At 37.7% G+C, this 72,089-nt stretch overlaps 1 protein-coding gene across 4 annotated transcripts; it reads right to left on the bottom strand.

Annotated features, from left to right (window-relative positions):
• Window positions 1-47,549: 47,549 nt before the first annotated feature.
• MGST1 (microsomal glutathione S-transferase 1) lies at window positions 47,550-69,359 on the bottom strand. 4 transcript variants are annotated; one of them, XM_044227583.1, is made up of 4 exons: window positions 69,162-69,359; window positions 62,548-62,695; window positions 59,840-59,934; window positions 47,550-48,150 (listed from the first exon to the last, which is right to left on the bottom strand). In XM_044227583.1, the coding sequence occupies exons 2-4, from the start codon at window positions 62,671-62,673 to the stop codon at window positions 47,904-47,906; spliced, it is 468 nt and encodes a 155-aa protein (XP_044083518.1). In that variant the 5' UTR covers window positions 62,674-62,695; window positions 69,162-69,359; the 3' UTR covers window positions 47,550-47,903. The 4 variants fall into 4 exon arrangements, with proteins under 4 accessions (XP_044083518.1, XP_044083519.1, XP_044083520.1 ...); XM_044227584.1 differs by lacking the exon at window positions 69,162-69,359 and adding an exon at window positions 68,955-69,112; XM_044227585.1 differs by lacking the exon at window positions 69,162-69,359 and adding an exon at window positions 69,006-69,112.
• Between the last annotated feature and the right edge of the window lie 2,730 nt (window positions 69,360-72,089).

Below are 72,089 nucleotides of genomic sequence, written 5' to 3'. Positions count from 1 at the left end.
TGGGGAAGAGTCCATATTATCTCTGTCCAATGAACACAGGACAGACAGACGGCATAATGTCACCTCTATTCATATGTTAACCTCTAAAACTACCCCGCTAAGCAACTTCTGAAAACTCTTTTCTAAATTTGAACCTGATTTATCTCCCAAGTTATGAGCTTCATCACCAGAGAGTCTAGTTCAAACATCAAACATTGTTCTTCGAAGGAAGAAAGGAACTCCCCCACTGTCAATGTAATTTTGTCCCCGTGGCTAAGGATCACATTTTCCATTGTGGAGCACATTTTGCTCTTCCTTTTGTCCTCCTCTCCTTTTATAGAAAAAAATCACATTAATGCCAGCCAGGATGGGGAATGCAGATGTCCAGCCACTTCGGTGAAATTCTGTGAGGGAAATGGCAGGTATGACTAAAGCAGGCAATGTACTTTTCTTGCCATATTCCTTTTGAGGACGTCTTCAGGTTTGTGCCTCATAGTTGATTTTACAAGCTGTGGAGCATTGCACTATATTTAGCAAAACATTGTCTTCTAAGAGCAGGCAAAAGTTTTATTTTATTTTATTTTATTTTATTTTGTTTTTTAATTCTATGGTACCACAGAGGTAAAGCCCAGGCGTGCCAAAATAGTCTTTTTTTTTTTTTTTTTTAAGATTTTATTTATTTGACAGAGAGAGAGAAATCACAAGCAGGCAGAGAAAGAGAGAGGGGAGGAAGCAGGCTCCCTGCGGAGCAGAGAGCCCGACATGGGGTTCAATCCCAGGATCCTGGGATCATGACCTGAGCCGAAGGCAGAGGCTTTAACCCACTGAGCCACCCAGGTGCCCCATGCCAAAATAGTCTTAAAACAATGTGAACTCTATGAGGACAACCCAGGTCCTAGAGGAAAGATGCCCAGGGATACTTTAAAACATTTGATCTGGGTATTTCACTTTCTATGTGACATGCTACCAACAAGTCGCCTTCTGTTAAAACTTGTGGATAAATCTGTGAGGGGTTTATTTCTGTTTATTTGATGTTTTACTGTCTCTTGTTTCTCCACTCACTCCCTTTTCCAAACAGAATTTTTGATCTCTTGCCTCAGAGCACATCTGCAGAAGGATGAAAAGGTATGTGCCTTCTCTTTTGAAAATGCCTAAACTTTTGGAAGTGGTCACACTAAGTGCCAAGGACAGGGAGAGAAAGGGGTGGCTTGCCTTTAAGTATGACCAAAAGAAAGAGGAACTATATCCCTCCATCTGAGAAGTCTGAGGTCTCCAGAGTATCAAGAACTTGAAAGTCAACTTGTGCCAACCTTCATGGGAATAAGACTGCAAAGTATTGGGATTTATTCTGCGAAGAATTTCTGGAAGTCCCTGAGCCCTGGCACAGGGTGACCTTGTTTTGCTGAAAATTCAAGTGTTGCCAGATTTGAACAAACGGGAGCCAAAGTTTCAGCCTGTCCTGCAGGCTTCTCTTCCATTTGCTTCAAACAGACTTTTCTGACCATTACCACTGACTCCCAAACAGAGAATCATCCTTCCAGACAGCCTATGCATTTTTCCCAGAGCATAGTTGCTTTCTGCTTAGAGTCTTTCTACTTTGATCCATAACATCTCTCTGGGATATGTCCCGCATCTTTCTTCCTAACTGTCTAATCTCATTCACCTTCGTGGAACTCTTTTCTGAGTTCCTCTTCCTCCAGGAAGTCTTCCCAGAGTACTCTGAATTTCAGTAATCTCCCCTTTCTCTACTGGAATCATGTAAGCCTTTGTTCACATTTCAAAGTCAGTTTCAGTAGCTCTAATTTTAATGTATTTGTTACTATTTAGATATTTAAATGGCCTGAACTTACATATGATTTTCCCCAGTTAAATATTAAGTCCTTCGAAGGCAGGGACCATGTCACATCATTCTAAATATTACCCACAGAGCTGTGAGAAACATTGTGTGGTAGTCAAGGGCATAGATGCTGAAACCAGATTAAGTTGCTCAACCACTAACTAGTTGCGTGATCTTGAACAAGTTACTTAATTTTGTGTCTCAGTTTCCTCTTTAGTACACCACAGACACAACAATAGTAACATTTCAATAGAGTTATAAAAATTAAATGTCAATACATTTAAACAGAGCAGTCCCTAACAAATGTTAGCTATAATAATAATTATTATACTTATTATTATTAAAGTTATTCACATTTTCCCTGGAATGCTTTCTTTTCTTGCTTTTAGTTATATGGGTTCAATTGGAAAATATTTCTTGAGTCTCCATTGAATGCAAAGAATTGCCCTATGCAATAGGGAGATATAAAAACACATGCAAAATATTTCCTTATTCCCTTCTCTCAATGAATTTAAAATGTGAAGAATACCTATCCTGTAAGAAAAACTTACTCCATCTTTTTGATCAGGTCTTCCTGGAATCTTCTTCTGAATACGACATATCACAATGCAGAGTTTGCCTAACTAGATTATAAAACATTTGATGTTTTCTATAATAATAATAATAATATATAATAATCACATTATTGGTGATTTTATCACTCACAGTATCTAACAGAATATTTTTCACATTGTAAGCACTGGGTAAATAGCAACTGATTTAGCCTTATTTGTCATCATTTCTCTAGTGCAAATCCAGGAAAAGCAAATAATGGTATATTAGAAATACCTTATTGTTGGAAGAGGTTGAGATTCCATAGTGTTGACCTTTTGCAGTAATTCTAATTAGAAGCTCCAATGAGGGACTCCTGGGGGGCTCACTTGGTTGAGCATTGGATTCTTGATCTCGGCTCGGGTCTTTGTTTCAGGGTTGTGGGTTCAAGTCCCGTATTGGATTCCACACCAGGTTTGCAGCCCACTTAAGAAAAAAAAGATGCACTAATGATTTTAGTGAAGCCAAGGAATTATGAATTCAGTTTTCAAGAGCAACTATATGTGTGAGATATATATATATATATATGATATTCTTAGAAGAAACTAGCTATTTCCACACTGATACAAGAATATATATATATATTCTTGTTCTATGTTTTGAATTTTTCGAGGTAGATCTCATGAGTTACGGGCTATTGAAAATTCAAGGCTTTCCTAGAATAGTATCTAGAATAGTATCTAAAGTAACAATGCCCCTCAGTACAACACATGTACAATTTTTAATTTTCTTATGAAAAGATAAAAATAGCATAATCATGTACAACTTTTAATTTTCCACACTTTAGTCTGAGTGGTCTGTTTCTTCTTTGAGAACTAGGGTTACAATTGTTTTCATAATTTTTAGAATTACAGCTCTGATTTGACTACATGCCTTTTTTATTATTCTACATCCACCATTCAGCATGTAAGAAAGGATTATTAAATATTTGTTGAATGTTGAATGGATAAAAATTTCTTTGGTTAATACTCAGAATGTTGAAGAAGAAAAAGATGATTTGACAAAAGTGTTTCTAACATAAAGAAATAAAAATTTCTAGTAATAACTTGATTGAAATTATATATGTTTTAGCTATAAATTGGAGAAAATAAAATTGAGAATATAAAATTCAAGGTGCAAGTTTATTTTAGGAACATTTCTGTGAAATTATGAAAAACAAAGCTCTTAATAATATTTTCAGAGTATTGCCTATAAGTCATAACTATAAATCAAAGGAATTATGAACAATAATTTATTAATTTACCTGTGCGATTTCTTTTTCTTTCTTTCTTTTTTTTTTTTAGATTTTATTTACTTATTTGACACACAGAGACAGAGCACAAACAGAGGGAGCAGGAGAGGGAGAAGCAGGCTCCAGAGGGAGCCCGATGTGGGGTTCAATCCCACAAACCTGGGATCATGACTAGAGCCAAAGGCAGACACTTAACTGACTGAACCACCCAGGCTCCCCTACCTGTGTTATTTCAATATTCATTCATTTGTATTTGAATATTTATATATTCTTGTCTCTCATTACTCTTTATTTGTATATTTGAGACAAAGAAATAAAATCAGTATAAAGTTAATTAAATATAAATAACTGGAGTATGCTGTGAAAAGTTACTATGTTTCTGTGTCCCCAGGTCTAGAACAGTGCCTAGAAAATTGGTAAATAATAAGTAAGTGCACAATAACTATGAGTTGAATTTCTTAAAAAATTAACTTCTTGGTAAAGAGGTAGACATTCTTTTTTGGATATATTTTAAAAAGAATCTAAAATATATTTAAAAATAAACAGACTTACCCAATAAAACTAACTAAAAATATAATTTCTTCTCTAATTTTAATTGTTTATAGTCTTTCAATTTTATAAGAAAATTATTTTCTAAACCAAGCTAATATCAAATGTGATCACTGTTTGTGGGAAAACCACACAGTGGAAGCTATCAAAGTAGGGTTAAATTTACATTTTGTAAAATCATTTTGCTTTAAGAGTTCTTAGAAGTCAAGCATGCTGGTTAATTCCCCAAAGAGAACTGAATGCTCCAAAAACAATTCAGAACTTCCACTCATCCCTGCTAAAAGAAAAAAATAGTGCAAGGAGAGTATAGGAAGTGGGATAAGAAATCAAGAGTTTCAAAAAAAATGGCTGTTTAATTAAGGTGAAAGTGAATCTCTGAAACATCTGGGGACTTAAGAAGTCATGGAATAATTCCCTAAGAGATTTTTTTAGTATCCAGCATATAGACACAAACCAAATCTAGTTGATGCATGTTAAAAATTGAACAGAAGCACACACATGTGCACACACATGCACATATACACACACACAAATTGAAATAAAATAAATGAGAATTACTTGGAACTATAATGAGATATAAAAAGTGATCACAAGAACCAGCAATTTCTGTTCTTTATTCTTGTGTTTCAAAACTAGAAAGTATTTCATAATGCTCTACAGCTCATAATGCTTTACTGGATGACTTTCTACCACCATTCATAAAATGCATTTCTTCCTTATTTGCATAGTGTTTCATGATTTCTGCACTAAATATTTGTTCTCGGTGATTATTTCATTCTTCCACTTACTATCCATTCATTTATCTGTTCACTCAATAAACATTGATGGTGTGCCTATATGAGGAATATTCTTATTGGTCCAGATAGAGTAGAAAGAAATGCATGGTTACAGATTTACATATAAAGTTCTTGGGTCAATGTAATAGACAATACAATGGGGACTGCGGAAAGAGATGGATACAGTAGAAGTTAGTTTTGGAAACAAGAAGCAATTCACTCTCACACAGAAAAAAAGTATCGATGCTGATACAAATAATCCAGGAATGGTGAATAGAAGGTTCCTGACAAGATAGAAAATTAGCCTGGGATAAATGCTTTAGTGCTTTCTATCAAAATCAACCCTGCAGACATCATAAAAGAAAGATAGAAACATAGATATAGGAAACTAACATTCAAAGGAACAAAAAGCCTTGGGAACATTGAAGGCCATCTCGGATTGCAGGTGTGTGCTTTACGGTTGACTTGAGTGGGCCACTGTGTGCACAGTTACTTGGTCAAATGTTTCTCTAGATGTTTCTGTAAATGTGTTTTTTAACGAGATTAACATTTAAATTTGTAGACTTCGTGAAGCAGATTGCTGTCCCTGAAAGGGGGTGGCTTTATTCAATTGGTTGAAGGCCTGAATTAAACAAAAAAACTGGTCTTTAACTGAGTAAGAGAAAATTAATCATACCCAACAGCCTTCAAACTCATACATTATCTTTTTCCTTCCTTTGGGCTCAAACTGAAACATCAGGTCTTCCTGAGTTTCCAGCCTGCTACTCTTTACATTAGAACTGGACCATCTGTGTCCTGGTTCTAGGGCATCAGACTAAGACCAGAACTATACCATCAATTCCTCTGGTCTCCAGCTTGTCAATTTACATGCAGATCTTAGGATGGGTTAGCATCCATAATCATGACAGCCAATTCCTTATAATAAATCTCTCTCTCATATATATCTCATACATATATAATATATATAATATATATGCATGTATATATATCATGTATATGTGTGTACGTGTAGTGTGTACATGTACACACACATATCCTATTGGTTCTGTTTCTCTGGAGAATCAGAACTAACTAACACATTGGGTGTGTGTGTGAGATTTGGGGATGAAGATGTATTATCAGGAATAACAATATATAGGTGAGGGGACAAGAAAAGCAAAAGTAGAAGTTTAGGATGTGGAATCATTTTTAAACTGTATTTTTGGCTCTCCCCCATCTGTCCTTAAGAGAACCATTGCTTGACCCATCACAACCAGGAAGCAGAGAACAACCACCCAAGTGTTGCCTAGGTAATATACAGGCTGCCCATAAGCATTAACTTATTCACTCCCAATACTCCATACCCTAATTAAGCTAAGAGAAATGAAAGGGGTAAGAGTGCCAGTTAATAATCTCAGAAGAAGAAAAAATATATCTACATATAGTAATGGATGTTAACTAGACTTATTGTGGTGATTATTTTACAATAAATACAAACATCAAATCATTATGTTGCATACTTGAGTTGTTATAATGTTATATATCAATTATATTTCAATAAAAAACAAAAGAGAGAAAGTTATAGGAATAAAACAGGAGGACCATCTGTACCCCAATGTCCATAGCAGCAATGGCCACAGTCGCCAAACTGTGGAAAGAGCCAAGATGCCCTTCAACAGATGAATGGATAAAGAAGATATGGTCCATATATACAGTGCCTCCATCAGAAAGGATGAACACCCAGCTTTTTTTTATAAACATGGATGGGCCTGAAAGAGATAATGCTGAGTGAAATAATTCAAGCAGAGAGAGTGAATTATAATATGGTTTCACTTACTTGTGGAGCATGAGGAATAACACAGAGGACATTGGGAGATGGAGAGGGGAAGTGAGTTGGGAGAAAGCAGAGAAGGAGACGAGCCATGAGAGACTGTGGACTCTGAAAAACAAACTGATGGTTGTGGAAGGGAGTGGGTGGGGGGTTGGGTGAGCCTGGTGGTGAGTGTTAAGGAGAGCATGTATTGCATGGAGCACTGGGTGTGGTGCATAAACAATGAATCTTGGAACACTGAAAAAATTTAAATTAAATTAAATTTAAAAAGAATAAAATATCTACTGAAAAACAATAAGAATTTCAGATGTCCAACCACAATATGAAGTGATTGTATAAGCCATAGCAAACAGCTAAAAAAAATCCAGTATATATATATGAGCTTCTGAAAAAGAACTAATATTAAAAACAATATGTTTTTAAAGTGTGAAACTAAAATAAGATGTGAAACTAGCTATACAAAAGGCATAATGCTCAAGTGCAAAAAAATTAATCCTAAAGAGCCAATACAAGTCATATTTTTATAAATGCTGGCCTTTAAAGAAACAAAAAGTTACATAATTAGGAAAAAAACACCAAGTCACTTAAAAGGGAAATAAAATCAGACTGTCATTAAACTTACAATAGTAAATGTGTTAGGCCCGAAAACAATGGATGAGCATATTTAAGATATTCAAGAAAATTTAAAAATGTTAGCCAAAGACTATATCCAGCCAAAGTGACCATCAAATAGAAAGGCACAGGCAAATTGTTACAAGATTTCAAGACTTCAAGAAATATTTTTCTATGAGCTCTTCTCAAGGACTGTATTAAGGAATAAGTTATATATAAACAAATATTTGTGTATATATATATACATGCATATTAATAGTGTATATATAATGTGTATATACACACATATATGCATATATAATGTGTATATAATAGACAATATATATACATATATATGTACACATATGATGTGTATATATATGTGTGTGTGTTTGAATGTTTAAATGTATGTTAATTTAAATAAAAATATATCTTAAATCTTTATATGGGAATTATTATTGTATGCAATAGCTGTAACTTATGACTACATAGGTGTAAGACAATTAGTATAAAAATGGCAGAGGATAGAGCAAAGTGTCAAATGATAGGAGACTGGAAATGAAAGGAAAAGGAAGCAATTCTTTATTTCAATTTTGCTTATAGCAGGTACTTGGGAGTAACCAAAGGAAAAAAAAAAAAAGAAAAAAGTGAAAATAGAAAAGAAGGAAATACAATTATTATCTAAGGCACTAATATAAAGGTAATCAATAAAATAAAAAGTAAAAACTTTCTCAAATATCAATGGATAAACAAACATGAAAAGGATACTAAATATAATAATCTATATAATGAAAGTAAATTTAAATAAAACATATGTGAATATATACTTACACATTAAATGACAGAACTATGGTCATTTATGCCAACTAACAATAAATAGAAAAATGCTTAACCTACATATTATCAGAAATACATTTTAAAGTTAATAGTGAAATAAATCCAAGATTATTCAAGTTATTCTAGGCAAATATGAATAAAAAGAAAGCAAAGAATGTAATATATGTATCTGACAAGGTAAGATACAGAACAAAAATAATCAATAAAATCAAGAAAGAGCACTCTATTTTGCTAAGAACCACAATTCACAAATGAAGATATTACAGTTATTAATATTTATGCATCTAATAACACAGCAATAATTTTCATAAGCTAGAAACTCTAGGAGATGCAGGGAGAAATAGAACACATGGATAATACAAAAATTTAACATTGCTGTCCCAATTCAAGACAGATAAAATGGGCAAAAAATTAGTATGGATATAGATGACCTAACATGATCAATAAAGCGAATGTCATAGATATTCATTAAACCCTACACCTCCATAATAAAGAATATATGTTTCTTTTTCCATGTGAACATTATTGCATTAGTTAGTTTTATTATTTAGTTTTTCCATGTGAACTAATTGCATTAGTTAACCATCTCCTAGGTTGTAAAGTAAAATCTGAATACTTATCAAAGAATATAAATAGCACAAAATGTGAACTCTGACAATAATTCAATTAAATGAGAAACTAACAAAATTAAATAAAAAATCAAAAATCCCTGGTATATCCAGGAAATTTAAAACACACTACCAAGCAACTTTCAGATAAAGTGGGAAACAAAATATAAAGTTGTAAGACATCATAAAAATAAAAATAATGATAATGAAACAAAACTTTTTTTTAAAGATTTTATTTATTTATTTGACAGAGAGATATCACAAGAAGGCAGAGAGGCAGGCAGAGAGAGAGAGGAGGAAGAAGGCTCCCTGCCGAGCAGAGAGCCAGATACAGGCCTGGATTCCAGGACCCTGAGATCATGACCTGAACTGAAGGCAGAGGCTTAACCCACTGAGCCACCCAGGCGCCCCTGAAACAAAACATTTTTTAAGGATTTATTTATTTATTTGAGAGAGAGAGTGCATGGGGGAGAGGGACAGAGGGAGAAAGAGTCTTAAGCAGATCATACACTGAGCACAGAGCATGATACAGGGCTCAGTCTCACAACCCTGAGATCTTGACCTGAGCCAAATCCAAGAATCTAATGCTTAACAAACTGTGCCACCCAGGTGCCCCCAAAACAATACATTTCTAATCTATGCGCTCACGTTAAAACCCTTATCAAAGGACAATGTGTAGCATTAACCATCTCTATCCATAAAGATAAGTGAGTTGATAACTCAAAAAATTAGAGAAAAAGAACAACATGAGAAAATTAAATAAAAGAACTAATAAAGATACAGGCAGAAAATGTCAAGATGGAAAACATAAAATGAAAAAAAAAGTAAGTCAAAGTTACTCCTTAAAAAATCAACCAATTAGAAAAACCATTGCCTAACCTAATCATGAAAAGATCATGAAGTGATTGTATAAGCCATAAGTGATTGTATAAGCCATAGCAAACAGCTAAAAAAAATCCAGTATATATATATGAGCTTCTGAAAAAGAACTAATATTAAAAACAATATGTTTTTAAAGTGTGAAACTAAAATAAGATGTGAAACTAGCTATACAAAAGGCATAATGCTTCCCAAAGGCATAATGTGCTTCCCAAAGCACAAATGCACAAGATTTTTAAAAATAATGTTAAAGGTTTAAATATCATAAGATATTGAGGACTAGATGAAATGAATACTTCTTAGAAAAATACAACTCATCACAATCATTTCTAGTAGGGACACCAAGGATGAACAAACCAATTACAATAGAAAAAATAAAGAAACAAATATTGAGGCCCTTCCACAATAAGTAGTCAACCCAGGTGGCTTTAAATGGAATTATTCCCAACTTTAAAATGTCTTAATATTGTACTATTTCAGAGTAGGAAGCAGGAAAATTTCCAATTCATTTTATAAAGGAAGTATAATAGTATTTCAAAGTCTGGATGCTTATAGCAAAGAACAACGAAAAAAAAAGACAAATTGCACTTACGAATAGTGAAAACAAAATCTTAAACAAAATACTAGCAAAGAGAATTCAAGAATATATATATATATGTATATTTTAAAGATTTTTATTTATTTATTTGACAGACAGAGATCACAAGTAGGCAGAGAGGCAGGCAGAGAGAGAGCAAGGGAAGCAGGCTCCCTGCCGAGTAGAGAGCCTGATGCGGGACTTGATCCCAGGATCCCATGACCTGAGCCAAAGGCAGAGGCTTAACCCACTGAGCCATCCAGGCACCCCTCAAGAATATATTCTTAAAAATAGTACCAGTTGGGTGACATCAGCAAGATGGGCAGAATAGGAGGTTTCTATTGTCATCCCCTGACAGAATATCTATTTGACAACCACCCAAAGACAGAATACTTTTTTGAGAGTCAGGAAGTCAGGCAGAGAAGTTCTGGAACATCAGTGGAACAAGAGAACCCAAAAATAGATGTATTGAAGAAGGTAAGAACAGTTTTATTTTATCCATGTCACTTGTCTTTCAAAGCAGCAGAGTTCAGTTCCAAGAGAGATTCCCCTCAGCCAATGATTTCTCCCACATAGGAAAGTGTGAGCACAGCGAGGGAGAGCCTAGTTTTTTCAGCCAGTCGGGATGCTGTCCATGAAGCCCCACCGCTTTCCCACCCTACTTGAAATGTTGAGGTGATTGGCATGGCTGAGTGATTGAGAGAGCCTGGGAGAAGGGAACATATATTCTGGGAGCAGAAGCCTTGGTTCTAAGAAACCAAGGCTCAGAGTTCACCAAAGGGCCATAGATCTTACTAACTACTTTGTGGATTCCATTAGGAAATCCACCCACAGCTGCATGAGACATCTGGCCCATGGACAACCTCAGTGCTCTACATGCCTCATTGTGACATATCCTAATGTGGCAGTTTCCCCACGTGCCCCTACAGAAGACAAGTGTGTTCCTTTGCAGCTGGCTCATGAGCATATGCAGAAAGCCAGCCCAACTTGTGGGACTGGGAGAAGGCAAACACACTTAAGCATTTTCAGATACCACTCTAGGAAAAACAAACGAAAGGTCTCAGCACTCAGCCTATCTTTGAAGGGTAAAGAAAAGGGACATCGTATAAGAATTCCCTCCTGTTTTGTTTCTTGTCCACTATATATATGCATATATATGTACACACACAAATATATATGCATATACACACAGACATATATATATGTCTCTGTGTGTGTGTGTGTGTGTGTGTGTATGAGGAGAGGTAAAGAAGAAGCTTTACTTTGGGAAAATATGACTCATGTAGGCTTGATCTGTATGAATAGGGTAATAAAATAGAGATTATATTTCCCTTTCCAAGTCTGAGTGCTGATGGTAGTTTTAATGATGGTGGGGAAAATGACAAGGTGACAGCTTAAAAGGTGAGAAGTTCAATTTGTGCCAGATCTAGCTTTGATGGGTGGCAGTATATGCATATGCCCATGTCACTCAGACAGGAGCAGGTATAAAACTGGAGCACAGCTGAGAAATTATTCTTTGGGATAAAGATTTGGAAACCATCTTCATACTTCATACATATGGTGGAAGCAAGTAAGTGAAGAAATAACAGAGCACAGATTTCAATCCTAGGCCTCAGAGGAATAAACAATTAGCTAGAAGAAAAGATAAAAACAGGACCTCAAATGCCTAGGCATGAAAAGGTGTCCATGAGAAAGGAGAGTTAGATGTTATCAATGGCAACTTACAGATTTAGGGGTTTTGAGATCACTTGGTTTTGCAGAGAAGTTTGGAGATTTTTGCCAAGTGGTATATGAAGGGCTTTACTTCACTCTTGTGTATGTTCAGGTAGGAAATCCTGCCTATTTCCTCCAAAAATTCTCACAGGTTGATTCTGACTGCTCTTTGGACTTAGGTTGTGACATGCTCATGTGAATAAACAATATATCCTTCACAAGGAAGTTGCTAAAAACATTTGATGATTGATTAAATTTGATACAACATTTATTTAACATCTTCATTTCTCCTTGGTCTTACAGAAGACAAGAAATGAATAAATCATGGTTCTTGCTCTCCACTAGCTCACAGTCTAGTTGCATCAAGAAATATACCTAACAATAAAGCAAAGCTGGATAGGTCATTTTACTGATTATAAATAGGAAAATTGTCCCCTGGATACATGATGGGGGAAAAAAAATATGTCAGATGGATTGAGAAGAATGTCAGAGTTAAAGGGAAGCTAAAGAACCAGACGAGAGCACCGAGAGCCACCAAGGCCAGAAAGAAGACTAAGAGGCAAGAACCACCACAGAGTAGTGATAGCAAGGTCTGGTGAAGCTGTACCTGTTTAGGTAAAATGACCATTTTCTCTGCAGGGAAGAAGGATAATATTGGCCTAGCATGGATCAAGTACCTTTAGAAAGAAGAGTGAAATGAAAAAGCCATCATTTTAATAATTGAATTCATCATTCCAAGAACAGAATAGACCATTAGGAAGGGTCAGTGGATGTTGGGCAGCAAAATAACAAGTCCTCAGGTAATTAGAATCATAACGGATATACAAAGAAAATGCCCAGAGAGGGCCTAGGAGAAAGCACCTGTCCCATAAAAGAAGGATTCAATAACCACTGGAACAGAATGATCCAGTCAGTTGATGTTCCAACCAGCTTTGGCCAATGACCATTGCACTGTTGACAAAATGGGTTTAAGAATCTAAGATGGTGGAATGAATGCTATGTATGCATGAATCCAGCATGGTCCCATGCACTAAATTTGATCTAGCCACTGCTCCTGAGGCCAAATATCCAAATAGCCAGCCACAGAGATCGAAAGTGATAACAAGAGGTGAATGTTAGGTCCAGATAGGCCACCATCCCCCAGTGAGATTAAAACAGCCACTTAGGATCAGGTTGATTACACTGTACTCTTCTATTTTAGAAGGTGCTGTTATTAATCATGACCAAAATGAACACACATTCCAGGTATGGGTTTGTTGTACGTTTAATGCTAGGCTTACAGTGTTTGACCCATCAGCACGAAATTCCACTGACCATCGCCCCAGATCTGTAAAGAAACCACTTTACAGAAAAGGAATCATGGCAGTGAGTATATCACCAGGGACATGACCATGGATCAAATATCATACCATCCAGAAACTATTGGTTTGATAGAGTGATGGAAGAACCATTTGAAGGCAGAAGTGAGAAAACAATTAGGAGGTGATTCCATACATGGATGGGACAATATCTTTCACATGCAGAATTCATACCAAATATGTGACACATATAATATGCTATGCCTTTAATAAGGCATACGTGGATCTAGAAGCCACAAACTAGAAGTCAAAGAGTCTCTGCTTGGGGAATTTGTGCTTCTCATTCTGGAAACTCTGGACTTTATAAGTTTAGTGGTCTAGTTCACAAAAGGGAAATGCTTTCATAAGGGAATAAAAGAAGAGTTTCATTAAGCTTTAAGTTAAAAATTTACCTGGTCAGACGGAGTCCCCCTGTCAAGAGACCTGCAGAGAAGGAGAAGAATATCCATACTGTTAGAAGCAATGGATTTTGATCAGTAACTGATACGGTTACTTTTAAACAATAGGGGCATATGTTTGGTACTTGGGTAACCCACTGGTATTCCTTTCCCCAACTTTATTGATAAATGGACATGAGCAGTAGCCATGGGTATAGTGATCAGAGATTCAGACTCCTCAAGACTGAAATCTGGATCATCTCCAGTCAAGTAATCTAGACCAAAATAGATGGTAGCCATGAGTCAGGGAAATGGGTAGCAGAGGTTAGTAGAGGAAGGAGACAAGGAGTATCAATTGTAGTCTTGAGAACAATTATAGAAATGGACCAGTAAGGCATCCCTAACGTTTCTCAGGCAAGTTTCCCCCAGAAAGACAGACCTATCAGAATCCCGGAGAAAGTGTTCCTAGAATTTTCCATGAAAAGCAAATGGGACCTGAGAAACTCAATGGGTGGCCTATAATAGATGTGGAGGCACTCATTCCCTCAACTGCTGGGAGCCTCAGCTAATGCTTAATGGTTCTCAGGTGTGTCCCCTGGTTATTGACAGAAAAGAACATTGTCACCCAAGGTCACCTCCCCTTCACATGGACAACCCAAATCCCATCACTGTTTGACGAATAGAAAATAAAGATCCAACTCTCAGGAATCATTCCAGTTCCAGTTTTCTTTAGGACCCAAAGAAGTTTGTTGTGATTGCATCGCAATTTAACTCCTCCCTCTGTCATTCCTTGTCTGTGACCCCATCCCACTCCTGAGAGCATGCCTCAATAAACATTCAATATGGAAACCTCAGACTCAAAATTTATTTCCCAGGAAACCCAAGCTAAGACAAGTTTCTATTTAGATTAAAAAGTATGTTAAAAAATAGATAAATTCTGGAAAAGTTCATTATGAGAGTCATCCTACTGACAAGTGATACAAATTTTTCTTAGATTATGAATATGCTCAAGGTCACAGAATCAAGATGCAATTTGCTCCCTCAATCAAAAGACCTGAAACAGCATTTAAGGTATTTTGCCCCATATGATAGTGGGCATCTTGATGAGATGGTCTAGGGTATTAAAATACTCCTGACTGTGAGTATTTAAAAAGATTAATATTTTAAGTCACTCATGAAAGAAATGAGAAAAATTATTATTTTGCCTGATTCTTAAAGCCAATGCATAAAGATAAATTTTAAGGAAAATAAAATTAGAGTAGAAATAAATTGTTAGCATAAACATTTCTTTCTAAATCACCCTTAATCCTTATACTGGATTCAAACTGCTTTCAGCATTAATATACTTTGGTTTTTCACCAAAATCCCTCTAGACAGCCTTCATCAGCTGCCAATATGTCTCCATCACAGAACCAAGTAGTCTGTTCACTCTGATTAGACTGTTGGAGCTAATTTAAAGTATGGCCTTTGCGATGTCTATAGCAGTCTAATCAGCTAGGAAGATTCTCTGACACCCTGGCATCCAATCCGTCTCCATGTCGTTGAAGCAGAAAGACAAAGATTATGGCCATCAAAGTATATCTTGAGGCAGAGATATAGCTCTCCAAACCAGTGCTTAGTTAAAACTGTCATGTTTTAAAATTACTGAAAAGATATTCAGATTTTTTGATAGAAATTCCAGGAAGCTTAGAAGTGTCTCAGTTGTTTTATCTTGCCTAGGTCTCATTTCCCAAACTAGAGGGTAAGCTCCTTGAAGGAATAGATCATATTCTTTTCAATGTTCTCAGCAGTATCTTATAGATAGAATGGTTTTACACACATTTGTGTAACAAAGTAATTTATTGGGAAAGTTCCCTGTTACATTGATGTTTTTCTGATGCTGTCTCACCAAAGCACTCACTCTGGACTAGACACAATGTTAGATTCTTTATATATGTCTCATCTTATTTATCCCCAACAAGCTTAGGAGTGAAACATTTTCAGTGTTATCCCCCACTGAGACAACCAAAGCACAGAAAGGTTAAGTAAATTCTCTATATATATCAGTTGGTGGCAAAAGTGGTATTTAAATAGAGGCTCTCCACCTCCAAAGCCCAGAATTTTATCTTCCTACTTCTCAATGGTAGCAGAACTCTCAGAAGATTCTCTGAATGTTAGGGTGTCCCCCTGGGTACAACACAAGTGAGGGAACTGAGATCCATTCCTGGCACCTCAGGTGGAAAATGATTTTTATCAGAAAATAACAAGGATTATAAACTTAGCCCTTCTGCTGATATATTTGTTAACTCACCAAAAATATAAATGTTAGCCCTCCCTGATTTCCAACTTCCCTACTTCACCTTCAGGTGTTTTTTCTCTCATGTAAAGCTTGCTCTAATCCTTAGAGGTAGAATGATATGCTGCAAAGAACATGAGCCTTGGAATTAATCTATCCTGGTTCACTTTTTGACTCTACCATTGACTATCTGTGCCCTTGGACATAGTATTTAAAATATTTGAATTTAGTTTTCAGTAAAATGAAGACAATAATCTGTACCACGTAAAGTTGTTTTGATGATTAAATGACATGGCAAACATAAAACTCAGGGCCCATGGAGTATACTCAATAATTGTAAATTCCCTTTGCCCTGCTTTGACTGCTTTATTTTCCTGATGAAGGGATACATGTGCAATCAGCCATCAAGTCTTAAAAGTCTTTCCCTACAGCAAGGAGCAAGGAAGAGCTGCTCAAGCTGGAAATTGAAAATTTCCTATCTTCCATATGTAGAATTGCTTTAATTGAGTAATTAAGAAAGGACCTCAATTACATTTAAATACTTGTCTTGATACTTTAAATACTTGCTTTAATGCTTTTGTATTTTAAAACCAATACCTTTGATGTTTTAGAACTTGTGTTTGGGGACTTTTTTAGGTTTAGAATCTGATCCCTATTTTACAGATGTTAGGGCCCATTACCTCAGATACTGTAGGTTTGCTTTTAATAGTTCTAAAATACCTAGGCCTTTATTAATCTACCATGAGTAGAGGTACTGATTCATTTATATCACTGGCAAGCATTCTTTATCATTTTGGCATTGGTCAGACTTTTAAACTTCAGAATTGCTACAGCCTTACAGAAAAAGCACTAAACCAGGAGCCGTGACAACTTGGATTAACACATTGTTTCTGCTACTCTCTATCAGAAATACCTTGGACAAAGAGCTCTCTGAGATCCTCCAGTATGGTACCATTTCTCATCCATTCTAATGTGCAGAGTCCAGCAGAGCACCTAGAATGGGGTAAAAAACACACAAAAAAAGTTTGTTAAATCAAGAAATATTTTAATCAATTGGACAATCAATCAGTATAGGAACTGTAAGCTAAAGAATCAGCTGGTTACCTTGTGGTCATGCTTTTGACTGGACATATTGTAGTCAATGAAATAAGGAATGGTAATTTTACAAATTTCTAACTTCAGTTTTCAACAATGAACTTTCAAGTTTTCAACCAAATTTCTATAAAATTCTTTCTACATTTGCACCCTCATCTATTTTGTTTACTTTCTTGTGAAAGAAATTTCTCCAAGTTTCCAATCTTAAACAATAGCACTTTGATCCAGTCCAATACTTATATATTTTTGTATTTATTTTCTAGGTTGCATTTGATCCTTACTCATTTACAACTTTTGAAAGTTATCTTCATTTACCTCATTAAAAGACAAGCTTAGAACATTCATAAATAATAGTTTTAAGCCAAAACTTATAACAGTTTTTAAAATAGAAGTGTAAATTGACTTCATAATCACTGAAATTTATAACTCTAACGTTATTTCTTTTTCATATGGTTTCATTTTATATCTTGTTCCCAAATTGAAAACTAAAATTCCCAAATTAAAATGAATAGGTCCAACTGATCCTATATTAAAGGCAACTATCCATGGTTGGGTTATGGACATTGGGGAGGTTATGTGCTATGCTGAATGCTGTGAAATGTGTAAGCCTGATGATTCACAAACCTGTACCCCTGGGGCAAATAATACATTATATTAATAAAAAGGCAACTATCCAGTTATTATATACATACAACGGGACTACTAATTATGTATTATTCTTTTTGTTAAAATATATATCATGCAAAAAATTTTTAAGTTATTTTTAGAATATAGCTAGCTACAACCATTAAAAGAAACTTTACTGAATTTTGTTTGTGAGTTTTCTACTACTGATACTTGAAGATAAGCAAGTCATTCCTACCATTGAGAATTCGGGCTTCCCTTCACTTCTGTAATTAGGTATATTTCACTCATGGCCAAGCAAATATGGTGAGTAGCTCAGAGGATGTCCTCAAATATGTATAATTCACAATATGCCCTTCCTCACTATGGAAATTAATTAATTAGCATTATGAAATAAACAATATAAACTCCAAAAAAGTTCTTACATTTGTATCCAAACTGGAAAATGGAAAAATATATGAAGAGTAGAATACCTAAAATCTTAATGTATGGGAAGGGTAGCAGAATATTCTATCCCAAAATATGCTAGTTTGGTATAGAGATTATTTTGAGCTGCAGGTCCTTGGAAAATAGTAAATGCACAGATAAGCTTTCTCTGAATCCCTTTATCTGCCTAAAGACAGATCCTCCAAAAAGAACTCAATTGTCATAATTTCCCTCCCTGAGTTTTATCAATGAGGGAAGACTGACTCTTATTACAGGAGAGAAGAAGTAGACATGGACACCCACACTTTCTCACAAACTATCATACTTCCCATATAGTCTTCTAAGAACCCAATAACCTTTCTCAAAAGCCATTCACACTCCCCTAAGATTAAGTCTACATCCTGCATCTCCTTTCTCTGTTAAGATGGTATTTCAGCCCGAATCCTAAGCAAGCATAGGGAGTTACTCATTTTCACCCAAGTACCTCCCACATATACGTATGTGTTAATAGACTTCAGTTTTCTTTTGTTAATCTGTCTTTTAGTACAAGGGTCATCCAAAAACTCAGAAGTGTATTAGGAAAATTATTTTTTATCCCCTACATGTAATTCCTGAAAATGTATGTATCAACTATGAAATGCAAATTTGGCTTATAATGTTCAGTTTATTATAAATGTTTTAACTGCTATAAATGCCAAAACATATAATAATTATTAGAAAATATATATTTTTAAATAACCATCTTGAGACCTAGAGAAATCAGGTAATATGGAGGAAGACAAGAATCTTTCACTTTTTATCAATAGTCTGAACCTAATAAATGACTTACTGATTGATTGTGAGTCTCTGATCTGTGGAGGCCACATTTTAGTCTAAAAAAAAATCATAAATCTGCATACATAAAACTAAAAGGTAGTAGCTAGAATAATTCTCATCCCAAAGGATAATGAGAGTACGAAAGCTTAGGAAACCTAATTGTCTTTTTGGACACCAATATTTTTCTCTTGGTGGAACTAGCAACCCACCTTCTCCCTCTTGCAGCATATTCCCAAGTTAACCAGAATGTTGTTTTGATTTTTTATTATTTGTACCAGAAAAGTGCCATACTCGTAATTTTCAGGGCTTTGAAATCTAGATAGGGAGGAGAGAAGAAAGAAATACAACAGCAAACAATATAGGACAGAATAAAAACCATAACATTTGAATCCTAGTTAGCAATTACAGAGTTTTCACCATTTCATTTAACAAAGGTATATCCTTAAATGTTAAATTGTATACTATAGACTTCATGTGTGCAGAGGTGTGGAGAGGAAAATGTCAGTATGAGTAGTACTAGTTTAGGAAACCTTCATTCAAAGTAGGTTTTTAAGTGGGTCTTGAAAAAAGATAAGAGGATAGTGTTGATCTGGAATATTTGCAGCCCCTGAAATAGCTTAACACTTGCAGAAACATCTTGTAAAAAAAATTATTTAGGGGGGCGCCTGGGTGGCTCAGTGGGTTAAAGCCTCTGCCTTCGGCTCAGGTCATGGTCCCAGGGTCCTGGGATCGAGCCCCACATCAGGCTCTCTGCTAAGCAGGAAGTCTGCTTCCCCCTCTCTCTGCCTGCCTCTCTGCCTACTTGTGATCTCTATCTGTCAAATAAATAAATAAAATCTTTAAAAAAATTATTTAGGCACCAAGTTCCAATGTCCACAGATGGGAGAACTTTTGATTCTACCCCCAGTGGTCCATTTGATTTTACAAAACACCTATAAAATGAGACACATGATACACAAATGTTACCCTGAGTATTAAGCTTGGATCTTGATAGAATCACATCTTGACAGATATCAGAATCACTTTGGGAACTTTGAAAAAAATACAGGCAACTCTTCAGACCAACTAAAACAAATTCTACATGGGATGAAGAATTTTTGTTTTTTTTATAAACCCTAGGTAGTTCTGGTGGTTGGTAAGATTTGCGAATTGTTAGACTTGAGGTTAAAGTATATTATTTCATAATTGGTCAAGAAGGTTTTCTAAGATTTGACAACACATGATGAAATAGTGGACAGCAGTTCTAATAGGATTTACTGAACATGAACACCCTTGCATTTAAACTCACCCTGGATCTCTCCTCTTTACAAGGCTCCATTCACTCTACAGAGGCCTTCAGGAGTGTCCAAGTTGAAGGCAAATTCAAGCTTTTACTTGATAAGAAGTTGTGAATCCAAAGTGTTTGGGACCGTGTTAGGGCCACTGGGAAAGTGGTATATGATTCTAAGAAGGAGGACACAGATGTATGACTAGTGGTGTAATGAATAAGAACTGACTTTACTTCAATATGATAATTCTCTTTTTTAAAAAACAGTACTTTTTAAATAAAATAATTACAAAATAGAATGTTTTGAAAGGAATAATACAAGCACATTTACTTCTACTCTAAACAAAATACTGTTTACAAACATCTAGATTGAACTTATGACTCATTCAAAATTTATGTTGAAATGTGTGGTTCTCTCTCTCTACCTCTCTACCATCTTTGTTACACCAAGGCTACCAACTGTAATGTTCATAGCTTTGTATATTGTCATTCAAATATGAAAATATTTGAAATTTTGGTATAGAAGAATTTCGAGTATCCTGGAAGTGAGAATGAAGAGTATTTGATTAGAAAAAGACTTCGAAGACACACACAAAAAAATTATGTCAAGTAGAAAATACTTTATATTGTTCATATAAGACCACATGGTCACCACTCTTACTAGGCATATATCATGACACTTAGCTATTGATCCCAGACTTCCAGAAAACTTAAGTTCACTCTGATTTTTAAAGAAATGCTACACAGTATAAGCCTTAATATTATGCTTACAAGAAGGAAATAATATATACATACATTCATTCATTCATTTGGCATTTGCTAAGAGTCTTCTATGTGCCAGGAATTATATGCTAGAGATGCCAAGATTAAATGACACTATTAATTGCATAGTCTAGAAGTGGAAATAAATGTAAACAAATATTGGCAACATACTATGACAGGTGCTAGAATAACAAGATATAGTGGTTTACCCAAGAATGAGGGGATAAATAACACTTCTTTGAGAATGTGTGGAAAGAATTAAAAGTACATGAGATATTTAAGATGTATCTATAAAAATAAGTAGATTCTGCTTATATTATCTGGAGAGAGGACAAAAGGAGATTCTAGCATACGGCATTTCATCATCAGTCTTTCTCATCCATTACTAAGGCTTAGAGATTTTTCTTTCATCAAATGCTTCACAACAACTTATTTGTTGTTTTCAATGTTCATAAAATGCCCAAGCCATTAAAAATTGGATGATCTATTCATAATGGGGTTGCTTTGGATGACAGTCAGCAAAATCTTGGGCAATGAACAGATGTCTTTTCTTTTGAAGAATCCATACGCAACATGCAGGCACCTGTGAATGCAAGACTCTCCCTTAACAGCTACATGAGCAGCAGCTAACAAGATTACTCAACACAACCGCTGGACACGTGGCAGTCAACAAAATGTTAACAGCGCATCACAGGAATCAACTTAACTCTTTCATGACAGATTGAGGTTGAAAAACCACAGTGAAAGTGATTTTCTTGATGCCAATCTGTTGGCTTCATCCACTCTCTTTCTTCCTTTCTTTCTAGATGATACTCATTGAATAACCACACCATTCACCCCCAGATTAATGACTACTATCACTAGCAAGGGTAGGAAGACTGAGGAGTTTGCTACTCTATTTCTAGCTTATTATGATGGCATATACTCTACGTTCTGCTTCCTTCAGGGTCCTATTCTTGAACTCTGAGAACCTTTTCTTCTCACCATAAAAAAACTGAGTCTTCTAACTATTGTTTAGAAGACTGGAAGATATGTCGGAGTTTTTTTATTTGTTTGTTTTCTCTAAATGCTTGTTGTTTACAATTCTAATTGTCTTCAAGTAGTGAATGACTCTGACCAATTCCAACCAGGAAGAGATTGGGACAAAATTAATATTTCTAAATATCTCACTATATTTGTCAGTGTACAAACTGACAAAAATGAAACCTGGGAGATCAGGGTAGAGTAGTTACTTTAGCAACTATATTTCATAAGCTTAAAACAATCCTCTAAGGTAGATGCTATCATGCATCATGTAATAGATCTAGTTGTTAATATTTAAGTAGTGCCCTCGTTATAATTAGTGGGTTGGATTCCAATCCAAGTCTTCTGACTTCAAATCTAGTGCCCTTCAAGTTTGATTTATAAAAAGAAATAACTAGAAATAGTCTAGCTTTAATTCTCACATTGCACATGCATGACTTCTTAATGCAAAAATTCAGACATTTCACAGGCCAAATAATATGGATAGCTAATATTTATTAATAGTTTACTATTTAGCAGGCACTGTTATGTACTTTATGTGAGTTTATAGTTATTTTTACAAAAACCTTATGAGATTGGTATTATCATTAATTCCATTTGACATATATGTCAAGCAGTGCTAATAGAACTTTCCAAAAGACCACAGAGCTAAACATGGTGGAGCCTGGGACACCTGGGTGGCTCACTTAGTTAAGCATCTGACTCTTGACTTCAGTTCAGGTCATGATCTCAGGGTTGTGAGGCTGAGCTCCATGCTGAGCTCCATGACTAGTATGGAGTCTACCTGAGACTCTCTCTTAATTCTTCTCCCTCTGCCCCTCTTCCTACTCATGCTCTATAAATAAATAAATAAACATTAAAAATTTTAAAAAATAAATACAATAATCAAAATTTTAAAGTGAGTATATGGAATTTTGAGTGTATGATATGGATTTTAGGGTAGATTAGACTCAACTAAAAAGAGATTTGCAAACTAGAGAGAAACCAAAAGTAATTATCCAGAATGAGGCACAAATTTACAAAAAAACTAGAAAATATGAAAAATAGTTGAAAAAATATGGGAGAGTGAGATGATCTAACATAGTAAATCAGTTTCAAAAGTAGTGAAAAAAGATGCAAAAAATAACTGATAATACGTTAGCTAAGAATTTTCCAGAACTAATAAAATATATCAAAATACAAGTACAAGAATCTCAATAAGTTCAAAGTAGAATAAAATATTTATAGTAAAAGTGCCAAATGCCAAAATAAAAGAGGACATTGTAAAAGTAGTCAGAGGCAAAGATTAACTTTAAAGGAGGAGCATTTAGACTGATGGCTTTCATCTCAACAGCACTAAAGGAAGTGGAAAAGAAATAGAAATGATAGTTGGAATGTGCTTATAGAAAAACATTTATCACACTGTAATTCTATACTCCTCAAAATATCTCTCAAGAATAAAAGTGGAATAAAGACATTTTTCAAAAAAATAAAACTGCCACCAACATATCTACACTGAAAACAGGTCTATAAGATGTACCTCAGAGCAGAGGAAAGTAATCCTAGTTGGAAGTTGGAAGATACACAAAGAAATAAATTGGCATATTAAATAAAGTGGCATATGAAGATGTAAAACTAGACCAGTGACTGAAGGGTAATAATATCTCTAGAGTTTAGGGGTACTCAGATGGCTCAGTTGGTTAACCATCTGACTCTTAATTTTGGCTCAGGTCATGATTTCAGGGTTGTGAGATCTAGCTCTTCATTTGGCTCTGAGTTTAGCGGGGAGTCTGCTTGAGATTCTCTCTCTCCCTCTGCTGTCTGCCCTTCTCTCTCTTTCTATCTGTAAAATAAATAAATATATCTTTTTAAAAAATCCGTAGAGATGCCTGGATGTTTCAGCTGGTTAAGCGTCTGACTTTGACTCAGGTCATGATCCCAGGGTCCTGGAATAAAGCCCTTCATCAGGCTTCCTGCTCAGGAAGGGGGAGTCTGTTTGTCTCTATTCCCCGCCCCTCCCCCTGCTCATGCTCTCTCTCTAAAATAAATAAAATCTCTTTAAAAATATATCTCGAGGGGCCCTGAGTGGCTCAGTTATTAAGTGTCTGCCTTCAGCTCAGGTCATGATCCCAGAGTCCTGGGATCAAGCTCCACATTGGGCTCCCTGCTCAGTGGAGAGCCTGCTTCTCCTTCTCCCTCTGCTGCTCCTCCTGCTTGTGCTCTCTCTCTCTGTCAAATAAATAAGAAAATAAATAAATAGGTAAATAAATAAAATCCTTTAAAAATAAAAAAAAATATATCTCTATAGTTAAAATAAGCAAGAACAATGGCATGAATGTAAAGAAAGAAAGAAATCAAACAAAAGTTTCTATGGTCCCTAAAATATCCCAAAGAAGATTAAAAGTATTGGCTAAATTTGGACTTTGATCAGTTAAGGATACCTGAGGTAGTTTAAGAATAATATTAAAAAATATAAACAGAATGCACAGCTTCTAAACTAGTAGTGGGAAAAGAATAAATTATCAATAATACAAAAAGTAAAATAGAAGATTAGGTAAAAACACAAATATATCAGCAGTTACATGGACTAAAAAGGAACTACAGGCTACTGTAAAAAGATGAAGATTGTCAGATTGAATTTTAAAAAGGAATCTAATATATGCTGTCAATTAGAAAAAGATCTAACATAATTCAGACAAGTTGAAAGTAAAAGATGGAAAAAATGTGCTACACAAACTACACAAGCTAGTTATTATTTAATTATTATGTTAATTATTATGCAAAATTGACTTTAAGGTTAGAAGAATTTCTTGGGACAAAGAGGGTCATATTAAAGACAAAAGTTACAATTCAAATATATATACATATATTTACATATATAATTTTGTGTCTGCTTAAAATATGACCTCAAGATGCATGACACAAAAACTGAATTATAAGGAGAAATGAATAACTCTACAATTATTGTAGATTTCAACTTTTCTCATAATTGATATTATAAAGTCAGAAAAAATTTCACAGAATAATTAAATTTTGATACATACAGAATATCATATCCATCAAATACAAAATAATTTCTTTAAACACAAAGGGAACATTTGCAAAGTTGACTATATAATGGGCCATAAAAAGTTTAAACAAATTTAAAAGGACTGAAATCATACATGGCATATCTTACTGCCTCAGTGTACTTAAGTTAGAAACTAGAAACAACAACAAAGCATATAAGCAACAAAGAGGGAATAAACTAACACATTTAGTATTTAATATAATCTGTGGGTAAAAGAAATTGGAAAGAAAACTTAGAACATTTTAACTGAATGAAAAAAATCCTAAATACCAAATACATAGGGTGCAGTTAAACGGTAATTTAGGAAACTTCTAGTCTTAAGTATTTATATTAAAAAGATGACAGGATATGGGGCACCTGGGTGGTGCAGTTAGTTAAGAATCTGACTCTTGGTTTTGGCTCAGGTTGTGATCTTGGGGGTTTGCGATGGAGCCCCAGGCAGGCCTCTGTGCTCAGCATGGAACCTGCTTGAGTTTCTCTCTCTCACTGTCGCTACGCTCCTTCTAAAATAAATTAATAATTTTTTTTTTTAGCTAAAAGGATAAAAATTATTGAGTCAAATATCCATCTAAAAATAGAATACTTTTGGGGCACCTGGGTGGCTCAGTGGGTTAAGCCTCTGCCTTGGGCTCAGGTCATGGTCTCAGGGTCCTGGGATCGAGCCCCGCATCGGGCTCTCTGCTCAGCAGGGAGACTGTTTCCCCCTCTCTCGCTCTGCCTGTCTCTCTGCCTACTTATGATCTCTCTCTCTGTCAAATAAATAAATAAAAATATATTTTTTTAAAAAATTGAATACTTTTTAAATGTACAAAAAAGGAGAAAATTAAATTCAAAGAAAGCAGAAGAAAGGAAATACTGTAATTAACAGCAGCAATTAATAAAAGAGAAAATACATCCACAAAAAATAAAATAAATAAAGCAGAAAACACACATGTAATAGAGAGGATCAACAATAGAGAAAGTTGGTTCCTTAAAAAAACAAATAAACCAACAGCAATAGCAAAAAACAGCATACAAACATCTGTATAGATTAACCAAGAAAGGCTTAGAAATCACAAGTAAACAGAGGATCCAAAAGAATCCATAATATTCAGAGACTTGAGTAAGTTTACTGTATACAAAATGATCTATAAAACTCCGTTACCGGGGCACCCAGGTGTCTCAGTGGGTTCAAGCCTCTGCCTTCTGCTCAGGTCATAATCCCAGGGTCCTGGGATCCAGCCCCACATTGGACTCTCTGCTCCATGGGGAGCCTGTTTCCCCCTCTCTCTCTGCCTGCCTCTCTGCCTACTTGTGATCTCTGTCAAATAAATAAAAATCTTTAAAAAATAAAACAAAACAAAACAAAACAAACCCTCCATAACACTTCCATATCCCACCAACAAACGGGGAAAAAAAAAGAAAGAAAAAAAGATACTATTTAGATAGCATCAACAATATTAAGAAACTAGTTAAAAATATAACCAAGGATGCCCAAAATTCTATAGAGAAATTAAAATACTTGTGAGAGATGTCATACTGCATATAAATAAGTGGAGAGATATTTATGATCATAAATTAGAAGAATTGATATGTTCTGACATCAAATCTTCCAACAGGTCTTCTATTAATTTATAGATTTAACATAATCCTATCCCAAATTTTAATGTAGAGTTGGGGGAGTACATTACCTAGCTGTTTTAGGTAAAACACTGTGCTATTGTTGCTAGAGTAGACACATGGACCAATGGAATTGAATATAGAGTCAGAAAAGAACATACACATTGGTGGAAACTTCATACATATTGATATTTAAAAATCCAGAAGAATTTATATATATAAATTTTTGTATTTCTATATATTTATATATAACATTTATATATAAATTATATATACTATTAGGCTTATGTATATATAAAAGCACCAACTACAAGAAAGAGAAAAAACAGTCTTTTTTTTTTTTTTTAAAGATTTTATTTATTTGTCAGAGAGAGAGAGGGAGAGAGAGCGAGCACAGGCAGACAGAATGGCAGGCAGAGGCAGAGGGAGGAGCAGGCTCCCCGCCAAGCAAGGAGCCCGATGTGGGACTCGATCCCAGGACGCTGGGATCATGACCTGAGCCGAAGGCAGCTGCTTAACCAACTGAGCCACCCAGACAGATAACTCTGAAGAGGGTGAGGTAGAAGAGGCTATTCAGAAAGTGGGAAGAGACACAGGGAAAGTGATGTGGTATCCTGGTGAGGAGAGGGAGATTTTTAAATGGAGAGGAGAATGAGAATTGCATTATTAATTTTTTCTAGTCAAAATACTTATTTTTTTAAGTTGGGTTAAATGGTAATGCAAATATTATGAACCTGCCTTATGTTTCTAATGTATTCTACTTTATCCAAAATTTTATAAAACTATACATGACCAAGTTTCTTTTTTGATGCATACTATAAAATATCAGATTTAATTGCATACTCTTTGAAAAAAATTCTCTCCTTGGCCATGACTATTAGAGACCTGAGAAGAGAACCACAGCAGTCACATCAACCAGGCCCTCAGTTCTAAACACAAATAAACAGGAGAAGGGAGAGAGGAGGGAAGGGACTAGGGAGAGAAAACAGGTTTATTTCATTTAAGAGGGAAATGATGGACTTTTCAATGACTGGTGATAAGAAAATTGTATTTCCTACCTCATACTATCTTTCCTTTTTTTCTTTCTCACAGTGTTGTACAGTCACCACCTTTATTAAATTCTAAAGCATTTTCACAAGCCCCAAAGAAAACCTCATACTCAATAAGTAGTCATTCTCCATTTCCCCCCATTTCCCCCATTACCTCCTGGAAACCACCTATCTGCTTTCTGTCTCTACGGCTTTACCTATCCTGGTTATTTCATATACATGGAGTGATGCAGTAGGTGACTTTTTGTGCCTGGCTGTTTTTACTTAGCATGTTTTCAAGGTTCATCCATGTTGTATGCTGAATTACTTTTTATGGCTAAACAACTCTTTTGTATGTATATAACATATTTGGTTTATCTACTCCTTCATTGGGGGACAGTTAGCATGTTTCGACCAGTGGCTCTCCTGAGAAAGAGAGGGGAAACCTTCTACCAAAATTTGGAACTGGGATTTCCAAGAATTTGTAACAGAGAAATCCATGTTCTCTACAGCTGGGCTTGACCTAACCTATGAAATCATAAAGAAAAAAACCTGCCTTATTATTTTAATTCAATGACTGTTGGCTTAAGTGATTTTCTGCAAACCCACAGGAAACTTAACCACCATACTCCACTTTGCTTTTAAGGCAAATTGTGCTTTTGCATTACAAATAACGGGCTTAATAAATGATTGCTGGGACACAAACTGTTGGTGCATTGAGTAAACAAACTATTTCTTTCCAGTTTGTGAAGCTACAATTCTTCCACTATTTCTGTAATTGGAGCTGGTTGCTGGGGAAGCCACCGTACTATCACCTAGGTGTCACTATGGCTAATTATTAAAATGAATCCAAGTTCATGGTATTTATCCCTATGCCACCTTTATTTCTTCTCCAAAGTGCAGAATGAACCTTTACGAGCTGCACTTAATTTTTGCAAGAAGTTTCAGAAGCTGTAAGAACTCTGATACCTCTGCACTGCTATTGCTCCAGGGATCCCCCACTGTGTCTGTTCAAAGCAGCCATCATTTGAGATTCAGTGCAGGAAGTCAGTGGAAGGTCCACATCTGACCCAGGGCAGGAGCCCAGAAAGGACAGAGCCCACAGCCCTTTGCACATTGCTTGAGACTTCCGTTCAAGTTTTCCAAAGCTGCCTCGAGCGCCCCACTTTCTCATGGCCCACCGGTTTTCATTCAAGGTTGGAGAACCAAGTCTTACAGGAATGCCTAGGCCAGTGCCACTCCACCTGGGGTCCTCAAACCAGTGCTGGTGTAGGAACGGTCGCTGGTCAATGACAACAGAAATACGAAGATTGAAGGTTGGCGTCGAAAACCTTTTATAATCCATTGACATTGCTGCCCAAGGTCGCATCCAAGCACATAATCAGTAAACTTGTTTCTTGAAGCAGAGAATATCCAGTCTGGATATTGTCAGACGCTCCTGGTGAAGATCCACGTGATGTGAGCGGCAAGCTAGTCAGGCACTGTGAGACCATGTATTGGTCTATAAGAGATCGGAAGTACAAAAACATATCTTTAAGTGCTGGTTCTTCACCATAGTTTTATAAGTTTTGGTTTAAGCTACTGAGAATGGGCTGGGACCTCTATGGAGACAGTCCTGATTTCTATACAACTTCAGACTACTTTTTACATCCTACTTGAAATCAGGTCCTAGGGTAAGATGTGTCGGGGGCCAGCCTGGAGAAGATTCCACTGCAATCTGCCTTTTCAAGGGACTGCAGAGCACTCTCATTCTATGCAGCCAAGCAGAAATAATTTGCGTGCTGACTGCACTGATGTCCAAAAGAAAAGCCACACAGGGACATCTAGTGGCAATGGGAAATCGCCGAAATGTTCCAGAAGAGGCCAAGAATTTCCAAACCACGAGCTGCTTGGGCACTTTTGGTTCGTTTATTGAGCTTTACTTCCTACACTAGCAAACGAATCACTGCTTTGAAGGCAAACAGAAGTCAGAAGGATTTGCAGCCCCCCGAAATGGAGCCCCTGGAATCTTCACCACTCTAGCAAATAAAGCCTAGCCTATGAAGCAAAGAGGGAAGACAACGGAAAGATTCTTCAGGCCAGTGCATGGAGGAGAGTATACAGACCGGAGACCCTCCTTCTGTGGGTGGTTCCTTCCATCCTCTCTTTCTAGTTGTAAAACAGACCTGACCCTCAAGAGGCAGAGAACACACGAAGCTTCAAAATAAAATGAATACATTAAAAATAGTCCTCCGAACTTGCTGATCTCTAAATGAGCATCAGCAGAACTAATGAGAGTTACCCATGAGCTTCACAGCAAGATGACAAAGCCAAATCAAAGCCCGCCACCCAGACTGAGAAAACAAAGCCTTCGGAAGAGTCAGGCTGCTCCTGGCCTTTGACAGTAGGACGGAAGCAGAAATGGAGATGTCACATCAGAAATTCATTGTCAAAAGCCGACCCTTTCACGGGTGGACAGATGTGCAAATAGATTAGGTCTAAATTAGCTGATAAAAATCATAGTGGATTTTATTATGAGAAAAATACTGAAAGTCTGCAACCACTGATTTTTTGCCTCTTCTCCATGTAGCAAGATCAAATTTTCTGTACTACAATTCCCCGCACTTCAGTACAGCTTTTACAAAAGTAGCTAATTGTCATAATCTCAAAGGCCTCCCTTCGACCCACCTTCCCTCAACCTCTAATGAGAAGAAAACTCTTTCATTTGCCCATGCATGCTCACCAACCCTCCTCTTGAGTACAATCATCCATTGCAGGCAAACTCTTACTGCAGTTCCAGTGGTCGTTCAAGCAATTTCTCTTTCCAAGGTTCTCTTCTTCCTCCAAATGAAATTTGGGCACATGAAGAAGTTCATACTGGGGAGGTGGTCCCCAGTCCCTGTGTTGTATTTCTCTCCTAGTTTCTGCTTCTCTGAGCTATAGTGGTTCCTTCTGCTCTCCGACCTCTGACTGTCCTGTCTAAATCCACTGTGACGGGTACACACTGGTGAAATCCCTGGTCTGTTCTCTCAACACGCTTAGTGTCTGGTAATATCCCTCATTCCCACCCAACTTCTATCCCTTCCCAGTCTTTAGCTCTACTATCCACCTGCCTCTGCGTCTCCACTGTGGCCATCTCCAGAGTCTAGCCTGACTACAGGACGTCTGTGATAAGGACCTCTGTGATAGGACCACCTGCTCTCAGATAGCCCACCCAGAACATGTCAGAACCTCAGGAAACAGTCTATGAAAGTGAACGAGGAGAGAAACTCGGGGTCTTATTTCTGGACCTCTCCCTTCCGAAGAACATGACACTGATAGTATCTACTCTCATACTGCCCCAGAGCCCCAGAGGATACACTCCTCTCAGAGTTCATGATGAGACGGAGGGCCTGGGCACCTGAGTGACTCGGCCATTTGAGTGTCTGACTCTTGATTTCAGCTCAGGTCATGATCTCAGGGTTGTGAGATGGAACTCTGTTTCATGTTCCGAGCTCAGCAAAGAGTCTGCTTGGAATTTCTCTCTCCCTCTGTCCTTCCCTACTCGTGTGCTTGCTCACTCTCTCTCTCTCTCAAATAAATAATAAATAAATAAATAAATAAAATCTTTAAAAAGAGAGAGAGAAGCAGAGCATATTAGTTTCTTAGGATTCCTGTGGCAAATTATCACAAAGTCAAACAATGGAAGTTTATTCTCTCCCAGCTCTGGAGACCAGAAGTCTGAAATCAAGTTGTAGGCAGGGTTGTTTCTCTCTGGAAGCTCTGAGGGAGCTTCTGTTCTATGGCTCTCCTCACTTCTGATGGCTCTCCGCAAACCCTGACATTCCCTGGTATGAAGCTATAGAATTCCAGTCTGCCTCCCTATTCCCATTACCTTCTTCTCTCTGTGTGTCTGCTTCTGTTCCCCTGCTCTTCCCTTATGAGGATTCCTTATGTTGGATTTAGGGCCCATCCTAATTAAGAATAATCTCAAGTCAAGATCCTTAATTTAATTATATCTGCAAAGAACTTTGGTCCTTGTAAGATCATGTTTAGAGGTTCCCAGGGTGAGGACTTGTACACATCTTGTTGGGGGGACACTATTAAACCAATTACATGGGACATAGTTCTCACTGGGGCCATATCTTCTCACAAAGGCCAAGGGTGTGTAGGTCCCCTCAGGGGACCCCAGTAGCATCCCATTCCTAGACCCATTCTGCATGAACCACCTTCTTTTTGTACTAGAAGCATTTCTGCTTCCCATCCCTCTTCAATGAAGAATTCTCCTGTGTTGTATCTTCTGTCTTTCCTACTTCTGGGCCTCTTAGTTCTAGAAGGTATCTACTCTCCTCTTTCCTGGGGTGATAAAGTCTCAGGGCATACACTAAGGGGAAAAAAACTGTGTGGTTTAAGAGAGATTAAATTGTTTGTAAACATATCCAAAAAATATTATCTCCATTATATATGTATAGTTGCACAGAGTCTGTTATATTAAGTCTGTCCCTGCAGGTAACATCTTAACAAAAACTTCGAAGGAGAAATCCAGTTGTGGAAAAGAATATAAAATTTTACTATGCAAAAAATGCTAATCATAAATACCCAGTAATACACCTCAGCTTGTATATGTAATCTTCTTCTTAGAACACAAGTAATTTTTTTCCTTCAGCTGTTCATTTATTTTTTCAATTTTAATTCCAGTATAGCTTCCATGCAGTGTTATATTAGTTTCAGGTATACAATATAGTGATTCAACAACTCTCTATATTATGCAAGGCCTATCAGAATACAGAGTACTTTTAAAGTATTCATTCAACAGATTGCATCTAATTTATTTACAATCTGATAAAGCTATAGTTCTAGGTCTTGGAAGAACTTGCTCATCTCTACCCTCTATGTTTTAATGTTTTATTCTAAAACGTTTCAAACATAAATCAAAGTAGAGAGAACAGTGTAGTAATTCTCCATGAACCTATCACTCAGCTTCAACAGTTCAAAACTCAAGACCAGGATACCTGGGTGGTGGCTCAGTCAGTTAAGCATCTACCTTCAGCTCAGGTCATGATCTCAGGGTCCTGGGATGGAGCCTCATGTTGGCATCCCTGTTCAGGAGGAAACCTGTTTCTCCCTCTTTCTCTGCCCCTCCCCTCTGCTTGCTCTCTCTCTTTCTCTCTCTCTCTCTCTCTCTCAAATAAAGTCTTTTTAAAAAATATTCTTTGATATCAAATCTATAATTATGTTCACAATGCCCCAATTACTTACTAATTTTCACTTTGTTTTTACTCTGTTTTTTGAATTAGAATCCAAACACCATCCATACACAGAGAGATGATGAATCTCTCAAATTCCTATTATCTATAGGTTCTCTCTTTGTCTCTCTTTCTCTTTCTTTTACTGTCTTTCTTCAGGTTTTTGTTGAAAAAAAAAATGGGTTGTTCATCCTCTAAAGTTTCCTCAGTCTGAATTTCCAATGTCATCCTCATGGTGATTTTTGTCCTTTGTATTTCCTATAAATTTGTATTCAAAATTAGAGACTGTAGAGACTCAACCTGGCTTTTCTAGTCCAGCTTCATAGGAGGTGTCGTACACTACCCTCAGGGATAAGTTATCCCTGGTTGTCTTCTTTTGTGATGTTAGTAACCATTAATAATCATTATTTAGATCTATTAATTGGTAAGGTATTGAAAAGAGGGGTGCCTGGGTGGTTCAGTTGATTAAGTGGCAGCCTTCAGCTCAGGTCATGATCTCAGGATCCTAGGATTGAACCCTGTATTGGGCTCCTTGCTAGGTGGGGAAGCCTGCCTCTCCCTTTCCATGTGCCTCTCCACCATGTCATGCGCTTTTTCACTCTCTCTCACACAAATAAATAAAAAAAATCTTTTTAAAAAAAGAGAGAAAAGATAAATTATTTCTTCAATTATTAGCTAGTATGCTTCTACAAAGAGACATATCCCCCTCAACAGGTTAAGTTGAGGTGCAGTTTGTCAAAGAGGCAAGATAAATATGTTCTTGTTCTTTATTTTTTACGCTTTCACAAAGAGTAAGACCCATAACATTCTTCAAACAAGATAATATATATGCATATATGGTCTCCTATGTGTATTATATATATAATAGGTTTATATGTATATATATTTACATGTATGTATTTGTAAGCATTTTCTTAACTCATGGATTTAAATACCTTGGATGTCTTACAATTTACTGCAATCATCTTTCTTACTGATACTGAGGTCAGCCTTTGTCTTTGACATTGGAGTCTATTCATTTAGGCCCCTGAGTCCTTTTGAGATGACACTAGTAGTTTTAATAGCATCCTTATTTTCTGATGTGACGAGTTATATATACCAGGTTCATCTTATGTTTCCTGCACCTGTTAGTTCTTTTCAGTGAACGTAGATAGAAAACAAGGTTATCTTTGTTTTGTCCTAGATGAATCACATCCTAATTCATACTAATACTTCCAACTCAAAATCAGGAGTACTAACTGATTTACTAACTGATTTCATATCTGTATCTACTTGCTTCCCTGCCCCCAAATCCTGATTTTCAGGGATGCCAACATGATTACTCATTTGCTTTATTTCATACCAGGTCTCATACACAAAGGTCTCAGAATAATATTAACACTACCACCAATTTTACCACGATGGAAAAGAAGATTTTGTTTGTTTTTTACATTCTTTGGTCTCCCCAAGGATGTAAGGTCAATCTATGTTGCTTTAAAGTCACCTGGAATAGTCCCTCTGTGGCTCAACAGGAAATGCCTTGAGGTTTCTTCTTCCTTTGGCTTTCAATGTTTAGGAATTGCTCTTTGTGTTTACTTTTATTTTATTATTATGTAAAATATTTACATTTCAAAAGTCACATCTACAAAACAAGGAAAAAAAGAGAATAGTTTCTATTCTTCTCCCTTCCACTCTGCTCTGTCCTTCCTCTATTTTTTTGAGCCTTATGTTTCATCTTTTTATTAATTTTTAAAATTATGCATGTGCATGTAAGTATGTGCATGTACACACATTCTTACATCCTGGAGATTATTGCATAGTTAACACGGAAATTTTCTCATTCTTTTCTATAGCTGCCTAATAATCCATATGCATCATAAATTATTCAGCTATTCCCTATTGGCTAATATTTGGATTACTTGCAGTATTTTGCCATTACAAATGGTGCTTCCATGAATAGCCTTGTTCACAAGTACTTTCATGTTTTTGCACAGTGCATCTTTGGGATGGGTTCCTAAAAATGGATATCTATGTAATGTTCTTAACCCATACTTTGAAATATATTTTAAAACTCTAACTTAGAATTCTAAATACAATGGTTACTGTTGTCATTTTTGGTAAAGGGTTGGGGGCAATTTTTGAATTTGTGAATTTAAAATTCATCTGTGTGGCAGAGCAATGAGAAGTCATGATTTTTCTAGTGAAACAATATACTATTTCTCCATAAAATAGTAATAAATTTAAAACCATCAAAGAAACTAGGAGCAATTTTAAAAGCAATAACCATGACTATATTATATGTATGCAATATAAAATCACCAGCATGAGCATAAATGTCCCAGGAAAAAACAAAGATGTTAAATTAGATTTCATCAACTGTGTCTGTGTCTCCCATTTGCTTTCATTTAGCCACAGCTTATTCTGCTCTAGTTAGTGTAAACTACCAGGAGTGATTACACATTAATGGTTTTAACCACTGTTTCTGGCAAGTGAGTGATTTAACAGTATTCCATTGGAAGGGTCATGATTTCTGTCCATCCAATCCAAGCAAAATGAAACTCTTCGAGCCAAAAAGCATTTAAAACTTCAATATCCCTCATGGTAACATCAGGAGTACCCATCTCAGAAAGAAAATTCAACTACCAAGGAGCACACATCCAGGTGCAGAATGTGCTGGTAAGAAACCATGTTTTCACATGAGTCAATTAATAGTATCTCAATCCTTTAACAATTCAGCAAGAGTTCAAAAGATCACCAAATATCCCAGTATAATCCATACCATGTAGGATATAAGAATTTGGAACAAAAACAGATAACTTGGTTCAAGTATAAGAGGATAAATGTTGAAATAAAGTTTTCTTAGTCACTTTGATTAAATTCAGGCACCAGCCATTAGTGGAAAAGAACTAGAGAAATTTCTGTATCCATTTAAATCTTTTTGATTCAGTTGTGTAGATCAGGGACTAACACACTATTTCAGTAAAAATATTTAGACTGTGTGAACTAAAAGACAAATTCAATTATGTAGGTACTTTTTTTTTTATAAAAAGAGAGAAAATAAATGTCCACATTTTTTATTGATGAAATTCAAATGATAACAATAATAATGGAGCACAATTTTGTTTTTTGTAATTCAGACCTACTAGGGAGAAGAATGGAATTTTCTTCAAAGGTTACCGTTTTGCTTAGTTGGGGTTCAAGGTTAGTGTGACCAATCATCAAATTCAGTGCAAATGTTCATTAGTTTAAAAAAAATTAGATAATGGGCCAAACAATATCAAGTCGCAGGTCAGACATGGCCCACAGGCCATAGTGGACTGAACTCGGGCACGGATAATTCCCATTGTAGCATAGGTTCAGTAAGTTCGACAAATCCTTTTGCTTTCCTTTTGCTTCTGTACAAGCCCTAAATCAAAGGATCCCCACTACAATGAAAACTCTGCAAGGCAAAGATCTTCATTTGTCTATCATTGACGTATACCAAGCACCTAGAACACCACCTGGCACACAGGAGGCCCTCAGTGAATGTTTCTTTCATAAAGCAATGAATAAAACATTTTCTGCTTTTTGACGTATAGATATTTGGACTAGAGGGAAATCGCTAACTCTTAGAGTCAGCATTCTGGGAGCCAAGAATTAAAAAGACCAAGGAATCCTATTTCACTTACTTCTGGGCATTCTACTTGTTTGTCCCACAAATACTCACTGCAACTAGTGATTAGTGTACTGAAATGATAGCATGTTTCATGTCTGAAGAAATTTAATAGAAGGAAATAGAAGGAAACCTTAAAAGGGCAGGGGTGTGTGTGTGTGTGTCATGATGCATTTTTTTTCTGAAAATTAAAAAATGATCATTTGGTTCATGCGACATCACACTGGTTATTCAGAGAAAATTAATTTAAAGATGAATTCTTCTAAGACATTGAGCCACAAAATGCTGTTTAACTCACAAGCTTATCTTTGACCTCATTAATAGAGGCTATAAGCTTTCTACTTTAATTGTTCCCACATCTTGTTACTCATATTTTATCACTGGAAAATAGAGGAGTCCAACACCTGCCTCCAGAACAAAGAGAACTTCTAGAGTGAGAGAATATTTCAAATGTTTTTCTAATTCAATCTCTTTCTTTTAAATGTGAAAAAAATGAAGAGAGCAAGAGTAGATCATGTGCAAGTGTGTTTCATGCAAGTTAGTAGCAAAACTGTTATTGGAACCAATCAATCCTTGGTTCTCAAGTCTAATTATATGGCCATGAGATGTGAGTTATAAGGAAAAAGTAAATTACATCCCAGTAGTTATCAAGTTTACAGATTTAGTAGCTCAGACAAGAATTTAGCACAGCTCTTATTTTCGTGTTGAATACAATGCATGGAAAGATGATATACAATCATTCCAGCAAATACTAAAACAAAGAGTTTATATTTGGGCCAATAATATTGTCTGTACTATATTCAATGCACCAATAGTCAGAAATTGATTAATTTTGGTGAAACACTTGGTTGGGAGCAGGGTGCAGATGATAATTCAAGAGAACAGACTGGGCACAGTTTGGGAACCAACTTGATTATGGAGACAATAAGGCTATCCAAATATTTGTTCCTTCTCCCATCTGTCTCCCTATGCAGCACATTGCAAATGAGAGGGAGAAGGCCAAGTTCACATACCCAGTACCGCATTTTTTTATTTAGTTATAACTATTGCTATCATACTGAGTATGTAACAGATTACCACCAATTTGGTAAAATTACGACACAGTAGAATGAATGCTGTTTTAACGTTGTAGAGTTTATAAGATGCTTTACATGTGTTCCAACTGAACCTCATAACAACATCACAAAGTGGGCAGATGTGGTAGATTGATTGATAAAGAGCCTAAATTCTTTCCCTCTCCATGCATCCATGCCCCTTCACCACGTGAGTCTGCAGTTCTCGCTAATGAGGTTGAGTCTGTTTCCTAGCACTTTAATTCTCTGCAATTCTCACTTTAATTCACATGACCTCTCTTTTGGCCAATACCATGTTAGCTGATAAGATGTATGCAGAATCTTAAAAAGGTGCTTACACATTTTCATTTCTTCCGTGGCTCTTTGCGGTGGCCACGATGAACACAACAGGTTAGCCAACTGGAGAAAGAGTCAGCAAACTTTTTCTGTAAAAGACCCAATCACAAATTTTTTTTTGGTTTTCTGGGTCAGGGGGTCTCTACTGCAAGTCTTCAACTACTCCACTCTGCCATGATGACACAAAAGATGCCTGAGTAAATAAGAAAATCAATGAGCACAACTGTGTCCCAATAAAATATTCTTTATAAAACCAGGCCATGGGCTAGATTTGGCTGAAGAGCTGTAGTTTGCGGACCCCTGTATTAAAGGATCAGCCACACGGAATAGAGATGAGTTGCCCTAGTAATCCTAGTTGAGATTATTCGGAATTAGCCAAGCTCCAGCTGATTCCCAGCTATATAAGACAACCAGACACTCATCCAGCAGCACAGCGTGGCCAACATGTTGCTTACAGCAGACACATGAGCAAACCCCGCCAACATCAGCTCAGCCCTGTGTAACCATCTGCAAAGCCACTGAGTCATGGGTGATTTGTTACATGGAATTACTGTGGCAGAAGATTATTCATACAGTAGGTAAAGTATTAATTTTGCCATTTTAGAATTAAAGATGGGGCTTAAGGAGGTTAAATACTGTGGTCATTATTTCAGGCAGCCAAAAAATGTCAGAGCCAAGCCTCAGATCTATGTGTTTTCAAATCCAACGTTTTATTCACTATACAAAACTGTTCTGATCCTTTACTTTTCTTCTTTTGTTTGTTTACATGGAGATAAAGATAGAGATATGTGCAATTTAAGCTAAAAAAAAAAATAAGAACTTCAGGCAGCTTCTAACACTTCGCTGCTTGTCCTTTGAGCTTTGAGCTATTAAAAATCATGTCACTCTGGCTTAAAGTTTGGATTATTTTCCTTGGATTGCTAATGCGCATCTCCTCCGTGTGGTGTATCATAGTCTATATTGTCCTGGTTCATATTTTCCAAAACTCCAGTAAAAGGAAATAACTTAAATGGCCTACTCTTACACACAGCTCCTATTTCTCCATTTTACTGCTCCCATTTTATGCAGGGCTGTCAGGCCTTTCTGAATTAAATGTGACTTAGGGCCTGCGCGTGCTGACTGAGGGGGCTCCTAGGTTCTATAGCTCATCCGCAGTCTTGTACTTGAGCTGTCAAGTGTGAGAGATTGGTGCCAAATTCAACCCAACATAGCCCCTTCCCAGAAGTCTGCCTTTGACAACTCCTCCTTGTCAAACCCAACAGTTTACATAGGATATATAGTGAATAAAATACTCTGGAAGAAACGAATGCAGAGGGGCTGTTTCCACGGATAGTAGGAACACCTATCAGCTTCCCGCAGGGCTGACATTTCAGGCTGGCAGGGGGGAGATGATCATGGGATTTTTGTGCTGCTGTTTCGAAATGGATTGTAGCTACTCCCAAGGCAAATTGCCTCCCGTCTCACCATTTGCCACCAAGAAGAGTCAGTGCAATGCAACTATGCAACCCAAAAACCTTTTTTTTTTTTTTTTTTTTGTATTTATAAAGTAGAACCTTCAGGTGAATGGCTTATGCAACCCTTGCAGGAATCCCAAAGCTTAAATCTCTCTGCCTTGAAGTTGAATGCTTTAGGCACCAGAAACTCCATGCCCTTCTCCACACTGCCTGGGAAAACATCTGGTTGTAGAATCATTGAATGTGAAAGCTGGAGGGTAGGTGTTAGCAGAGCTTGGGTATTTCTGGAGGTTCCCGTAATTATGAGTGAACCTGGTTCCTCGTAATTAGGGGTTGTACCATTCCCTTTGGAAAGTTAGTCTCCTAGCTGAACCTACCACAGATATAAGTCGTTAGCTTCGGGGACATCAAGACACAAGAGATGGACTCAGGGCCAGAAGAGAGATCAGACAGCTAAGGAAACAGGGGAAAAGAAGGACACAGAGATATATGTTGACTGGTTCTACGCACCCATGCTGATGAGGGATTTGCATCAGATCAGACGGGTCTTCCTAGTTCCACCACCAAGGCTGTTGCAAGTGTAGAGATGAATGTGAAATGCTGTAGCCAACGAACTATGAGTATATTTAATCCCATTTATGAGATAACCTCTATTTTGAAATGGACATATCCGATTATTTTAGTCTTATGCCATTGAACATCTGATTCATCAAACCATCTTTGGTCTAACCCATGCTCACCAAGTATGCTTTTTCACCTCACAAGCCTACCTGTAGTGTGGGGAGTCCAGGGCCCTGGAGTAACGTTAGAACCTCTGGCAGTGTTGCCTCAGAGAAAATCCACAGATGCTTTCTGATCATGATTTCAGCTTCCAAGTCAGCTTGACCACAGAGGCAGAATGGACTTATCTGTGGGATTCAGACCACCAAACCATTGGCCTGAGTTTTGATGAGTTCCCTACCATTCTAATTCAATTGCTGTCCATTTATATTTTGGTTCTTCTTTTTTTTAATTTTATTTATTTGACAGAGAGGGAGAGACAGCAAGAGAGGGAACACAAGCAAAGGGAGTGGGAGAGGGAGAAGCAGGCTTCTCGCCCAGCAGAGAGCCCCATGCGGGACTTGATCCCAGGACCCTGGGATCATGACCTGAGCCAAAGGCAGATGCTTAACTGACTCAGCCACACTACATTTTGATTCTTGAAACTCTACCTCTCAGGACCTAATGGCACCCATACCCTGAAAGAGTAAATCCCCAAGCCTTCAAAATAGAGGGACTCATTCATTTGTCATTGATTAGATATCCTTAACCTTTTTTTTTTTTTTAAAGCATCAAGGCCTTTAATATACATGAATCTCTTATGTCCCACCACCTTTCAACATGCCCAAGCCAAATAAGTATATCTTATAAATACATGTCCCCACCTGCTTAGAAGACTCTATGTAATATCATATGATAAAGCAATAGTACTTGTGTCCTAAATAATATAGATTCAATACATATACACACTTATGTGTATAGAGGTTAGTTACAGAGATTTCCATAAAACATGCCCCACCCCCAAGACCCATCTGAGAGTCACTGAACCCTCCCCAACAAAACTCTAAATAATGCATCGATAAGAATTACAGCTAATTATATTCTGATTTCTGCAGAAGGATCTCAACTTACTTATGGTAGAGTTGTTTTAGGGTTAAGTGAGGAGAGAGCAAGGCATGAGCGGAGGGAGATGGCAAAGCACGAAGCAGTACCATGTTACTGCATCACTAAGTATCCATACTTGTTAGTACTGGTGATAGTACTCACGTGGCTACGTGTGAGTGTGGTGTTTCTGTGTACAAGGTGCACGGGTATGAATAAGTTCACATGCACGTCTGTGTGCATGAATGAGAACACACATACAAAAATAAATAAAACAAAATCCTCACTTTTGGAGTTCTAGTTAAGTGACAGAAACATGAAAATAGCCACCATACCCCTCACAGGTAACAGTGTTTATGTAAACTGTGCACTCACTTCTCTGTGTCTATCCAATCACAGGTTAAACTTGCTCACTGCACAGACTTCCTGCACAGCCCAGGCTCTCACATGGCAGGTGGGGAGTCCTGGATGCAGGAGAGACTAGACCGGTGAATATTCTGCCCCTTCATCCACCTGCTTCCATTAAAACAATTCCACTAATAAATCCCCCAACATCTACAGCTCCTCTTCTGAGGAAAAATATGGTTAGAAACCATTTAAAATGGTCTTTACAACTATTAATCAAACTTGGGAATGGAAGTAGGTTATCTCTGGGTGTTTTTAGTTCTTCTTAAGTGTGTTCTACATATACACATGGTTCTTAGGCCTCCGAGAATATAAAATATAAATGGCCATTTTTATCCTGATAATTGTTTAGTAATGGCTATCAAATATTAGCAGGTGATCTATCCTAACTATTAGGATAGCCACCATCCCCTCTTTTCCTACCCTGAGAATTACTACCAGGGAAGTAGAAATTTTAAGAAAACAAGGAGAAAAGTGATCACACTTAAATAGAGATCTCCCATGAAGCTAGGAAAAACTCAACTAACTGAATATTTATGACTGGTAGAGTTCTGAAATAACTTTACACATGGAGGACAATTTATTGTTTAGGAAGTACTTTTTTGAAATACACACATGGATCATTGGACCTTCAAAAAAATCTCACAAGAATTTTGGGGAAACTACAGCTCAGACAGGGTAAATAGGTTATCCAAATCCAAAGAACAGTGTGTGTGTGTGTATGTGTGTGTGTGTGTGTGTGTGTGTTTACACAGGCAAATCCAATTCTTGAATTTTGGGCTACTCACTTCAAGTTCACGGTCTTTTCCATTAATTACGTAAGATTTTCTGAAGCCAAGACCCATGATATGCAAAGCTGCTTTTAACATTAGATAAATAAAATAAAATAAAATGAGGCGGAGCAAGATAGCAGAGGAGTAGGCAGCATAAATATCATTGGGCCCCAGGAGTTCACCTAGATAGTTATCAAAACATTCTGAACACCTACAATCTCAACAGCAGATTGAAGAGAAGAGTAACAGCAATTCTAGGAACAGAAAAACAACCACTTTCTGGCAGGTAGGACATGCGGGGGAGTGACTCTGAGGCAATATAAGGGAAGATAGACCACGGTGGGGGGGGCCCAGTCCGGCAAGTGGTAGAACAGCAGAGCACAAAATCAGAACTTTCAGAAGTCTGGTCTATTGAGGGATGTCGCTCCAGAGACTAAGCGGGGTTAGAGCCCTCACGAGGACAGTGTGGTCTCAGAACCCAGGGGGTCACAGAAATACCTGGGGTGTCTGAGTGCAGCAAAGCTCCCAGGTATCAGAGCAGGGAGGCCAGCAGCCGAGACAGAGCCGAGGAGTGAGCTCTCAGCTCAGGGTTACCTTAAAACATGATCGGAGGCACAGTCAGGCTACTGCTCTTTGAGCAGAGACACCACAAGTGGCAGATCCTGGGAGACTCTCCTTCCTCCTCTGGGAGGAGTGGCACAGAAGCGCGCTGCAGGAATTGGCTGTTTGGAGACTCCGAACAGGGCTGTGCACCAGAGACAGAAACGTTCAGTCACAGGCCAGGTGAGCTCGGAGCGCGGCCCGGAGACCAGGGAGACAGGAGGGATTGACTGCTTTTCTCTGAGAGTGCACTGAGAGGTGGGGCCCCAGGCTCTCAGCTCCTACAGGCTGGAGACTGGGAAGCCGCCATTTTCATTCCCATCCTCCAAACCTGTACGGAAAGTGTTCAGGGAATAAAAGCTTCTGGGAGCAAAGCGATGGCGGATTGCTCAGCCTGGCCCCTGGCAAGGACGATGCAATTCTGCCTCGGGCAAAGCCATTTGAAAATCACCACAACAAACCTCTCCCCCAGAAGATCAGCAAGAACATCCAGCCAAGACCATGTTTTCGGATCAATGAGAACTGTGGAACTGCAGAGCTACTGGGATACAGCATGTAGAATTCATGGCTTTTTTCCCCATGATTCTTTAGTCTTTCAAAGTTAAATTTCTTAAATTTTATTTTTTCTTATTCTATTTTTTAAACTTTTTCCTCTTTCCTATTTTAATGTTTTAAACTATTTTATCTTATCAATACCTTTTTAAATATCTTTTTAAATTTTCATTATTATAGTCATATTCTATCCCTTTATTGTAGTTAGCCTTATTTTTTGTATACATATAGGTTTTTCCTTTTTTTAAATTTTGGGAGACGGTTTCTTTTAACAGATCAAAATATACCCTAAATCTAGTGCATGGCTTTATTTTAGTCTCCAGCCTGATCACATTCTTTCCTCTTTTTTTTTTTTTAAACCAACTTCTTATCAAGTACTTTTTTAGAATCTTTTTAAGGTTTCATCTTTTTTTTTTTTTAAGATTTTATTTATTTACTTGACAGAGAGAGATCACAAGTAGACAGAGAGGCAGGCAGAGAGAGAGAGAGAGAGGGAAGCAGGCTCCCCGCTGAGCAGAGAACCTGATGCGGGACTTGATCCCAGGACCCCAAGATCATGACCTGAGCCGAAGGCAGCGGCTTAACCCACTGAGCCACCCAGGCGCCCCTTAAGTTTTCATCCTTACAGTCATATTCAAAATACCATCAACTTTTTAAAAGATATGGAACAAATTATCCTAAAATTTATATGGAACCAGAAAAGACCCTGAAATGCCAGAGGAATGTTGAAAAGAAAACTGAAGTTGGCGGCATCACAATTCCAGACTTCAAGCTCTACTACAAAACTGTAAGCATCAAGACAGTATGGTACTGGCACAAAAACAGACACATAGATCAATGGAACAGATTAGAGAGCCCAGAAATAGACCCTCAACTCTATGGTCAACGAATCTTTGACAAAGCAGGAAAGAATGTCCAATGGAAAAAAGACAGGCTCTTCAACAAATGGTGTTGGGAAAATTGAACAGCCACATGCAGAAGAGGGAAACTGGACCATTTCCTTACACAACACACAAAAATGGACTCAAAATGGATGAAAGACCTCAATGTGAGACAGGAATCCATCAAAATCTTTGAGGATAATATAGGCGGCAACCTCTTCAACCTCAGCTGCAGCAACTTCTTTCTAGAAACATTGCCAAAGGCAAGGGAAGCAAGAGCAAAAATGAACTATTGGGACTTCATCAAGACAAAAAGCTTTTGCACAGCAAAGAAACAGTCAACGAAAAACAAAAGGCAACTGACAGAATGGGAGAAGATATTTGCAAATGACATATCAGATACAGGGCAAGTATCCAAAATCTATAAAGAACTTCTCAAACTCAACACCCAAAGAACAAATAATCCAGTCAAGAAATGGACAGAAGACATGAACAGACATTTCTGCAAAGAAGACATCCAGATGGCCAACAGACACATGAAAAAGTGCTCCATAACACTCGGCATCAGGGAAATACAAATCAAAACTACAATGAGATATCACCTCACACCAGTCAGAATGACTAAAATGAACAAGTCAGGAAATGACAGATGCTGGCGAGGATGCAGAGAAAGGGGAACCCTCCTACACTGTTGGTGGGAATGTAAGCTGGTGCAGCCACTCTGGAAAACAGCATGGAGATTCCTCAAAAAGTTGAAAAAGAGCTACCCTGTGACCTAGCAATAGCACTACTGGGTATTTACCCTAAAGATACAAACGTAGTGATCCAAAGGGGCACGTGCACCCAAATGTTTATAGCAGCAATGTCTATAATAGCCAAACTATGGAGAGAACCTAGATGTCCATCAACAGATGAATGGTTAAAGAAGATGTTGTATATATACACAATGGAATACTATGCAGCCATCAAAAGAAATGAAATCTTGCCATTTGCAATGACGTGGTTGGAACTAGAGGGTATCATGCTTAGTGAAATAAGTCAATCAGAGAAAGACAACTATCATATGATCTCCCTGATATGAGGAAGTGGAGATGCAACATGGGGGGTTAAGGGAATAGGAGAAGAATAAATGAAACAAGATGGGATTGGGAGGGAGACAAACTATAAGTAACTCTTAATCTCACAAAACAAACTGAGGGTTGCTGGGGGGAAGGGGGTCAGGAGAGGGGGGTAGGGTTATGGACATTGGGGAGGGTATGTGCTATGGTGAGTGCTGTCAAGTGTGTAAACCTGGCGATTCACAGACCTGTACCCCTGGGGATAAAAATACATATTATATTTATAAAAAAAAAAAAAAGACAACATCCAAATGGCCAACAGACACATGAAAAAGTGCTCCACATCACTCAACATCAGGAAGATACAAATCAAAACCACAGTGAGATACCACCTCACACCAGTCAGAATGACTCAAATTAACAAGTCAGAAAACCACAGATGTTGGCGAGGATGTGGAGAAAGGGGAACCCTACTACACTGTTGGTGGGAATGCAAGCTGGCACAGCCACTCTGGTAAACAGCATGGAAGTTCCTCAAATAGTTGAAAATAGAGCTACCCTATGGCCCAGCAATTGCACTACTGGGTATTTACCCTAAAGATGCAAACGTAGTGAAGGGGCACATGCACCCGAATGTTTATAGCAGCAATGTCCACAATAGCCAAACTATGGAAAGAACCTAGATGTCCATCAACAAATGAATGGATAAAGAAGATGTGATAAATATATATATATATATATATATATATACGCAATGGAATACTATGCAGCCATCCAAAAAACCGAAATCTTGCCATTTGCAATGATGTGGATGGAACTCAAGGGTATTACGCTAAGTGAAATAAATCAATCAGAGAAAGACAATTATCATATGATCTCTCTGATATGAAGAATTTGAGAGGCAAGGCTGGGAGTTGTGGGGTGTAGGGAGGGAAAAAATGAAATAAGATGGGACCAGGGAGGGAGACAAACCATAAGAGACTCAATCTCAGGAAACAAACTGAGCATTGCTGGGTGGGGGGAGGGACAGGGTATCTGGGTGATGGACATTGGGGAGGTTATGAACTATGGTGAGTGCTATGAATTATGTAAGACTGATGATTCACAGACTTGTACTCCTGAAGCAAATAATACATTATATGTTAAAAAAATAAATAAATAAAAATTTAAAAATTAAATAATATAAAAAAGAGAAATAGGTACAGAATTCTTTGTAGTCCAATAAGTTCTGTTTGTGAACTTCAGAGTTGTTCAAATTATGAGACCTAAAACACCACACAATGATTTCCTCTTGTGTGGTAAATCTAAATGAACAATTATGAGCGACTAAAAGCACTTTTTAAGAATATGTATTTAAAATTATGACTAATCAAGAGATAGCAGAATGAATAATTAATATAATAGCAAGTACAACAAAAATGTTGATATTTTAAAAGTTCATCCTTCATTCCAAGGATTTAAAAACATATAATTCCATTTAAGACAAAAAAAAACTCAATCTGTGTGGATTTATATGTGGTTTATAGGTTTGTATGCTTATATACTCAATTAGTTTTTATATTGATATAGTAATATTTTTATGTAGATCAAATTTAATATCACCGATAATGGGACAAACTGATATCATATGCCTATTGATATGTTGTGATGTGAAAGACACATCATCAAAAATGTTTAATCTGAATCTAAGAATAATTAAATAATAGACAAGTTTAAGAGAGATTAAGGTTCATTCTGTAAAACAACGAGCAGTATATATCCCTCAAAAAAAGTCAATGCTACTAAAGACAGAAAAAGAAAGAAAATGAAAGAGCTCTTCCATTTTATTGAAAACTATATAGAAGTGATAACAAAATGCTTGTGTGGTTCTCCTTTGATTCCTGGATCAAAAGTTATAGGGACGCCTGGGTGGGAAAGTCAGCTGGGCGACTGACTCTTGGTTTTGGCTCAGGTCCCGATCTCGGGGTCATGGGATCAGGCCCCACATCGAGGTCCATGCTCAGGACAGAGTCTGCTGGAGATTTGCTTTCCCTCTGCCCCAACCACTCATGTTGTTCTCTCTCTCTCTCACGCTCTCTAAAATAAATAACTAAATCTTTAAAAAAAAACCTTCAGTGATAGAGCAAAAGCAAATTTGCAAAAATGTTAACAATTGGTAAATATAGGTGAAACATATATAAAAGTTCATTTTACTACTTTTCCACTTTCTTGTAGGTTTAAAACTTTTAAAAATACAAATTGGGAAAAATTAAACCAAATAAAACTATTCTTTAAATTCTTTATTTCATACATCCAATTCAGCAATATTGCAATACAGATTTATCACACATGTACTCACCCTTTTTGTAGATTTCAAATATTAAATGTTGAATGAATGTTACAAATTATAATCAGAATTTACAACAAGGCACATAAAGAAGAAGCCAAAAGACTTAAGAATTATGTGAAATTTTGAGTACAAATATAAAACAAAATAAAGGGTATTGGTGATGTTAACATTCAGACTTGATTGCCCCATCTTAATCTCTCTGCTCCCCTTCCACATAGAATCTAAAAAAGCATTCATTATAAATTGGAGGTACAGAATTCTAGGAAAATAATGAGTTGTATGATTCTCTTTACAAGTACAATCGGCTTTTCAGCAACCTGTAAGCCATTGAAAAAGTAACTCCATATCCAACAAAGAAAGCCAAAGCCCGATTTGGCTGGGGAAGAGGTGTCAGATACGCGATCGTGTGGTAGATCCGAGCTCCAACAAAGAGTCTGAAGTGCAGGATGGCTGTAGAAAGGTCTGGACCACTCAAGGAATACAGAAGGCCAATACCAAGAAATGGCACAATATTTTCAAGATCATTCAGGTGAGCTCTGTGGGAAAGATGATTAGCAAAACACTTAAGTTCAAAATCCACAGAAATTGATTCATTTTCCCCTTTCTTCTAACTAAATATAATGTTGATGGATGTTAAAATAAGAATTTTTTTTTTCAAATTGCCTTGTTTCTTTAACCCATTTGGCTTTCATTTAAAATGTCTTATTATTTTTGTTTCTATTTTTAGTGTATCTCAACATATAACAAAGAAGACATTTTGCCCTTTCAAGAATATCAAAACTGCATCTATGTCATAAAACTCACTTCGGTTTTGTAGCTATGAAACATTTTTTCTTCTGAAGAACAATAGCAATTCACAATTCTTGCTAAAACTCTTCTTTCCAAAAGAAAGAACTTTTAGTTATGATCTTTCTCAAGATTCCTTCCTCACTACTGCCAGTCTACAGCATGGTTACTCAGACAATCCTTGCCCATTCACCCAAACTACTAGGTTGCCAACAATTAATTTCCCAATTCAATACGAACAATCTTATGCTCTCAACTTCCAAACAGCAGAATACACAAGTAGCCTTTCAAATATGGGTAAGACTTTAGCCAATCTATCCCCAAATTACAAAAAGAATTAGCTAAGTGAGGGAGCAAAGTACAAAAAAAAAAAAAACAACACCACAAAAATGATAGACAATAGATACATTTCCTAAATTTAATCTTTATCCCACAGCTAGAAGAAGATTTCCTCCATTTCATAGCACCTTGGATTTCTCTGGCTAGGACTGTGAACAGAAGGCACATTTATTATTGACTTGATTTTTCCTGAAGTGTTTTCATTTTAAAACCTAAAAAATCCCTGTTTCAGTCTCCAGAATTAAAATTGCTTTAGAACTAGACTAGAAACGGAGAATTTTGAGAGAGTTTATTAGCTATTGGGTTTAGCTATTAGGTATTTCAAAATGAAAAAAAAATTCTGTTTTATGTCATTACCAAAAATTATTACACATGGCATGTTCAACAATCACCATCTCCCCATTGATTCCTTTCTCCTGTTTTCCATAGGTTGCCTGACAAAGATTGTAACAGCATAAAAGTTTGAAGAAGGTGACAGTAACCTTGATAAGTAATGGTTTTGGAAGATTTAAATAAAAAATGACCTGTTCCTAAGTAAAAGCAAAATACAGAAAGTTATGAGTGTTCCTGTCCCCTCTCCATCATGGAATAGGCCACTGAAAGCAAGGTGGGCAAAAAGGACAAGAACACCATTTCCTACGAAGGAAGGGTCCATTTCACCAATTACACCAAGGCTATCTGTTTTGGTCATTTGAATTCTCCTGCCAGACCACCGATACAACTTCACTTCCAATCTTGGCCATGTTAGTTTTCTCCCTCACAACTTTCAAAAAGACCGACATTTTAAAATTGGGGAAAAAGTTTTAAAAAGGAGACCCCATGGAAAATAACGTCTACTTCCAAGCCTACTTAAGCAACTGGCAAATAGAACGCAGTTCTAAAACAGAGAAGACAGTTAAGGATAGGTAAGAGGTAAAGTGGTTCACTGGAGGTAGAGGGAAGGAAGGTCAGAGGAGGGTTCTTTTGACCTTACTCACCCCTCATTTTTTTACATTTCAATAATTTTTTTATTAACATACAATGTATTATTAGCCCCAAAATAGCCAAACTATGGAAACAGCCTAGATGCCCATCAACAGATGAATGGATAAAGAAGATGTGGTATATATATACAATGGAATATTACTCAACCATCAAAAGAAATGAAATCGCCCCCTGTTTTCTGGCCTCCCTCTCTCTTATTTCTCATCTTCAGTTCTCTTTCCCTATCCTCAGCCCTCCAAGTGATCTTACAGATAACATTGCTCATTGTCCTGGGAAGGCCTATTTTCAACAGATTCTCATGCTTGATGCTATTCATGACATACTCAGTGCTAATTCATGCCATCTTTTTAGACCCTGACTGGGGCAACCACTTTCCCAGCTCCCCCAGTGAGCATCTGCTACAGTTCAGTATCATCTGTCCACAGAAACCCTTTCTCTATGCAAACAACAGAACTCAACTTACAAGCACGGCTTCTTTCATCTTCGTGTCCTTTCTAGACAGCTCCCAAAATCTGTCAGCAGGTGGATTTCAGTCTTCAGAACCCCTTTGCATCTGGGTCTATCCCCTCCCACCCCGTGATGATTCCTAGTGCCATTTTCCTTTCTCTTTTGGACAGATGCCCCTTAGTACAGGCTTGCTCTGGGGTTGACCTTCCCACCAACCCTTCTCTGTGCTCATGATGCTCCTGTCACACCTCCCAGCCTCAGATCAGAACCACTTGGATTTCAGCATCATCCACCTGACCTGGATCAGAGATGCTGCACATTTTTTGGGAATTTCCCAAGGGTGGCCAAGTACAAAAGGAGCTTCACACCAGACTCTTCCAGACTCCCATATCTCAGCCAAAGCTCTTCATGCTCAGCATATAGCAGTGTGCCCAAACTCCCACAAAGAATCTGTCCCAAATTGCCATGATCTCTCTTCTCTTCCTCTTCCCAAATCCTAATACGCTTCAAGCAATATTCCTAAATATTTTACGAACTTATACCTTGTCCCCCACAACTTAATATCTAATAAGCGGTTTCTTTATATCATTCTTAATTACTACATGTATGTTGGTCTTATTTTCAAGGGAAAAGTGATAAACCCCACAAGGGCAGCAATCCAGTCTTAAAGCTCTTTGATAGTACCCTAATAGAAGTGGTGACCGTAATGTAGACACAACCATTTCTCAGTGAATGCTTTATTCAAGTACTGGGGCCAGAAGGGAAGCCATCCACTTCAACTCCTAGACCTTGCTAGTTCCTTGTGAGGGTCACTGACATTCCATGAAACACTCAGTGAAAAGGTATTTTCTGCCTTTGAAGGTAGTGTATTCTAAACATCTCTCCTTGCCCTACAGACTAAACCCAAACCTTCCTTCTTTTCCTTTTGAATGGTACTCTTTATTTCTCCTGCTGCCCTGATTACCTTGCAACTTTCTTTTCATCTTGTTGTACTGAATGTATATATGGTCTCATATTCTTTCCAGAACATGGCGAGAGGGGATTAAGTAAATATATATGTAAACTGTTTTCTAATCATTACTGATTTTTGTCTGTCCAGAATGCAAGTCACTTTAAGCCACTTACCTTGATATTTCCACACATATTGCCTTATGTTTTTAATTATTTGTCCCATATATGTACGTATGAATTTTCTCAATATTGCATACCTGAAAGTATAACTTTCACCTCATTTGTAGCCCCATTCTGTCCCTGCCATTGGGATATACTAATAGATTGCTTTATATGTGGAAGTAATGGGGGAAAAAAAATCCAGGTTAAAATTGAAATGGGGATATTGTGGAAACTCTTTATTTGAAAGGTATCTCCAAAAGTGAAATGTTACTAGAAACTTTTTAATGGTGTCGATAAGGTCTCAAAAAAAATACAACTGGAAACTGGACACCTTGTCTTTCTTGGAGACTCTTCTGTTGCCACACTGAAAAGGCAGTGTCAGATCACCAGGGGGCGCTGTGCACACAGTCGCTGCACCTCCTCAAGGACATGGATTTCTTTCAGAACTAAGGTCAATTGTTCACAACCTGACTAGAAGATCAGTTTCAAAAAAGGCTTTCTCCTCTAGAAGTACAGTCTTCTGGGCATGGTTGAGGAGGGGGTATGAGAGGGGAGAATGGGAAAGAATCTAAAAATCTCAAAATAAAATATATGTTGTTAAGCTTTCACATTTGACACTTGGATATTCCCTTCAAACTTACTAATGCTATTTAGGGTCTACTTGTTACCACTTTCAAGTCTGGGCAATGTTATAAGTGTAGGGTCATGATCAGTATCATTTATGTGTTTATCTTCTCTACAAGGGGTGTATAAAAAGGTAAAGACAAAGTTTTAAGCTGTTTAATGTCTCTTTGGTGGTTTTGGTAACTCCACAAAGCCGTATTCAACTTTTCTACTGTTTATTCTTTTTCATCATAACACTGAACAATTTTCTGAGACTCTTTGAAATTTTCACATTGATTCTTTGTCCTGAAACTATTTTAGATCTGCATTCTTGGCACAGTTCATTTTTAAGAGTAGCTGATTGACTCGGTAGGACTAATTTAACAAATACATAACTAAGAGAAGCAGAAGTTAACATTTTATTCAAACTACCTAGCATAGACCTCCTCTTCGGAGAGAAAAGTTATTGTTTAATAAATAACTTGGGGTTAAATTTTTTGCATAATTTTGGTACTGGAAGAGCAGAAGAGTAGTATATGGAGCCAAAGAAGAGCCTGCAAAATGGTGTCATGGTGGGCATTATCTCTGAGGGGAAGAAGGTGCAGAGCAATTCCCCAGGGAGAGGATGCTGCAGGACACTGTCAGAGCTCTGTCAAACACACAACATGAAATGTCTGTCATAATGGAAACTCTGTACCTCAATTAAGTCAGGTCTATTTTCTTCAGTCAAGTCACATTTTTTAAGTTGGTTTGTTGAGAGTTGAGGAAAGAGCAAAGTTTACATCAGCCTAACAAAATCTAGGCTTTGGAAACATGCACATGTATAGGAATCCAGACTGAGAGGGAATCTTGAGGTCTTATACCAGAGAGAATCTGCAGAAATCTTGGGAGGGGCTTCGGACTTTTGCAGGGAATAAAAAAAAAGTTGTAATGCAAATATACATCCTAAAATGTTTAGAAACTCCACCTGGTTCCTGAATTACAGAAGTGAAATTATTTTATTTCAGTATCCAGTTTAGTATTCATACTCACCAAATTGAAACAGTGCATCAAATATACTCATGATGTTTCCTATCTTAACTATTCACCACAAAACTCAATATCTATAAGTTTATGTATGGCTATGAAAATATGTCACTGTTTATTTAACTTTATATAATTTTACTTATTCCTTGAAATGTGCCTAAAACTGGACCACGTTTGGATGAGCATTAGAAAATACTAAATGAGAAGATGGTATATAACTTTGATGTTTCAGATGTGAGAAAAAGGTAACTAATAGATTGGTAATAGAATCCCATTATAAAAAATTCTGCAGGGGAAGAGGGTTATCCAAAATGGTAACATAGAAGGCTCCAGAACTCCATTCCTCCCACAGCCACACCAAATGTACAGCCACAAACAAAGTAATTACCTCTGAAAGAAACCCAGAAACCAGCTAAGTGACTCCTACACACCTGACAAATACCCACACTGAAGTGGGTAGGAAAGGCTGAGACCCAGTCTTGCCATAAATCCTACCCTCAACATGGTGTCATACAGTTGAGAGGGAACTCCCAACTCCAAGCTTCTGAGGAGCAATGGGTTTGGGCCCCATGTTAGTGCCCAAACCTCTATGACTCTCACCCAAGGGCAAAACCCCAAAATATCTAGCTCAGAAAATCAATGAGGATTGCATCCCCAAGACCCAGAAAACCTATAGCAAACAGAAGAGAAATTCTTAAGGGAGGCAGTAGACTTGTATGTCAGCACAGAGGGAGCAGGCAAAATTGTCCATCTCCCAGTCTTTTCCTGAAAGAGATCCAATTGCATACTTTGAAATCTACTGCCTAAGTGTCAGCATGCATGCATCTAAGGCTGGGCTTTGATCCTTCCTAGAAACCAGGAAAGCCAGTAGATACCTTGCCCACCTTCTCCCTCTAACTTGAGGCCAGTCACCAAAATCTCTCTGGAAGGAGCTCATACACCTGTGTACACTCCAGCTTTTGGCTGCAGCCCTAGGGGTGTCTCTATCACCTGACAATGAAAGCTAATGGCGCTACCACTCATGAGTCCCATAAAAATCCAGCAAACAAAGAATCATTCTCAGCAAGCCCAAGCAGTCACTGCAGCTATCACTCCCCATGACTATATTTAGATCCAGCACAGACAGAGCAGACAAAAATGCTCAAATCTTAGGATCTCCCTAGAAGAGGCTTAACTATATACTTTCCCAGCTACCTGATGCTACCTGAGCATCCAGCTTCCAGTCAGCCTACATCTAGATCTTGACTGTGTTCCTCTCTTTTGAACATGTGATAAGTCTTGGCACACCCAGAACTACTGGGAGCCAGTAGAAACAGAGAAGGCACTTGGACAATCACAAAGGTCTGAGAAACAACGAGAAGCTCAGGCCAGGATGACTGACAAGTATCATCTCCTACGTGACACCACTCCATCAAAACTTGGATAAGTGGTTGTTTTATCTAATGCACAGAAACCAATGCAGAGCCAAGGAAAACGAAAAAAACAGGGGAATATATTTCAAACCAAAGAACATGATAAATTTATAGAAACAGATCTTAATGAAATAGAAATAAACTGATTTGCCTACTAGAGAGTTCAAAATACTGGTCAAAAGATGCTCACCATGGTCAGAAGAGAAATGCAAGAATAGAGTCAGAGTTTCAAAAGCAATAGAGAATATTAAAAAGTACCATAAAGAAATCACAGAGCAGAAGAATAAGATAACAGAACTTAAAAATCCCCTAGAGGGTTTCAACACAGGCCAGATCAAGTAAAAGAAAGGATTAGTGAACTTAAAAACAGGGCAGTGGAATTCATCTAACTGAAGGCACAAAAGAAAAAAAAAAATCAAAAGGAGGTCAATTCATCAGTATATAACATTAGTAAATACTTATGTACCTAACATAGGAACATGTAAATATGTAAAGAAAATATTAACAGATCTGAAGGGAGAAATAACAATACAGTAATAATACTAAGGGATTTTAATACCCTACTTTCAATAATACATAGATCATCCAGACAAAAAATCAGTAAGAAAACATTAGAATTAAACTCTACATTAGCTCAGATGAACCCAAAAGACATTTTAAAAACACACCATCTGACTCTGAAAAAACAATCTGAGGGGTTTGAAGTGGCGGGGGGGTGGGAGGTTGGGGTACCAGGTGGTGGGTATTATAGAGGGCACGGATTCCATGGAGCACTGGGTATCGTGAAAAAATAATGAATACTGTTTTTCTGAAAATAAATAAATTGAAAAAATCAAAATAAATAAATAAATAAAAATAACAACAACAATAAAAAAAAAAAAAAAAAAAAAAACACCATCTGGGGCGCCTGGGTGGCTCAGTGGTTTAAGCCTCTGCCTTCAGCTCAGGTCATGATCTCAGGGTCCTGGGATCGAGCCCCACATCGGGCTCTCTGCTCAGCTGGGAGCCTGCTCCCCCCTCTCTCTCTCCTGCCTTCTGCCTACTTGTGATCTCTCTCTGTCTATCAAATAAATAAATAAAAATCTTTAAAAACACACCATCCAACAGCAACAGTACACATTCTTCTCAAATACATATGGAATATTCTCTAGGCCAGATCATATGTTGGGCCTTAATAAAACAAGCCTTAATAAATTTAAGAAGTATGAAATTATACCAAGCATCTATTTCAACCATAATAGTATGAAACTCGAAATCAATTACAAGAAGAAAATTGGAAAATTCACAAATACGTGGAAATTAAACAACATGCTACTAAACAACAAATGGGTTGAAAATTAAGAGAGATTTTAAAAAGTCTTGAGACAAATAAAGATAGAAACAGAAAATACCAAAACTTTTGGTATACAGCAAAGGCAGTTCTAAGAAGGAAGGTTATAGTGATAGATACCTACACCAAGAAAAAGAAAGATATCAAATAAACAACCTAACTTTAAACCTCAAGAAACTAGAAAAAGGAAAACAAATTAAATCCAGAATTAGAAAAAGGAAGGAAACAACAAAATAAATGAAAGATAGCCTAAAGACACAATAAAAAAGGCCAATGAAATGAGGAACTGTTTTTTTTAAAAGATGAAATAAGATATATCCTAGACTTTCCAAGAAAAAAAAATAATGAAGGATTCAAATAAAATTAGAATTGAAAGTAGAGACATTCCAACTGATACCACAGAAATACGAAGGAGACTAGTACGAACAATTACCAACAAACTGGACAACCTGGAAGAAATGGACAAATTTCTAGAAACATATAGCCTACCAAGACTGAATAATGAAGAAATAGAAAATCTGAGCAGACCAATTACTAGTAATGAGATTGAATCAGTAATCAAAAACCTCCCAATGAAGAAACCCAGGTCCAGATAACTTCACTGGTGAATTCTACCAATCATTTAAAGAAGAATTAATATCAATTCTTCTCAAACTCTTCCAAAAAAGTAGAAGAGAATAGAGCACTTCCAAACTCATTTTACCAGGCCAGCACTACTCTGATACTAAAGCTAGATAAGGACACTACAAGAAAAGAAAATTACAGGTCAATATCCTGACGAACACAGATATGAAAATCCTTAACAAAATATTAGCAAACCAAATACAACAGTTTAATTAAAAGGACTTAGAGAATCATACGACATTATCAAATGAGATATAATCCAGAGATGTAAGGATGGTTCAACATCTATAAATCAATACCACATTAACAACAAGAAGGACAAAAATAGTAAAATCATCTCAATAGATATCGAAAAAGTATTTGGCAAAATTCAAAATTCCTTCATGACAAAAAGTCTCAACAAATGGGATATATAAACTCTTCAACACAGTGAAGGCCATACAGGACAATCCCCAGCTAAAAACAGACATCATACATCATGAAAAGCTGAAAGATTTTCCTCTAAGATCAGGAACAAGATAAGAATGCCCACTCTCACTTCTGTTCAGCATAGTTTGGAAGTCCTAGCCAGACCAATTAATGAAGAGCAAAAAAGAAAAGCCATTCAAATTGGAAAGAAAGAAGTAAAACTGTCTCTATTTGCAGATGACATATTATACCAGAAACCCTAATTCCACTAAACAACTGTTAGAACTAATACATGAGCTCAGTGAAGTTGGAGAATATGAAACCAGTACATTTAAATCAATTGTCCTTTTTTACACTAACAATGAACTATCAGAAAGAGAAATTAAGAAAAGAATTCAATTTACAATAGCATCAAAAAGAATAAAATACTTAAGAGTAAATTTAACCAAGGAGGTGCAAGATCTATAACTGATGAAAAAGTATAAGACACTGATGAAAAAAATCAAAGAAGACACAAATAAGTGGCAAGATATTCTGTGTTCACATATGGGAAGAATTAATACCATTAAAATATCCAAAGTGAGCTACAGATTCAAAGCACTCCCTCTTAAAATCCCATATTTTTTTTAGAGAAATAGATAAAACAACCTTTAAGTTTGTAGGAAGCCACAAAAGACCCTGAATAATCCAAAGCAATTCTGAGAAAGAAGAAAAAGGCTGGAGATATCACACTTACTGATTTCTAACTATATTACAAGACTACAGCAATCGAGGAAGTATGCTACTGGCATAAAAGCAGACACACAGGATCAGTGAAGCAGAATAGAAAGCCCAGAAATAACTATGCATTTCTAGTTAATTAATTTTTTGCAAAAAAACTAATAATTTAAAATAGGAAAGTCTCTTTAATAGTCTGTTCAATAAACTGTGTTGGGAAAATTGGATTTCTACATGTGAAAGAATAAAACCAGACCCTATTTTATACTATATACAAAAACTAACTCAAAACAGATTAAAGACTTGAATGTAAGACCTGAAACCATCAAATTCCTGGAAGAAAACATAGAGGGTAAGCTCCGTGACATTGACTTTGACAATGATTTTTTTGGATTTGACACCAAAAGCAAAAATAAATATATGGGTCTATATCAAACCAAAAAGCTTCTGCTCACCAAAGGAAACCATCATCAAAATGGAAAAACAATCTATGGAGGAAATACTTGCAAGCCATATATCTGATAGGTGGTTAATATTAAATATACACAAGGAACTTGTACTGATCCAAAACAATAATGACAGTAACCCAATAAATAAATAAGCAAGGACCTGAGTAGTCATTTTTGTCCAAAAAAACCATCAAAAACCATTGATTTTGATCCAAAAGTCATCCAAAAATCAATGGTTGATTTTTGGATCAAATCAACCATTGATTTTTGGATGACTTTTGCATCAAAATCAATGGTTTTAATTAGCTGCCCCCCCCTTAGGAGCTATTGTCGAAAGACAAGAGATAATAAATGCTGGTGGGCAAAGATGTAGAAAAAAGGGAACCATGTTGGTGGGAATGTAAACGTGTATAGCAACTATGGAGAACAGTTTGAACATTCTTCAAAAAATTAAAAATAGAACTACCAGAGGATCCAGCAATTGCACTTCTGGGTGTATATCCAAAAAGAAAGAAAAGAAAGAAAGAGAGAGAGGAAGAGAAAAAAAAAAACCCGTTGTTCCAAAAAGGTATCTGCCTTCTCATGTTAACTGCAGCATTATTCATTAATAGCCAAGATCTAGAAACAACCTAAGTGTCCATCAACAGATGAACGGATAAAGAAAATATGGTGGGACGCCTGGGTGGCTCGGTGGGTTGGGCCTCTGCCTTTGGCTCAGGTCATGATCCCAGAGTCCTGGAATTGAGCCCCGCATTGGGCTCTCTGCTCAGCGAGGAGCCTGCTTCCCCTTCTCTCTCTGTCTTTCTGCCTACTTGTGATCTCTCTCTCGGTGTCAAATAAATAAATAAAATCTTAAAAAAAAAAAAAAAAGAAAGAAAAGAAAATGTGGTATATATGTGCAAATGGAACATTATTCACCCTTAAAAAAGTTATGGGCAACAACATGGATGAACCTGAAGGCACTCCACTAGGTGAAATAAAGCAGAAAGAGAATGACAAACATTGTACGGTATCGTTTATACGTGGACTCTAAAAGGGGAAAAAAAGTTAAACTCACAGAAACAGTAGAAAGGTGGCTGCCAGGGGTTGCGGGCGAATTAAGGAGAGGTTGGTAAAAGGATACAAAATTTCAGTTACAAGGTGAGGAAGACCTGAGGATCTAAAGTGTAACATGGTGACTACAGTTAATAACACTGTACTTTATAATTGAAATTTGCTAAGAGATTAGACTTAAATGTTCGCATAAAAAAACAAAGGGGGTGGTAAATATGGAGGTCATGGATGTGTTAATGAACTCCACGGGGATAAACTTTTCACAACATATACGTGTATCAAATCATGATGCTGTGCACTTTAAATGACTTACAATTTTATTTGTTAATTACAGTTCAGTAAAGGTGAAAAAGAAAGTTGGCAATTTACATGACTTTATGGCAAGGATTAAGAAGTATACCTTTAGAACTAGAATTCAATTTGCTTTTTTAAAGCAATATATTAATTATATTATTAGGAGGTTGTATGGATGGTATCTTGGCTTATTGCTTTTCATTGTTCATTGAATTCTCAGTACATTAAACATAATACCTATAAAGGAGAGACAGAAAGGAGGGCAAGATTTCCCACATTCATATTTTGAGTCTTAATGCAAAAGTATGTTCAACCTTTCACACACGCTGACAGTCTTATCTCTGGAGAAAACAGGACAAAACTGCAAAAATTCACCATTTTCATTTTATTATCTACCTGTAATTCTTTTTGAAAAATCCCTACAGAGAACAAAGTCATTAACCCCAACAAAGCAGGAAATGGGCAATGTGTGCAACTGCAGGGAGAGTTGGCTTCTAGATCCCTGGTTTTGTACAATTATTATACAGACTAGTTAAGATGGCTGACTTGTCTCCCTTTTTATGATCCCCAACAACCTCACTGAACTCCTTGACCAAAATTCTTTGATCAAGTAAATAATTTCAGGACACAGCTGGTTTACCTCCGTACACGTTCCACTCTGTCATCTGTCCGAAGATACTTCTTGGCATTTTCTCCTTTGCCAAAGCCAGCACAGTCTTCTGGGTTAGCAAAAACCTATTCCAAATTCCGAGAAAAAAAAAAATGTATTTCAAATGCAAAATAACATGGGAGTATGCTACCTTGTAAGTTATTTGCATTTTAACAGAAGAAATACAGGCATCCAGGTTGGCCCTTATAAAAAGAAAATTTGGAGCCCAAAATGGGGAGGGATCTATACTATAAGTTTTTCTTACCAGTACAAAGTAGTTTTAAAGAAAAGCATAAATAAGAACTTAAATAAAAACTAATGTATAAAAATAGTGAAAAGAAAGCAAAAGTGAGGGGCGGGAAATGTATTTTATACTTGGTTAGGATATATGTATCTCTTTTCTTTGGGTTGAATAATATAGTGAAATATAAGAAGCTGAATGGCATTCCTAAAAATACCAAGTACGTGTTCTAGGGCATATGCTCATTTATTCCTTCCTGCAAATTATTATGCTGCCTGATATGATTTCCCCATCCCTTGAAACTTGAAAAATGTATTTAAAAATATTTAAGTATGTTCTACTGTTTAATAATTTATAATAAGGAAAAACATGAACTACAAAATTAGCCTAATTTCAGCTTAGAAATCCATAAATATTATAATATTTTTCTTAATGTGACACAAGCATTTATTTCAGATAAAGATGTTGAGAAGAACTGATGGGAAGGGATAAGATACTCAGCTCTTGAGGTCAGCTTTGTCTGTCTTGTTTCTAAATAAATGCTAGATGTTCAATAAGTATGTTTCAAATAAGTAAATAAATGTATTATAATGGGAAGTGCATGGGATTTGAGTTAAAAGCAATCTGAATGAGAATCTCAGCTTCCCTCTATTTTTTTTTTTTTTACAGATTTTATTTATTTATTTTAGAGAGAGAAAGAGAGAGAGAGAGCATGAGAGGTGGGAGGGTCAGAGGAAGAAGCAGACTCCCCGTCAAGCTGGGAGCCCAATGTGGGACTCCTTGATCATGACCTGAGCCAAAGGCAGTCGCCCAACCAACTGAGACACCCAGGTGCCCAGCTTCCCTCTTTATCGGTATATGACCTTGGGTAAGCTACTGAACCTCTGACTTTTACTTCCTCATCTATAAAATGGAGGGACCAATGCCCATTTCCCATGATAATACTAACAATTCCATGACTTCACACATACGAAGAGCATCACAAGGCTCCTGGTACGTATCACAGGCACTCCACACATTTGAGCTCTTTTCTCCTTTTCTTCTAAGCTACGCTTAGTGCAACTCTGTTTATAGAGGACATTGTGGACTCAGAGATAGGCATCCACTCTACAGCCTGCTGCTCTGACACCTGGACCCCGCAGAGACTTAAATACGTTGGTAGGTGCCCCCATTAAAATGAAAATGCCCTTGGGAAGGCATTATACCTCAAGATGGTGACAGGGGAATACCTTAAGATGACTGTAACCTCCAGAGAAAAGCAAGTCTCTGAAGGACAAAAACTCAGGACAGGCTGAAGCACCTGGGTTGTTCAGTGGATTAAGCATGGGACTCTTGATTTGGGCTCAGGGCTTGATCTCAGGGTCGTGAGACTGAGCCCCGTGTCGGGCTCTGCCCTGGGCATGGAGCCTGCTTAAGATACTCTCTCTGTCCCTCCTCCCCTGCTCACTCTCTATTTCTCTCAAATAAATACATAAAATTAAAAGAGAATGAGAAATAGGTGGTTTCCAGAAGAAGTTGCTGATTAGGGACAGGGACCACACCAATGGAAATAGTTCAACTTTATCAAGGTAGCTTTGCTCTACCTGCCTCTTATTGTGTTACAAACCCGGCTTGGGTAGAGGATATACTTTTCAAAATCTTTCTAACACCTTCCCCAAGTCTCCAGTTTAAGAAAACAAAAAGAAAAACAAAAACCATTCTTATGATGCTGGGTATAAGTAGCATCCACTTAACAACTCAGAACTGCACAAAACTCAAATGCTTTGGCCCAGTCATAAAAGGCTATACTGATAGGGGTGCCTGGGTGGTTCAATGGGTTAAAGCCTCTGCCTTCAGCTCAAGTCATGACCCCAGGGTCCTGGGATCAAGCCCCACATCGGGCTCTCTGCTCAGCAGAGAGCCTGCTTCTCACTCTCTCTCTGCCTGACTCTCTGCCTACTTGTGATCTCTGTCTGTCAAGTAAATAAATAAAAAAATCTTTTAAAAAAGAAAGAAAGAAAGAAAGAAAAGGCTCTACTGATAAAAAGGACTTAATTCTCTGTTCCCAAAGGCATATCCTTGACCTGAAATAGAACTAAAAACACCAGCTGTCTGAAAAATGAGTGTTTTCTAAACTCTATTTGGCAAAATTAACTTCAAAATCACAGAGTTTTCTTGAAAACTTTGATACTCCAAGAAGCTCACAGACAAAGCAGCCTGATGAAAGGCAAAAGCCACAGTGAAAAAACCACTTACTAGCTTCCAGTAGAAAGTACCTGTTCCATAAATATATCAGATGTATCTGTACCAAATGATGACATATTGCATTTGCAACTTTAAATAATGTGCCATTGGTCTTTACCAAAAAAACAAAACAAAACAAAACAAAACAAAAAAAACATTTTTTAAAAGTAAATTAAGAAAATTGTTTTCCAAAATGCCAACCCTTAAAGGAAAATATTGCCTCCAAATGTCTTACCTTTCTTGTCAATCTATAGAATGCAGTTGCAGTACTCATCAACATCATTTTTGAAAGAATAATCGTTGTATAGGAAGTAAAGGCCATGAATACTTCATTCTCCATTAGCTCGGTGAGGTCCACCATTTTTTCAATTTTGGTCTGGAATCTTAAAAAGATTTTAGACAAGATAGGAAAAGCAGACATAAATACCTCAAATAACCTGACAGTCACTCAGTGTGCTTGTATTGCAATATTAACCCTATTGTTCTTAAAAGTATCTTTGGTTATTGCTGGAGAAATAATCTTTTCTAAAATTAAATTTCAAAATAAATAATGTATTTTTTTCTAGTTCTGTAACATTAAGTTTGAAGATATCAAACAAGCATGAAAATGTAAGGGTATGAGAAGCAAAAATAAACAGGAAAAATGCTGTAAAGAAAGACTAAAATCCTATTATAGGATCAGGATGAACCACAAGTGGACACAAAAGACCAAAGGTCATGGATTTCTCTTTATAAACATTAAACTACATCCACAGTAGCACCATTAATGTTTGATTAGAAATGCCCAAGTTCTAGGGCATGTGGCTCGTGCAGTTAAGCCTCTAACTTTGGTTTCAGCTCAGGTCATGATCTCAGGGTCCAGACACTGAGTCTTGACTTGGAGGTCTGCTTGATATTCTCTCCCTCTCTCTTCTTGTGCCCCTCCCCCCTGCTTACGCAAGCGCGCTCTCTCTCTCTCTCAAATATATAAAATCTTTAAAAAGGTAAAGAAACGTCTAAGCTCTAATATATGTCCTGCTTTAGAAATCCAGCTTACAGCTTTTTGTCACTTCAATAGTATTTAAGATCCCAGGCTACAAGACCTGAATTCCCTTCCCACTGTTTGGTTGTTAACTTTGGCTGAGATATTTGGCCTCTCTGGAACTAAATTTCTTCATTTATAAGATGGGACTAGGAATAGTTCCTAACTTACCGGTTTGTTGTCAGGATTTAACTGCGATAACATGTGGAAATACGGAATACACTTATACTTAGCACAGCACCTGGCCTCTGAAGAACCCTCAATAAAGTTTGGTATATTCTTATGATCATCATTAGCACCATGATTTTAGTCATTAATACCAAGGCAAGAGAACAAGGAGAGGCAGGACAATGGAAACAAAATGTGGGGAAAATGCAAAGCAAGGAAGTGGTATTCAGGGTACTCTCATAGAAGGAATAACGGAAGCAAGATTAGCTTTACGTAACTCTTCCTGTTGCTTTACCTTCCACTAAATGTAACTGTCTGGAGTTGGAAGCATAATTGGGAATGTACCCAGAAGGAAAGCGAAGGCATCCTGGTGATACTGAAGTCAAAGTGGGTAGGGACTTAGGGCAAAGCTTAAAATGTAAATTCCCTACTCTATCGGGTAGCCATTCTTTTTAACACCCTCTTGTTCCGTTCTGTTATCAGCCCTGCTGTCTGCTGCTTCTCTCTCTTGCACATAAACACACATCTTTGTTCACACCCAAAGCTTAAACAATATTTAACCTGCTTGTCATGGAGCACAGTCTCTTGGACACAATGTCCATTCCTGCCTTGGAGACTCGACCCCTGTAGGCCACCTTACCAGACTGCCACTGATCAAATTCTGATCATTCTATCCATCTACCAATAACCTGTAAATCTGCATCTTTTTCTGTACCCCGTGGCTGGTCATATAGCTACGCATTGCTGTGAGTATGATATGAACAACACACACATACATACATGCTTCATTTTGTTTTCACCATTTTATTTATTTATTTGACAGACTGAGATCATAAGTAGGCAGAGGCAGGCAGAGAGAGAGAGAGGAGGAGGCAGGCTCCCTGTTGAGCAGAGAGCCCGATGTGGGGCTCGATCCCAGGACCCTGGGATCATGACCTGAGCCGAAGGCAGAGGCTTTAACCCACTGAGCCACCCAGGTGCCCCCATATATGCTTCAATTAACAAGAGTTCACTCTATGTCCAGCTATGCCACATACTTTATGTGTTATGTAATCTTCGTCACTATACTAGGACAGTCCTCGTGCATTTTACAGATGAAGAAAATGTGAATCAGAGACATTAAGCAGCCAAGCTAGGACATAAACCTGGGTCCCTGACGTGGTATCTTCTACACTACACTGCACTGTCTTCTTCAAGAGACTGGAAATTGCTCAACGCTGATTCAACTAACATTGAATGAATGTCCGCTCGGTGGCCCGCACACCTCACATCTGTTACCTTGTTTCTTCTCCTAACAATGTTACAGGGTAGGTAAGATCGCTCCCATTTTTCAGATAAAGAAACCAAAGCTTCCAAAGTAACCCCTATTTTATTTTTCTGTTTGTTTTTGTTTTGTTTTTAAAGACTATTTGAGAGAGAAAGAGAGCAAGCGTGCGTGCACAACCTGGGGGGTTGGGCAGAGGGAGAAGAGACTTTCTGCTGAGCAGGGATTCCCCCCCCCCAAATAGGGACTTGATCTCGGACCCTGGGATCATGACCTGAGTGGAAGGCAGATGCTTAATCAACTGAGCCACCCAGACGCCCCAGTCACCCCTATTTGAAAGGTGGCCTGAATATGTACTTTGGATTTAAGCAAACAGAAACGGTATGTTTCAGTTTAAAAAACAAAACCAGGAGGTGCCTGGTGGATCAAGTGGGTTAAACCCCTGCCTTCCACGCAGGTCATGATCTCAGGGTCTTATAATCAAGACCGCATCAGGCTCTCTGCTCAGCAGGGAGCCTGCTTCCCTCACTCTCTCTGCCTACTTGTGATCTCTATCTCTCTGTCAAATAAATACATAAAATCTTTAAAAAACAAAACAAAACCAAAAGTATATGATACATTAATCCACCTCCATAAGTCAGCAGTCTTGAAAGCACAGAATGTGATGTAAGTTCTCATTGCAAAGTAATACTTTTAGTACCATTTAATGTATCTGCTCTTGTTCTGGTAGTGGGGGCAGGGGTTGGGGAGGAAGTCATGAATAAACTGTGCTATCCTTCAAAGCTCATGTAAAGTAATTAGCTTAATAAGGGATCCTTAAGTACTATGCCTCTGGACAGCGATCTGAAGAAGCAGAGCAGAAATGTTAATTTACAAAAAAATTAAGAAAAGTTTATTGGGTCAGAACCGTTGTTATTTAGCAATAATTTTACAACTAAATAGTTTCTGTAGGTCGCTACAGATGTTTACAGAATGAAATGTATTTAGCAATGGAATGTAAGTTCAGACAATAGTTTCCTTTCAGTGAAAACTGGTTTTGAAAATGTAGAGAAAAAGTAGAAGCCTTCCAGAGCTGCTGGTAGGAAAAGAACACGAAGATGTCAGCAGTTGGAGGAAAAGGGCAATGCGAGGTTTTTTCCTTTCATTGTGAACAACACATTGAAAGCGCACCTCGCATCAACAGTTTTTCCAACACCAAGAATGTGGCTTAACTCCCCAAGTCTGTCGTTTGGGGAGACGGGTCAATGCTGAGCCTCTGACTTCACAACCTACAGGTCCATGAACCACTTTCCAGAGACCAAAGTCTTGCACTTCCAGGATACACCCAAGGGCCAGGTGAGGAGGAGTAAAGACAAGACACTGAGAAACAGAAGTGATCTGGGGAGAGAGTATGTGCTGTGGTGAGCACTGTGTGTTGTGTAAGACTGATGAATCACAGACCTGTACCCCTGAAACAAATAATACATTATATGTTAATTTAAAAAAAAAGAAGGAGGAGGAGGAGGAGGAAAGAAAGAAACAGAAATGATTTACAGTATGGAATAAGATGGTGCTGGCCTAGACTTTTTTTCCAAAGCTGATTTCGTCAGGAAGTTGCCTTGGGCCTACATCACAGCTGGGAACTGCAGTCAATACAAAATTATTGGGGCACCTGGGTGGCTCAGTTGTTAATAAGCGTCTGCCTTTGGCTCAGGTCATGATCTCGGTGTCCTGGGACAGAGCCCCACTTCTCCCTTTACCTCTGCCCCTTCCCCCGCCCCTACTCCTTCTCGTGCTCTCTCTCTAATAAGTAGATAAACTCATTTAAGAAAAAAATCCCCACAAAATTTCTCAACGCTTTTTACTACAGAAGGTCACCAGGAGGGAGAAGAGCAGTGTAGTAGTATTAATAATTAAGAGGGTAAAGTGTTAAGTGCTTTGAGTATTCTAGGAACGAGGTATGAATAATCTAAGAAAAGACAAAACATGAAACTCGGTTACGAATTAGAAAGAATACAATGTTACAAGAATGAATTATATTTGTCCAAGGGTATCATTCCCTTCACTGTCCACCACTGGTTGGCATAGCAGAGAATACCTCCATCTTATTCACCAGAGAGCTGGACTCAGGCCAAGATGACTGCCTTTGAAGGGACAAAGAGCAGAGTGTGGAGCACATGGAGACTCTGGAGTCAGACTAGAGTCCGGCTCTGCCACTTACTGGTTGTGGTTTAATTTCTCTGGAACCTACCTACCTTGCCTGTATAATGAGGTTAATAATATGTCCTACCTCACAGGATTCTTGTTGAGTATCAAATGAGCAAAGTCTAAAGAGCTTAGAAAAGCATTGGGCACTGGCAAATGTTATGTAAGTATTTGGCAAATAAGTTCCTACTCTGGCTCTGTTCTAGGCACAGAGGAGATCATTTGAGGGTTTTCAAAAAGCTTTCCCATTATCTCACTTGATCTAGAAAATTCTAAGGTAGTGGGAGTAAGCAGTATCTGTTCCTGCCTTTAACCTAGAAGGCAACTAAAGTCTGAAGAGATAGTGAGTAATGTAACCCAAATTCACAGTGGAGGAACCAAGATTGGAACCAGTTTTCTCAAGTGTTTAGCTCATGGGCTATCCACCATCCAGGCTAAGAATTCTAGACTACTCTGGTTTTCTGGGAGCCTTTTTTCTGTCCAATCTCATATTCCTATTCTGCCCTTCTCACCCAAATACAGCCCCTACCCCCTACTGTTTCTCTTACAGTTGAGTCTTGATCTCTCAACCATGCAATACTCCTCTTCTCTTTACAGGCTCTGAGCCAAAAAAGGCCAAGGTCTCTTCTTATTTATGGTGGCATTGCAACATCAATATTGCGAAACACACAAAAAATCTGGTCACATACCCCCGAGCCATGACTCCGCAATTTCATATCTTCTAAAACAAACCTAACACTAACCACAAGTTTAAAAAAAATAATAAATAAAAGGATAGTTCAATGGCCTTGTTGCTGTTCATCAATTCTAGATTTTTTGAACGGGGCAAGGTGACCGCAGACTTGGCCTTCTGTGCTTCAGAGCCCAGGTGCTGGGGAGAAAATGCTGGGGCTCTGGGAGAAGGTGAGGTAAGGCTGTTCTCAGGGGCCTGTGCTGACCTCCTTTCCCAGTGATTAATAAACTCCACTCGAAAACAAACGCTAAGAAAAAATTGCACTTGTCTGCCACCAAGAGCAATATTCAAATTCGGACTGATTTGCCATTTTAAAAAAATGCCCAAAGTCCCCACATAATCCTCTTATTTTGGAAACAGCAAAGAACAGCAAACCCTATTACTATCTTAACTCCCAGTACAGTAACCTCCACCCTCCCCCACAAAAGGTATGCAAAAGGTATGTGCAGCTTTGTATTCAAGGCTCTACTTGAAGAACTCTACTCTTAAATGGTGGAAAGGCTACATAAACTGGAGGATCTGGGGAATTTTCCAAGTGACCGTACAATCACGGTTGTTTGATTAATGGATGATTGATTATGACCCACTAGGCACTCTCTTGGAGAGAAAGCAGACAGAGGGCAAAGGAGAAAACAAAAGGGCGCCTCCAAGACTAAAAGGTCTTAGGAGTATTTCCAAGGAAGCAAGGAAATGGGAGATTTGCATGCACCTTCTCTCCACTCTCCCAGGCCAGCCTCAGCAGTAATATCTGAGGCCTCCCCTCCCAAATAAGTTCCCCATGACTTTCTCATTCACACTGGGGGGCTGGCTATAGTATCAAACAGTTTCATCTCCGTTCTCCTGCACTTTGTTATTGTTGTTATATTATTATTATTAAACTTACTGGTGTTCCTCTTGCCTAGCAAAGTGAACCCCGAGAAGCAAATCCTTCTTGTACTTTTAGTAGGTGCAAAGGCCAATGTGTCCAGACGCGCCGCAAGATTCCACACCCTTAGGCTGAACCCAAGTTGCCAGAACTGTAACGACGTCCTACAGTAGTACTACAATCTGCGCACAGAGCGCCGAGCACACCGAGACCCTGGAGCCAGCCGTGGGTCAGGGTGAATTCGACTCCGCCACGGAAAGCTTGTGATTTAACCTTCCTGGGACCCCCAGAGTTCCAGGGCGGCGGGCGGGGCGGGGCTGGGCGAGGGTGGGGGGCGTTCAAACCGGAGTTCGCTTGGCTTGAGAATACAAAGTGAGTAACTCAGCACGTAAACATAGAAGACTTACCGTCCAAAGTTTTTCCCTGGAGTCTAATAACCCTGGGGAAAACTTACCTACCAGGGTACAGGAACTCAACTCCCTTGCAGAGGCGACGAACTGAAAAGCCAGCGTTTAGCAGCTAAAGGGAGCAGAGAAGTTTCACGCCTGCAAAGACCTCTCAAGCCCGCCCCCTGCACCCACTTTGCTCCTCCCCGCCCACCGCCTTCTGCTCACCCTTCCCTGGCGTGTCTCTTCCCGGGCACCTACTGGGAGTCCGAGTAGGGCTGCAGCAGCAGCGAACCTGCCCCAACCGGCGGCTCGCGCGGGCACCGCGGGGACTTTTACCGCGGCACCGCGCCCACTCTGGCTAATTTCCAGTTAATTCTTTCTCTAGGCTCGCTTCCAGCGGAGCCGGACTCCCAGCCTCGCCAAGCACCTCCCCTAAATGGCCTGATTTTTTCTGTGCAAGAGTAATCACCGCCCACCCGTTCCCTTCTCTGACCCCCTGCGGCGCCTTTCTTCCACTACTCAGTGGGGCGGGACGTCAGCGGTTAGGATCTGACCTCTATTTCCTCGGACTTTTCAAGCACGCGAGTGGGAAAGCAAGGAAAAGGCGGTTCCCTTTTACTCAGCTGGAAATCTTTTTTTTTTTTTTTAAGGTTTTAATGTTGAATTTTGAAAGCTTTAGAAGCTTTATAGAATATTTAAATCTCTAGGAGGAGAAGTGATTAGAAGTCATTCATAAAATAAAAATAACTGAAAATAACTGAAAAAATAAAATTAAATTTTAAAAAGTCATTCATAAGATAACCTTCCATTGAACTTCACTCTGCCCCTGGACTAAGGCACGGACACAATGTCACTTGTAGTAAAGATCACCTATGGTCTTCCAAACGTGTAATCCCAAGCAACTTGCTTCCTCACTCTGACCCCTCATGTTCAAAGTCCAAAATGGAATTGGAGGAGATTATACTGGATCAGTTCATTACACAATCGGCTTGATATGGTTTTTACAGGGACATTGAGGGCAGTGTTTTAGGAAGGCATCGTTAGTCTAACTTCAATATCTAGATTCGGGATATTTCTAAGGTTCCTCATATTCACAAAAATATTTATGGATCTAGCATCCATGGTTTTATCTAAAACTATTTAAGGATTTATGTTTTCAATCTATGTTACTTCTCTCCTGGTAATACTTCTCACACATTTACCACCTGCTCTGTAGTACACTTCCTTCTTCTCTTTCTTTTTTTGTCCCAGTTTTACCTCCTTCATGTTTTAAGGGGCGGGACTGTCTAAGATTTGATAGACAAGTCCGTGTTCTACCAAAAAAGGAAGTAGGACTTAACCAGTTTGCCCTAGGAAGCAGAAATTAATCGCAAACCTGAGAACAATGCTTGTATAAGCCTATCAGTAGAGTACTGAGAAATCTAGCATCCGAAGATAGTAGTGCTTCATTTTCAGGTCTGTGTCTTCTGAAAATTGTATTAATTTACTTATTACAGTAAAGTACTCTAGAACTTGGCGGTAACACTAACTGGAATAAGACAGACTTTGAGATGAGTCTATTCTGAATTCTCACTACAGGAGTTTAGTAATTTTAATTTATTATGAGGTGATACAGCCCAAACCATAACATTACAGAAAAGGTACAGAGAGCAATTATTAAATTATTTGATCTACAGATTTCCAGTTGAGCAGTTCTAACATGTTTTTGAAAAGAATGGAACACCTGACTCATCTGATGCTCTAATTATATGATGTATTCAAACTTAACTAATCAATGAATAAATCCTGAATTCCTGCTATCAATAAATCGTGAACAATTATTGCCTGTCATATATATGACAATGTCTGTAGTACAACATTCGCACTTGACAGTAATAAATTTAATTCAAAAGACTTTTATGAAGTAAATACAAGGCACTTGGCTTGATGCTAAAATCTGAAACTAAGATAAATAACATCAAATAATTTTGCTCAAAGAGTTTATAATCTAGTAAACAAGAAGCACCCCTCCCCCCAAAAATATATGGAGGCCATCAAACTTGAGGAAGAAAATATTTCAACTGAGAAATGAGAATGATAGTTGGGGTAGGAACTAGGGCAATAAAGAATTTAAACTTTCTATTCATCTTTGTTATAAGCTCTTAGATGAATACAGAAGAGAAAGACTTTTTATCTAGCTTGTTTTACTTTGGGTAAAGGGAGAGGTTCAGACTTTGAACCCTTCTCCTCACCATCATTTTAAGTCTATAATAAAATCTTTCAGGAAAACTTGACTCAAGCTTTAGGCCAAGTAATTCTCTAGCAAATATTAAAACAGTTTAAAAGGTCAGTGATGGGGGTGGGAGAGCAAACATCATTCAGCAGAGTGGTTGGCACAACAAAGAAAAGGGGGATCCGATCAGAAAGGTCTAGAAGAATAAAGCATTTGCAGCCTAGCAGTTCTTGCCTTTTAAAAAACCCACAAAGGAGAAATATCAGAAAGGATTGCCATTACCACAAGGCTTTCTGCAAGTGGGAGGAGATCAGATGCCCATCATTTCTTGTAATTATCTTAGATCTTTGTTTTTTTTCTAAATCCACAGAAAAAGTGCCCCTGTAACCTGAAACTAAGGGTGCATATCCTTCTTGAAGATTTGTATAAACAAGCATGAGAACTTTTAAGATTAAGGGAACCAAAAAGTGAAATAAAAATAAAGTAACCTTCTAAACATACAAATTTTTTAAATGTTGTATTTATTTATTTCACAGAACAAGCAAGTACAAGCGAGGGGAGTGGGAGAAGGAGGAGATTCCCCATTGAGCAGGGAAGCCGATGTGGGGCTCCATCCCAGAACCCTGGGATCATGACCTGAGCCAAAGGCAGACACTTAATTGACCGAGCCACCAGGTGCCCCTAAACATACAAAATTTATTTTAGAATTATAATAAGCTTTTTAGGGCACCTGGGTGGCTCAGTTAGTTAAGCAGTTAAGCGCTTGCCTTTGGCACAGGTCATGATCCCAGGATCCTGGGATGGAGCCCCACATCCACATGGGGCTTCCTGCTCAGCAAGGAGTCTGTTTCTCCCTCTCCCTCTGCCCCTCCCTCTGCTTGTGCTCTCTCTCTCTCTCTCACTCTCTCAAAAAAATAAATACAATCTTAAAAAGATATATA

This window comes from Neovison vison, chromosome 12 (assembly GCF_020171115.1).
Source record: "Neovison vison isolate M4711 chromosome 12, ASM_NN_V1, whole genome shotgun sequence".
In the NCBI taxonomy this organism is placed as follows: domain Eukaryota; kingdom Metazoa; phylum Chordata; class Mammalia; order Carnivora; family Mustelidae; genus Neogale; species Neogale vison.
This window is presented reverse-complemented; position numbering and strand designations above follow the sequence as displayed.

Coding starts and splice junctions, on each gene's coding strand:
- MGST1 (XM_044227583.1), bottom strand. CDS start 62,673: ATGGTGGACCTCACCGAGCTAATGGAGAATGAAGTATTCATGGCCTTT. Junction 59,935..62,547: donor TCTATAGATTGACAAGAAAG/GTAAGACATTTG, acceptor AATTTGGAATAG/GTTTTTGCTAACCCAGAAGA. Junction 48,151..59,839: donor AGAGTGGAACGTGTACGGAG/GTAAACCAGCTG, acceptor TCTTTCCCACAG/AGCTCACCTGAATGATCTTG.